This window comes from Sardina pilchardus, chromosome 5, assembly GCF_963854185.1.
Source record: "Sardina pilchardus chromosome 5, fSarPil1.1, whole genome shotgun sequence".
Classification (NCBI taxonomy): Eukaryota; Metazoa; Chordata; class Actinopteri; order Clupeiformes; family Clupeidae; genus Sardina; species Sardina pilchardus.
The window spans coordinates 19,586,693-19,647,640 of NC_084998.1; the positions used below are offsets into that span (position 1 = coordinate 19,586,693).

At 42.4% G+C, this 60,948-nt stretch overlaps 4 protein-coding genes across 5 annotated transcripts; 1 reads left to right on the forward strand and 3 right to left on the reverse strand.

The window, feature by feature from the left end:
• Positions 1-419: 419 nt before the first annotated feature.
• On the reverse strand, positions 420-18,245 carry nalf2 (NALCN channel auxiliary factor 2). Its single transcript, XM_062536858.1, has 3 exons — positions 17,152-18,245; positions 1,528-1,699; positions 420-819 (listed from the first exon to the last, which is right to left on the reverse strand). Exons 1-3 carry the CDS (start codon positions 17,869-17,871, stop codon positions 518-520), a joined length of 1,194 nt encoding a protein of 397 aa, XP_062392842.1. The 5' UTR covers positions 17,872-18,245; the 3' UTR covers positions 420-517.
• Positions 18,246-28,369: 10,124 nt separating this feature from the next.
• LOC134080431 (uracil phosphoribosyltransferase homolog) lies at positions 28,370-31,608 on the forward strand. Its single transcript, XM_062536867.1, has 7 exons — positions 28,370-28,823; positions 29,195-29,237; positions 29,449-29,518; positions 29,827-29,889; positions 29,972-30,133; positions 30,330-30,428; positions 31,140-31,608. Exons 1-7 carry the CDS (start codon positions 28,552-28,554, stop codon positions 31,244-31,246), a joined length of 816 nt encoding a protein of 271 aa, XP_062392851.1. The 5' UTR covers positions 28,370-28,551; the 3' UTR covers positions 31,247-31,608.
• Positions 31,609-31,882: 274 nt separating this feature from the next.
• On the reverse strand, positions 31,883-38,208 carry LOC134080782 (palmitoyltransferase ZDHHC15A-like). Its single transcript, XM_062537393.1, has 6 exons — positions 38,189-38,208; positions 37,958-38,078; positions 37,474-37,609; positions 35,384-35,510; positions 35,177-35,280; positions 31,883-32,038 (listed from the first exon to the last, which is right to left on the reverse strand). The coding sequence occupies exons 1-6, from the start codon at positions 38,206-38,208 to the stop codon at positions 31,890-31,892; spliced, it is 657 nt and encodes a 218-aa protein (XP_062393377.1). The 3' UTR covers positions 31,883-31,889.
• Positions 38,209-42,907: 4,699 nt separating this feature from the next.
• Positions 42,908-59,471, reverse strand: LOC134080417 (transcriptional regulator ATRX-like). 2 transcript variants are annotated; one of them, XM_062536848.1, is made up of 12 exons: positions 59,307-59,471; positions 54,939-55,054; positions 49,925-49,989; positions 49,520-49,587; positions 48,023-48,138; positions 47,679-47,759; positions 47,463-47,569; positions 47,312-47,379; positions 46,159-47,222; positions 45,823-45,929; positions 45,652-45,719; positions 42,908-45,006 (listed from the first exon to the last, which is right to left on the reverse strand). In XM_062536848.1, exons 1-12 carry the CDS (start codon positions 59,324-59,326, stop codon positions 44,478-44,480), a joined length of 2,409 nt encoding a protein of 802 aa, XP_062392832.1. In that variant the 5' UTR covers positions 59,327-59,471; the 3' UTR covers positions 42,908-44,477. The 2 variants fall into 2 exon arrangements, with proteins under 2 accessions (XP_062392832.1, XP_062392831.1); XM_062536847.1 differs by having other exon boundaries at positions 47,652-47,759.
• Between the last annotated feature and the right edge of the window lie 1,477 nt (positions 59,472-60,948).

Genomic DNA, 60,948 nt, shown 5'->3' on the forward strand with positions numbered 1-60,948 from the left:
CATGAATACTTTTGGATGTGTCATTAGTCATTATATATTATATATTATACTATATACCATGTTATGTATATATAGTAGTAATAGATGAATAGATAACAGCTGAAAACAAGATGAGGCGCTACAGTATGTTTGAGGCTGAGACAGCAGCAGTAACATGGACACAGGGGTTCCGAGAAACTAGCCTGTAGAACGGAATCAGTGTAAAAGATAGGCCACTTGTACTCATACCCTGCACTGTGACATCACACCGCTATCGGGCAGGGGAACCAATCACCATCTGATTCTGGAGGGAGAAGAGGTGGGACTTTCTCAGGTCAAGTGGGCTGTCCGTCCCATGTCTCGGCATCTCTCAGCAAGAGGCTGGAGGGGGGTGGGGGGGGGGTGCGATGGCAGATCTCTATCATGCCTACGGAGAGAGGGGTCAGTTGGAGTTGTCCAGCAGGGAGGAAAAGAAAGGATGTGGCTGGCAGATGAGATCGGAGCACGCAGAGGATTGGTACGGTGCTGCTTGTTAAGGTCACTCCTCCCTGACCGGACTCTCCTCCAGGGTCACCATGGCGTCCAGGCCTGCGTTGCCGCCGCCAACAGTCGTGATGGAGACAACAGTGTGCAGAAGGATGAGGACGAGCATGCACAGCTTCAGTCTGCCGCTGCAGAGGCGCGAGGCACACGACACCGCCTGCCACGACCTCGGCTGCCATGGCGACGACCCCTGGAGCTGGGTCAGAGCGCACGCTGCCCCCATGGATGGGTCACACCCGCTCCATCTGACGTCACAACACTCTGGTCCCTCACTGCTGTCCACATCTTCCAGCAGCCCTGCAGCACACAGAGAGGAGAGCTTCACACAAAGAGCCAAGAGGCAATGTTATGTCTGTGTCACAAAGATCAGGGCTTGTTTCTGCTAGGGTGGTCTGTCTGGTTTCCCTTTTAATCCCAATTTCATTGTCTTGAGATAAATAGCTGAATAATAGAATGTGGTGTCTTAATTTCATTATGGGTTGTCTTGGTGAACAACGCCCCCTGCAGGAGTAACTGAAACATGATCATATTTTTGGGCACGAATGCAACAGAGCCACAGATAAAGGCAAGCACAATCATTGGATAGAAGTGTATTCCGCATGGGGCAGTGGGTATTATCTATAAACAGCTCTGCTGAATAATTTTACAAGGCTGCTGTTTTTGTGTAGAACACCAACAACTCACTGACAAACGATATGGCAGGAAGAACCATTCTGCTGAGACATCAGCAAATTAAACACACTCTTGCCCATCATCCTATCCTATGAGATGGTAGATTGTCATGTTTAGCTATTAGATTGTACTGTGATGGTATATAGCTAGTTAATAGATTGCATTGTGATTGGTTGGTCAGTTATCTCACATTATGTCTATATCTCAAATAACAGAAATGTGCTTCGGGGATATTTATTTCCACTTTTGACATTCTTAGATCAGAGCAAAGGTAGAGGAGGCACTTTCCCTCCCCCTCTCCCCCAAATCGTGTGCTGGGTGATGCTGACCTACCTGTGCAGATGAAACTGGACAGGCCTCCGTAGACGAGGTCGTCGTTGTCGGGCAGCACGAAGGGGCAGCTGGTCTCCACCTCCAGGCAGTATTGCTTGCACGGGATGCGGCGGAGGCACTGCTGCTGCGAGGTGGGGAAGTACTCAGAACACAGCCAGGCTTTGTACACAGACTAGAGGTGGGACACACACACACACACACACACACACACACACACACACACACACACACACACAGACACACACACACACACACACACACACACACACACACACACACACACACAGACACACAGACACACAGACACACACACACACACACACACACACACACACACACACAGACACACAGACACACAGACACACACACACACAGACACAGACACAGACACAGACACAGACACACACACACACAGACACACAGACACACACAGACACAGACACACACACACAGACACAGACAGACACACAGACACACAGACACACAGACACACACACACACACACACACAGACACACACACACACACACACACACACACACACACACACACACACACACACACACACAGAGAAAGACAGACACACAGAAAAAAAGCTGTTTCAGTACTACAACATGGTCCAAACACACAATCTGTTACATCAGTGCTTGCAGTAAAACACTCTAGATTATTGTAAGAAAACAGGAAGAAGATGTATATGTATGTCAACATGTTTGTCGTGGTGTGGAGGTCTTATTGACTGTTCTTTCTAGGTTTTGTCTTTAACAACCCAGGTATAGTGGAGTCACTAGTAAGCCCATGATCAGAGCAAAGACGGTGTTTTGAGGAGACCAGAGGGTTCAATAATGATGATGAAGGACTCCGTAGATTACACATGGCACAAACACAAGCCAGTGCCACCGGATCGTTTCCCAAAGAGCGCAAATACCGGTACCTTAGTTTTACAGCGAGCCTGGGGCGAAGAGTCTCTGATAAAAGATGAAATGTAAACACAATGTAGAACACAAATAATGAAAGAGAAAGAGAAAAGAAACAAAATGACTGCAAAAGGAGGAGGACATGGTTCAGCATATCAATGTGTCCTTTGTCCACACAAATATTTTTGAAGGTGTAGCCTACAATTCTAATCCAGCACACTTTTACCGTAATTTCCCAACTATTAGCCGTGGCTTATACAATGATTTTGCAATATCTCTTCAGCTATGAGGTTACAGTAATACACACACAGGGACAGTTAATATAGTATCAATATGGTTTTGTTTCTTTTAACTTGCATAAAACACTGTCCTGCGGCTTATACACAATGCGGCTTATATGCGGGAAATTACTGTACTAAAATTCATCAAATTGTTCTTGATTGAGTCCTTCCCAGCCCTATAAATGGAAACAAAGTGAAGACATATTCAGAAACTATTCTAGCCCGTCAACATGTAACTTCAGGAGCATGGAAATGTGTATGAATGTGGGTGTAATGTAAACAGTCGCTGATCTAAAATATTAAAACCTTTCTGCCCAAAGTGGAGTAAAATTCTCATTCTCTATCCAGACATTTTGGGCGTTTTTGTCCTGCTAACCTCTCCTGCTCATTAGCTGGTAAGAGGAGGGCATATAGACCTCTCTCCCCGACGCACAGCTTGTGATCTCTGACTTCCACTCAGTTCCTGCAGTCTGCCCTACACACGCCAGCTCAGTCTGCTCTAATCCCAAATTAAGACCGCACTCCTTATTGCCCTGTGTTACCCGTCTGTTTCATCACAGACACCCTCCTGAGCTTAAAGGTGTGCCTTCAAGAATAGGTACCAACACCCAACACCTACAGACTCTGAACCGTCAAACCATTTTATTCAAATCCCCACAAATAAGACTATGGTTCTCCCTAATCAAAATGACTTCTATATGACTTGACATTACTTGATATTATGACTATCACACAACACTAAGATAACCATGTTATTATAATCAATAATTGATATACCAAAGTCTTAAACATTTTTCTCAGCACAAGTGTTTTATCCAATACCCTTTTGTTCCTGATCAGGACCACATCTGTCCCTGTCGGACGCTCAAGATGTCAGCTGTGAGTGTGACATTAAAGCGGGGAGTCAAAGTCTAAATAGGGTTTTCAGAAATAGTAATTACTGGGGGCTATGGTCGCCTGGCCTCTGCTCTGCCAAACCCACAATCACATTCCGTGTGCTTGGGAACGATTCCATTGGATTGCTGCTGGGCCTGGAGGGCGTAGCTAATGAGCATCAATCCAAATGATATGCAAAGTGATTGGATCTGATGCTAGCTCTCATCACGAGTAATCAGATAACTGAGAGAGATAGTCACTAAATCAGACTCACTGAAGCCCAGCAGGCAGACGAGCCAGAACGCCGTCTACCTCAACAAAAGGGCCCCGCTCGCTCTCCTTATTCTCTGCACTCAATCGATCCGTCATCTTTTCAAACTCCCACAATAGCCATTTTTTTTGTCTGAGTTGTATTTCAGAGGCAAATGTCCTTTTTTTTCCCGGCTTTTCCTAAACCACTCCCCGCTGGTCGCTGATTGGAAGTCCCCCAAAAATTGGATTGGCCGATTCTCATAAATTGCTATTTTCCAGACTATAATCCCAGCAGTAAGTGAGCTGGGGACACACAGTCTAGCCAGGCTAGGGTTTCATAAAAAAAAACACTGACTGAAAACATAACCACAGAATAGCATGCAATCATGTGGTTGTGTATATGTGTGTGTGTGTGTGTGTGTGTGTGTGTGTGTGTGTGTGTAAGAAAGAGAGAGAGAGAGAGAGAGAGAGAGAGAGAGAGAGAGAGAGATACTGTATACTCTCACACACATTTAGTACACCTGTGGTATACACATGCGCGCGCATGCACACACACACACACACACACACACACACACACACACACATACACACAGACACACACACACATAAACATACACAGACACACAAATAAATACACACAAAAAAATCACAGGCAGAAATTTGCAGTAATTGCTGTGCTGAGTGACAGCCATTTTTTCATCCTGCCACGAACAATTCAGCTGTGATAAATCAGAGGCCTTCTCAAACACATACGCCCTTCCCCAAACACACACACACACACACACACACACACACACACACACACACACACACACACACACACACACACACACACACACACACACACACACACACACACACATGGACACACTCTCACTCACTAAAATCCTGAAGTGGGTCCCTAATCAAACACTATACTGCAACACCGGAGTACTCTCGGTCATAATAATCTGCCCATGTCTCCACTATTAAATTACGCTAAATGTAGCATAACATTAATTTAGCTTCATATAGCGAGCAACATGGTGGGCTCTTGTGAGGGAACTAAAGAACACACAGTAGGAATACATTTCTTTCTGCGGCTCTAATTAGTATGGTAACTTTAGGGGACACCTTTTATCTGTAATTAACTACCAATAATGGGCTCCACCGCTTTGTGCTTTGCTGGTGTCTTTGCTCATGAGGAGGGAGTGTGTTTGGTAGAATACTAATCTCGCGGATAACTCTCACTGCTAATTTTAGGAATCTGACAGGAGCGCAGGCTAATTACGAGGGGAAGCACGTTCTAGTTCAACTTCTCTGAGCCAACAGAGAGGCAGAAAGCAGGAGAGAAACAGAGAGAAAGACAGACAGTGTGTGTGAGAGAGGAAGAGCATGTGAGAAAAAGTGTGTTCTTATATTCAAGTCATTCTGTTTACATTGAGCATTCTATCTCAAAAAAAAAAAAAAAAGAATGCACTGAACAGTTCTTAGTAACTGCATTCCAGCTGGGTTACCCTGAGCTGTAGCTAAGGCAACAAGATATTTCAGTTCTAATCAACGCTATTTATCATAAACACTGCTTCATATCTAATCTCTGCAATGGCCTATTCACAGATCTAGCGTGCTGAATAATATTACTTCACATTCATGCTTTCTTCCATATTCTCTAAATGATATTATTTACTTAATATTTGGAATTTCCTCCGCCTGCATTAATAAAATGAGGATTCCCTGAGATAAGTCCTTTGGTAATTACTGATAACCTCCGGAGGGGAACATATTGCTGGAAACCCCTTCTGTGGCTGCTCCAAATGAAAAGAAATCCTCTCTAATTGTTGTTATCCTCTAAGACATGCAGAGAAAGGTTGCTAGGCACAGACTAGTATCTATGGAGACTATGGATCCCTCCCAGCTAACTGTCCAAGAGGGAGGGATGGAGGGGTACTGACCCACTGCCTCTCCTATAGTAAGTCTCTTCATTAACATCAGATATGGCCGACTCGCTGCATAAGACTCATGCTAAATAACTCCCTTGACAGTACATTGGAATATCAGAATATAAACGAGGAGAGTTATAGAGCAGTCATACCCAATCTGTCATAATGCTATTTTCCACTTAAACTGTATAAATCTGTAACAGATGCTTACGCATTGCAAAACAAATTTGACCAATTCAAATTCAAGTCGATCAATACAATTCATACACTATATTGTGAACAGACCACTTCACGCACTGATGGAAGTTACCATGAGGGAAACAATCTTTGTTGGAATACTTGAGCCAGCCCTGATAATTAGATAGATAGAATAAAATAAGGGCTTCTCCCCATGCTGGGCCAAAGTGCTCTGAGCCTGGCGAGCAATCGTCACACACTGGCATTCACATACAGACAGCCACAGCATGATTCCTTTACTCGGTTTCGTAACCACGCGCATGAAGCAACTACAGGGCTGGTGCAAGGTTAACAACACAGCTATTGATGGGCATCTGATGCATTGTCTTGTTCCAGCTTTGTTCACGCTCAACAATGTAAACAATGTAGCCTACAATGCAACAGAATGCATACACATAAGTACATACATTCATTCTTGAATTTCCCCTTGGGGATCAATAAAGTATCTACAGTATCTATCTATCTACAGTATCTATCTATCTATCTACATACACAAAGCCTATATCCATATGTGGATCCACGCATGACCATGAGTAGGCATACTACTATACAGAGATCTGCGCTGCTGAGTGTCGGCCATTTTCCCCCTGTCATACGGAGTTGAGCTGTGATAAATCAGAGGTCTTCTCACACTCGTCCCTCTCGCCTCCCACGGGGACACGCTCCCCAGTCACTCACCAGAGCCTGGAGTGGCTCCATAATCAAATACTCCGGCTCCTTCAGTCGCGTCACTCTCCTCAACCACCACCTCTGTAATTAAGTAACACTACAGTTAACCTAACACCATAGGAGGCCATTCATTCAGGTAGTGAAAGAAGAAGAAAAAAAAATCTCACAAAAAATTAATCTAATCTTTCTGTGATCAACTTTTAATTGATTTTCAAAAACACGGGGGTGGGGGAGGCGAGTTGGTTACAAACAGAGTATTTATATGAATAAGACACATAATTTTTAAGCATTCATTTTGAAAATTCCTTGGTAAAACTATAGTATACTGTAGAGAGACCCAATTGCTGCTTACTGATTGCAGTAGCTACACTGATTATAAAGGCAAAGAAAAAATCTAAGGAACACGCAGATTTTGTGGGATGTGTGACGTACTGAAAACTGTCACATAGTACAAATACAGAAACGTCCCCGCTACGTTTTGACCCCGCACCCAAACAAACACCGGTTCCACCCCGGGCCCCTGCTTTTAGAGCCGTGGCAAGCAACGATGATAAAGCAGCTTGACAAGGACTCCGATTGGAGTGTGACACAAGAGAGAGGATTAATGGCTTCACATTATCTCTGGCCTCTCTGGCGCGGCGCGGCGCGGTGCGGCGCTGCTGCTGCAACAGCACTGTGAGGGACTGTGGAGCGTGCCGTGTAGCGCCCGCCTCTGGTGCACACACACACACACACACACACACACACACACACCATGCCTCTCCTGCCCCCCCCCCCCCCCTGGGGCTGATGGGAAATCCCAAAGATCTCATTATCACCTGGGCCCTCTGATGTGAAGTGTGGGCTCCTCTGCGGAGAATCATCACACAGCGGAATCGGCGAGACCCAGGGGCTGGACGGGAGGAGACTCAAAGGCCTCGACGCGTCATGATGCAGTTAGGGCACAATGGCAGGAGGAAATGAAAGGTTGCCGTCACCGAGGAAGGAGTAGGTGCCTGTCTGGGGGAGATCGGGGTGAGCGGGTTCCTTTGGGTGAGCCGTTCCTTCCTCAGTGTTCTAGATGGTAATGTCGGTCCTCCTGACAGACGGCTGGGGAGAGGGGGGGGGGGGGTCTCCTCCACTGTCAGAGCTGAGCTGCCAGATACCACAGCACGGCAGAGGAGCAACCTGACCAACTGTGTTTGCATGAATTAGTGTGTGTATAGGAGTGTGTGTAGGAGGCTGCGCAAATGTGTGATGAGCTCCTGTTAACACAAAGTCTACAATTTTTCAGCAGAGGAAAGCCCATTAGCTCTTTCTCTCTCTCTCTCTCTCTCTCTCTCTCTCACACACACACACACACACACACACACACACACACACACACACACACACACACACACACACACACACACACACACACACATTCAGATACAGAGTCTATCTTCAGGCTTGATGGTATTTTATATGTAAGTGCTAGCAGAGATTGGACATGCTAGGTCATAACATTCATCTACTCTGAGATCTTTATTTCACAAAATGGATCGTAGAGGACTCTGCATGTGAAAATAAAATGGACTGTCCCACATGTATCATTCAAGAAATCCCCATAGATAAAGCCTTGTTCGTCACATGTATGAGGATTTGCTTTTTTTTAACCAATAATAAAAGTTCCCCTTGAAACATCTGACTGACACCACGTCTGAGGGCATGACAGAGAGACCCCATCACAAAGGGCTGTTGGAGAGTTGGAGCTCTGTGATCAAGTACAAGGTGCCCTCTCACTGAGGGAACCTGAGATACACCAAATCTAAACCACATCACATCACTGCTGGATTCTTATTATGGGGCTAGAAATGCCCCCAAACATACTCAAAGTTCAGGCCATAGCTATTGCTTATCATTGATCATTTCCTGAAAATATGTCAAAGACAACATCTATTAATTGGAATTAGAACAAAGGTGAAAATGATGACTGCATCTGCAGAAACACCTTTGTTCCTCGTATTCTTAGTTTCTTAACTGTAAGCACAATAAACCATAAAGTCATGCTCCTTGTTTACATCGCTAAAAGGGCTTGTTCAGATAACAACCCATGACATCACCCAAAAGTGGAATATATTGAGAAAATGAACGACTTCTTTAAAGTCCTGCTGACAGTGAAGCTAACAGTCAAAACACATTTTCTCTGGAGATGACTCAAACAAAGCAAGTCTTTATATAGTTTGGCTACTTGTGAAAGTATTTTCAGACACTGCTGCTGTGCTTGGAAAAATGAGTTTGTTGATGTTTCTAACCATGCTCGTTAACCAGCATGCTTCATTAGTGCAATGTTACATCTGCCAAAGTTGTTCTCACGTATTAGGCCTACTCATTAATCAGCACATGTTCTGAAGACAGATTCTGCCTCTGACTATCCTGGACTCTCAGACTGTGGGTAAGCTTTGTTGAGAATCAGAAACACAATGAACTCCAAAATCCAAAACTACACCTCCTAAAATACAACCAATAAAGTGAAAGATTCATCTGTCAATCATGTGTCCAAGCAAGGGCAACAAGACAGCAAGTGCGGGTGCCCTGAAGAATTGAAGAATACTGCTTGGTTGATCAAGAATAGCTTAATGCTGCGTTCGAGGGCAATGGGACGTGGGACTTATCCTACCTGAAGTGTACTAGCTCCTACTTTAAAGCGTTCCAGGTAATTGAAGTGGAATGTAAACAAAAAGCATGGACGCACTAGGTAACATTGGATGACACATAGCGGTCTTCTAACTAAAACATCTTCACCAACTGTTCTAGAGCTGTAAAAGCGCTGAATATCGCTATGTAGGGTAACTGGGTATAATTTTACCCATATGTTTTAATTCTAACAGGTAATAATGATATCATTTCACGCCATAATATGAAAAAAACGAATTGTGTTAAATTTGCAGTGTCTAAAACAACCCTACACGTAGAGAAGTAATGTTTATAGCCTATTCGTTGAAGCTATCTCTCACAATGAGTGACTCCATGGGTGCCGCCATTAACCTCAGATTTAATTTGGTGAGGTCGGGGTAGGTCGAGCTCCCCCGACTTCACCGGTAGGAGGTTCCACTTCGACAGGCATTCCAGTGCACTTTTCTTAGTTGGAGGAAGGATAAGTCCCACGTCCCATATGCCGTCGAACGCAACACCTAAACATAAATCCACTTTCAAAACACTGACTGATCGGGGGGCGCTGTGGTACAAAAGGACTTCCTGTTACTTCCTGTTAGGCTGGGTGAACCCTGCCTGAACTTCCGGGTAATTTGAATTTAGCCCGGCAGCTCAGGCTGCCAGAATCTTTGGCTCCAATCAGAAACGGCCATACTCTAGTCCTGGCACGCTATTGGCCGGTGACGTGACGATAACGAAATTTAAGCAGCAGCGAAACGAAAGCAGCAGCGAAACGAAAGCAGCAGCCGCTGTCGCTTCTGTTTTGGAAGATGTTAAAGGAAAGTTTTCTTTGAAAACAGAACAAAAACTTGCCCTGGAACAGTAAAGCAGAAGGACGTGTTTCCGATTCTACCGACCGGCTTTGGTAGGCTAAAGTTGCGTACGTCATTTGAACGAATGAACGATGAGTCATTTGAACGATGCCCATAATCACGCCTCTTTTGCAGTAGAATCAAAGCGCAGCCTCCCCAGACTAATGTTCAATCTTAAAAGATTGTAGTGCTGCCGCGATTAGCCAATTTTTTTAGTCGAATAGTAGTTTTGCCATTGACCCCCTATTTAATTTGTAATGTTATCAATTCTGTTATTAACCCTTGAGAAGCACAATGACTGTCTTTGGATGTTCAACAGGCTACTTAGACTTGATGTGTAATTTAGGCAGTAACTTATTGGCAATAATGTTTTAAACAACAGCAGCATAGCCTGCGTGCCTGCCTGCTTTCAGCACAATTCATTATTAGGCGAGTTAAGCAGGGGAGCTGAGCTAGTAGGCTAGTCCAGACTGTTTAAAAGGCTTCTAACAAAAGTAGGCTGATATTGATATATGAGCATATCTATATCTATGGCTATATGTCAACAAAATAACAAAAACTTGATTTAAAAAAATAAAAAACAATTGTCGTAAAAAATAGTCGTTTAGATTAGTCGACTAATCGAAAAATTTGTTGAAAGATTAATCGTTAGTGGCAGCACTAAAAGATTGAGCTGGTGAAAACCAGACTAACTTCCTGTCTCATCCTTCACTGTCCTGGACAAAAAAAGCCCGAAAAATATACTCAAATAAAAAAAGACTACCTGATCACTACCTGATCAATTTTATTTAATGAAATGAATTCAGGCAGACTGCAACATTAATCATTCTAACTAAGAGCAGGTAGAGGTTGCAGTATTCCAGGACAACACAGAGAAAAGGGTATCGCCAGGTGAACCCCGACTTAGAAATCCTTGGTTCATCTCCAATTTCCAAGATGTGGAACCATCGTAAAATTAAACATATAGCCTACATCAAACTCTTTAACGACTCGTTCCCGAACATCTTTCTTGCCAAAAAAAGCTTTTGCATGCAGTTGTTCACTCCACTTTAAAATACATGTCCTTGTCGTTTAAAACTGGTGAAATCAGTACAGCACAGTCATTGGCAGTGCCAACCACCCTCCTCTGTCTGTCATTACAGAAAGCCCGCCCCATACCAGATAAAGGGCTATGATCGGTTTGGTTTCAATGGAATAATTTAATGGTGACACATGGCACTTCATAATTCTTAGACATTCTGTGATTTTGACAATTAATGTGATACAAAAACACCTTTTAATGCTATGAAGACATTTCCGTTCTGAAATGTTCCATCCACATATCAATAATCCCAAAATAAAAAAATGCACTTTAAACCTGATGGTATTTGAAATGTCCTTGGCCAAAGATAATAATAAACTAATTTCACTCATAGTCTTAACTAATACAGTGTATCACCCGAAAGAGTTCAGTGGCACAACATCAACAAAACAGCTCACCACATTCTAATACCAGGAGGTCCTGTTTGAAAATCAGATTCCTTCTGATATTGAGTCAAACAGGACTTAAAACTCAGACTTCTTCTCTGCCCTTGCACTTAAGGGAATATTCACTGACATCTTTTTCGGTGCATTCTGACAGGCACTTGAATCCTCCATTTGACTCAAGGGGACACATCACAGCCACAACACATCTCCACTAACCCAGCAGCCGCCGGCATGCATTTCTGTCCTCATGTGAGCGCTCCAGCAAGGTATGCGTATTTGACATTAAAGGTTTGGGAAATAGAGAGCAAGCCTGTGAGAAAAGACAACTGGCATGCAGACCAACTGAAAGTATGGACCACTGGCCTTGTTTCTCCTTTCATACTGTTTTCTACATCCTTGACACAATAAAATATGTTTTTTTCCCCCTCTCTGGCTTGGAGTTGGATTAAATGGGTAAATAACAGCCTTGCCTCTGTCATTTGCTTTCTCTCACTGTCTCGCTCTTTGTCTTGCAGGTCCCCTTGTCTGAGTAACCACCTCCCGTCGACGAAAATGGCCTCTGCCCAGGCCTGAGCGAGAGAGCCCTGTTATCATTTACCAGGAGCCAACACACGGAGAGTGGACAGGCGACGCATTGGGGATCACACACACACAAAACAGCTCTGTCGGGAGGGTCAAGAGAGACATATTATCCACTCCAAAGACCACAAATCGGTGGTGGCACCTGATCCCAAAATGCCATCAGTCGTATACCTATTCAGAGCCGCCACGAGGAGCCTCCATGCTCATTATTCTAGTCCACTGCCTTCGGGCCTCACAGAGGGGAGTGCTGTAACCATGAATGTCCTGCCAGGGTGGTAAAAGCATTCATCCCCCGAGCAAGGAGGCCTCTCCTATGGCAACCAGACTGGACGTAAGGCATTTCTGCATTATGCAATAAGGTTCATGGCTGAACAGCCGCACATCTACCCCGATCGGCTCGGCTGACAATAAACGCTTTCTCTCAAAAGCAGCTTGGCTAGGGGAACGGCGACAACCTTTTGTCAAGGGAGTGTCTCGATCTGCATCAGACAACTTGATAAGAATCGGACAAAAAATAAATAAATAAATGCTACAATGTGCCTCGTCTTCAGGTTGTGACACAACGCTTTCACCAGCGACAAAGACCTGTTGGGAAGCCGAGACATGCGACAGTTGCCATCAAGGACACTGCCAGAGAATGGACACCTACACAGGGGGATGGCCCAGCAGTATGGTCACCTGCTTTGGCCCAGTAAACCAAGTGTCTATACCCATGGGTGGAGAGGAGGTCAGTCAGAAGGCAATCCCAGGTTCCCTGCTGTCCTCGGGCTCTGGTAAAGGCCATCTGTACACAACGGCCAGAGCAGCTCTAGATCCCTGCAGTGCTGTAGAAAGCAGGGGAGTCCCTCTAGTCTGGAGCTGCAGAGCTGGGTCGGTTCTCACCAGACGCAGGGGGGGGGGGGGGGGGGAGACGGTTCAGGTGCTGCTCAGAGTGCAGCTCGCTGAGTCAGGGATGGTTGACAGTGACATTCTGAGAGGCCAGGACTCCAGCAAAGTAAAGAAGCATTCACACAGAGGGGACTCCCCCCCAGCCCCCAATTAAGGGCACTTCTGCAGAAAAGGGCAAGTACCAAAACATTCAGTGCCCTGGTACCCCCACCCATGACACACACAACCTTGGATATGACAGGAATGCACTGTGGTTGTATGTTCCCAACCAACGGAGAAAAATTTAGTCTGCCCCAGCCCAAGCCATGGAGAATGCAAAATGTATCTAATTCAGAGAGGCGCTTCATCTGAAGCTTGATTATTGTCCCTCACGTGTAAATAGCTCTGGATAAGATCATTTGCCAAATGAATACAAATAAATGTCCTGTATCTCAGGTTATTACGAGGTCCACAGTGTGGCTGTGACAGACAAGCAGCACCGACAAAGTAATGGCTGTCTGGCTGTCTGTGTTTCTGAAAGCCTCTTTGCTCTGAGTGATGCTTACCCCACCGGAGAAGCAGTAAACTTTAAAGTTCTTCTTCAGGGTGAATCCTATGAGAGGGGCTGACAGAAAACTGTGCCTTCCAGATAAGATGGATATGGACCAAAACCTTTATTACTTCTGCGGAGTGGGACAGTCACTTCAACCACAAAAGACAGTTTGAAGTGCCCACCTTTGACATTAAGGAAAAGGCTTGGAATTTCTAAATCTGAAGACAATGGCAGCATTGAAAAAAGTATATAGTGTATATACTGTATATAAAGTGCATATAGTATAGTGTTTCACAGATAACCGTGTATTATAACATTTACATTAAACAGACAAACATTATGTCATAATATGTGCATACTGTGACATACCGTGTCATAGCCAATAGACCACAACACAGTAAAGTACCATACAGTAGCAAAGATTATGGAACATCTTTATGTAAAACATAAACCTTGAAATAATAGCAACTCTTTGTCATGCATAAACCAGAATGTGTATCCCGACTTATGGCAAATGTATTCCCTATGTGGTCTTTATATTTTCACTATCTTCCCTATGTGGTCTTTGTATTTTCACTATCTAACGTGACAGTTTTATCTGTAGCGCCATAGCCTGTCACAAGGCTAAGGATCATGGGAAAATACATGACAATTACGTTGCAATTAGCAATATCTGTCGGTGGGAGATGAGCTGCGATGAGTGATATGTTATTTCCTTTGAGGGTGCTTCAGCCATTATGGCACAGCCGTTAAAGTCTAATGGTTAGATGCAGGGAGCAGTCTGACAGGCCCTCTTTTCTGTGAATGTGACCACAGTGAGACATGTGTCCTTGAAAAAGTATTGTGTGTGCGTAAACATACCAGTCCTATGCATATAGCCTTCGATTGTAAGCGTGTGTCTCCCTCAGATCAGCTATGCACACACATCTTAGGTGCAGATCCTGCAGAGCTGTCACTCTGACACACTCTGATGCGCTAGGAACACCACTGTATCAATCTGCATGTACAAAGAGGGCACGCTTAGCACCTCATTAGCTTTACTAACAAGCTTGCTCAAATCAAAGATCTAACTAAGAAATTACCCGGGGCCATCTTTAACTAATCTCCTCTGTAAAAGTTGTGATATTCATACATATAACACAAGGCATGCAACAGCAGGGAGACTGAGCATCCCAAAGAGCAATACGAATGCATTTCTACGCACTGTTGAATATAGATCAATTAAAGCATGGAACAATTTGCCAACCAAATTAACTATATTGAATAGTAAAGTGGTTTTTAAAAAACAGGTGAAAAAACATCTGAGCCTATCATATATAAACTAGGTTAGTGCAGAGGTAGAGATGTTTGTCACAAGGTCTTAAACCATTATTATAGTAATTTATGTTTATGTTTATATTAAATGTTTTTTTGTTTGTTTTTTTCTTTCTTTCTTTTCAATGTATGGTGCTTAAATGAATGTACAGATTTGTGTAGAACTTTTAACTGTGTGTGATTTTATTGTTGGACCCCAGGAAGAATAGCTGGGTTTGCGCCCAGCTAATGGGGATCCTAATAAACTAAACTAAACTAAACTGGCAGCTAAGAAACTTACAATTTCAAAACTTTATCATACTCAGTTGTGTTTCTGTTTGTGTTCTGTGCTTTCACTCTATGATGTGGAAGGTTTTTAGGAACATATGTATCCAGCCAAAGAAGCTAACATACGTTACTGTTAGAGAAAACACATCATGAAATAATAGCAGCAGTACTACTGCTATAGAGGTGCTGGTAATTACTAATGTAGAATTACTCAAACAGACAGCAGTATGATGAATGGCATAATAGCAGCAATCACAGTGGCGATGCTACTAGGACAGCAATATCAATATTATTACCGGGGTCTGCAGTGGCAGCATCTGAACCAATCACTGGGCACACTATAATTAGGCTTGTTGGATGCCAGTCAAGTAGTTCTTAGTCGATTCTCAAAAAGTCATCAACACTGGAGAATCCATTTTAGAAAGTCTCTCCCCGCGAGCCCGGCTCATTAGGGGGAGTACAGTACAGTAATGCGCAAAAAAGAACCGGGACAGGGCGAAGAGGACAACACGGAAATGACACGTTTCACGCTTGCATTTCACAAAACATTATCCAAAGTCTTGAAAACAGAAAGCAGCTGGAGGGAACTGTCATTTCAATGCGGGCGACTGATGTGTTTCCATGGTGTTTTTGTCATTGAGAGAGGCTGGGGTGTGATGGATTGGATGGGCACCCTCATCAAGCCACCACACCATGCTGGCTTTTTTTCATTCCTCTCACTGTATACCTGAAGGCATCTCTGCCATCACTGCCTTGTTGCTGGCTGATCTCATTACTAAGGAGCTACAGTGGTGAGTAAGGTGTACAAAACTCTAGACCTCACCTCAAACAATTCCCCAGCGCTGTATCCTGCTCCTACCACTCTGTGTCTGCAGGTGCACTTCAGACATGCAGAAAGAATCACATAGGTTTGTGTGAGGGTGGTGGAGTGGACTTACACTCATTAAAATGGTGGAACATGTGGAGCATTGTTTGCCTGTTGTTCGAGGGCATACTGATACTGTCTGCCTTTTGTTTCGTTGTGCATGGCTGGCTGTCCTACACAGAGGAGCTGAGATAGCTTGCAGAACAGTGGCCTATATGGCTCATCATAGAATGTCAAACTTGACAATATACACCCACACTACTGATTATGTCAAGTGGTAAAGCATCTGTTTTGAACAGCACAGTTAGGGAGAAAGAAATCTGGACCAACCACATGCCCTGGACCCACATTTCAGCATAATGCAGACCATTGTGCGTGACTACTGATACTTCTTCCGCTGAGTAATTAAGAGATTCATCTTTCCTTTCGGCAGTGCAGGGAGGCGAGTTAGAGAAATGGGGAGAGACAGTGACAAAGGTAAAGAGAGCACTATGCTTCAACATGACAGAGCGGTGCACCTGAAGAGGGAAGGAACTAGGACAGACAGTACACTCACAAACACAGACACATTCCCTCCTTCTTCCCCTGACACCTTGATCCTGCACTCTGTGCAGACACGCAAACACAAACACACACACACACACACACACACACCTATCCTTTTCAAAGTATGGCCAAGATCTTATTTATAGCTTTGATCAGCAAAGGCGTTTGGGTCTTCATGGTCAGGCAGTCTAGGTTCACCAGGTTGTCCAACCTGTGCACCTACCTATACTCTAAAATGAGTAGGGCAGGCCAATGTATGTAGTGTATGCTTTCAGAACATGAGTTCAGAGCCTCAACTGCGTCAGCACATTAAACCACAAAGGCCTCGCCTCACCTCTGTCACCCCGCTGTCACTCGTATCACACACAACCTGACGCAAGCCTGTGAGCTTACACACACACACACACACACACACACACACACACACACACACACACACACTCACACTCACACTCACACTCACACTCACACTCACACTCACACTCACAGAGGTGTGCTATGGTGGGGAAAACAAACCCTTACCTTACAGTACTCTGTGTGCGATCTGACGGAATAGTCCTCTGATAGGTACTTGAGAAAGAGGAGGTCGAACTCCTCATATTTTTCCTGAGCATGTTGATCCAGCCTAACGTACGCCTGGACGCACGCGCTGCACAGATCCCCGTCTTCCTCTCCGCCGCCGAACAGTTCCCGGATGACGTTCGCGAGGCTGCAGTTCAAGCCGTCCGGGCTCGCCATGCCCTGCAGCAGGTCTGCCACGGAGTAAGTGTCACAAAAAGAGAGGCTGAAATTCCGAAAGTATTCCAAGAACATTTGGGGGGACATGACCGCGGAAGCTGAGAATGATCCGATGAGGCCGATTTTTTGCCGATACAGAGCCATGCATGAGGACTCCAGAAGCGCCCGGCTCTGGGGGTCAGTGCACTGAGGAGTGGGAGGCGCGGATTTGGTCTGATTGCTAAGAAAAACACATTTATCTCCCCCGAGGACCGGCTGGGCCCCGTCGGTGGCGTTGCCCCAGGCTCTACGCTGGCTCCGGTCTTTGGACTTGAGCTTAACTCCCGCGCACAGCCAGAGGTGGTCAGAGAGAAGGACGGTGAAAAATAAAAGAGATGCCAAAGACATTCGCCATTTCTGTACCCTCTCTGAGTCGGTACATGGTTTGTCGCTTTGTTTGGGTGCACAGCAAATTTTTACCACAGCGTCATCTTCCCTTCGACACATCCAAGCACCCCTGATCATATTTTAGGGGGGAGACAAAAGCGAGCTCAGATGGGCTTGTCACCTCCGCAATATATCCCCCAAAACAATGTCACCTACCTCGTTTGCAACATGATGATATATGTATTTGTCCACGCTGTTGAATCGAGGGAATCAAACAACTGTCGAACCACTGGCCTTTAATTTTCACAATTCATAACAGAATGAATACGACCGGCGTAATATTCCCTAAACAGTCTCAATTTAGACATGCCGCGAAAGCCGACCGACATGTCCATCGCCAGTTGAGCATCATCCAGGAAACGCATAGCAACGTCCAGTAAAGAAATCTTATTTGAGAATGGTCCTCTTCAAATGGTCAGGCATTGTACTTATTTTTTCTTCCGAGTGTGGTGTAGAGAGCTGTACCTCCTCATCATCTTTAACCCTGTTCCGCTGGCTGTTTCAGTCTGTCGCCATCTTCGCTTTTGCACAGAAAAACCTTGAGATTTTTTAATTGAAGGCAGGGGTGGGGCGCCTGCGCTCTCGTTCTCCTCCGGAACGCCTCACGTCCTTTCCCGTGCCCATTAAAGAGGGCAGAGCTCCATTCATCCCCAACTTTTCATTCATCCCCTTTTCTGCCACCCTTTCTCTCAGGGAGGCGACACCGAGGGAAAATGCAAACACGGGCTGTGCGCCTCCGTCTGCGGCCCCTTGATCGGAGATGTGCGCAATCCCAGGTACCCGGGCAAGTAGTGGAGGGCTAAACAGGCTCCGTCTCGGCGTGCAGATTAATAGGCGACTGAATGGCGTGTAATCACATAGCTGTGTTCACCTCGATTGTGCAAGATTGCATCGTAAATATAGATGTCAGACACTTTAAAACCTGTACAGCGCACGTTCAAGTCCAACCACTAATTCGTTGTACAGTGTTAAGTGAGGAAAAAGCTTAGATTCTAATTGTGAGTGTATGATACAGAAACACGGGGTCAGTTTTTAAGTAGCCTATATTTTCCCTCTGCAAACAAATATAACATCGCGATGACATCTATGACAGTATCTATGATGAAGCCAATTAAATGTATTGAAATAGGTCCTAGAACTGCATAAGGCTCTCTGAGACAGGAAGTAAAAAGGCCAGTGAGAAATGATGTGAACAAAACCTAAAATGCACAAATATCCAAGAGAACTTTTAGTATGATTTTGATTTGTATGGCAAAATTAAAATTGTGTTATTTTTTCTCTCTCGATATTTTGGTTTATTTTGAGTAGGCTATTTGATGTTTGAAAATGGATAAACAATACCTTTCTTACTTTTTCTTGATGTAACAGCTTACACGTTGTTAAATCTTTATTATAGCATATAACCTAAGCAAAACAGTTCTGTTTGGATTTTGTGAATTTGAAAATGTTGTAGGCCTAGATATATTTTCATAACACTAACTAACGCATTTCACTTTTATTGGTGAATCTTTCTTTCTGCACATGAGAAAAGATGTGCCCAGTTATTCAGCTATGAAGTTTGTCTCCAGCTCTGCTATATGAGAGAGCCTTTCTTCCCTCTTCTCATCATCACTACTGAGTCACTGCAATCCCAACACATTAAACTGTAGGCAAGAGTAATGGCCTGCAATGATTCATTGCTAGACTGATGGTCTATAGCACATCACTGTGATTTAGATAACTCATTTGTGCACCTCCAGTGGAGGCACCTGATGAATAGATCCTCACAGACACCATGTTGAAATTATAGCTCCTGAGGACAACTGTGAGTTACATTCACAGCCAATTCAGAGTCAAGTCAGACTTACCAGGTCATATTTATAATTGGTTCTCAATATTTACCATTTAGCACCACAATTGATTGTCAGACAAATGCAAATTGCGTTTCAGATTGTTTGTTCACTCAATTTGAAGCAGCGCAAGGCCATGCATATCCCACGGCCAAAATTGTATGGGTGCAGGATTCAGCATCCAAAAGAATAATACACGCTCCGCACACTAAACAGCAGCCATTAGCAGAGCTGGAGCTATATCTTGTGTGTGCATCTTTTATTATTTTGGATCTCTCAATTTGACTGGGCCATGCACTGAAATGAGAGCCAAATTATGGCATAATTGTCTTCCAAGAAGAGTAGCTGTGTGCACAGGTGCAGGACAAATGGAGAGTAGCTTCAAAAAGGAATATAATGTCCACAACCCTGATATTTGCTCCCGTTTAATGTTAAAAACAAGCAATGTTTCAACCCTACTGGATCTTCATCAGGCAAAAAAATAATTGTCTTTCTCCACCCTAAGAGTCAATTTGAGATCTACAAGTAACTTCAGTTCTAGGCGAATTCTTACTGTTACAGTAAAGAGGTCCCATCATGCTGTTTATACCCTTAATTACATGTTCATTAACACATTTTCAGGGTATCCTAAAGTTCTTAAACAAATTTCAGAGAATAATCTATTGCCGCCCATGTGTTAGAAAAGCTAAAATAAATAAAACATAATATTGTATTTGAATGTAAATATTGTAAACATGCAATACATTCCAATATTGTCAGGAAAGACAAGTCAATGCATGATCTTCAGTAGTCGTTAACGAGACCCATAGTTTGAGTCAAATCCTCCATAACACACTTCTAAGACAGGTGATTAGCTGCATTTAGTGCTGTGGTTTCTTAACCATATGTAATACTTGTGACACACACTTTCAGGTTGTCAAAGCCAGTGAGCTGGACTATTACACCGCCCCTTTGTTTGTGATTGAGTGTGACTGCATGTGGAATGGCAGGACCACAGACGGTGTTGAAGACTCAGATAAAGCCGGAGTCTAATTGAATAAGCCACATGATCCACATGCCAACTAAATTACCAACAGTGTACACAACCTTGACAAAGGCCATTTTGATTTTCTGGAGTGAAATGATTCCTTTAGTCCAAATGAATCTTTTAGTTCGGAAGTACTGAGTATGAATGGTGCTCTGCTCTCTGTGAGAACCCACACACACCATTCTCCCATAATCTGCCTTACATATAACAAAGCTTTCTTGTCAGTCTCCAGTGTTTTATAATAAGCCTCCTTGTCAAGACATTATGATTTCACAGTTACAAGGTGCAGTCAGTGATTGCGCGTGATGTTACGTTTGTTTGTGTCTACGTTTATATTTACATTTCTTAGCAGACGCGTTTGTCCAACACAATATGTATGTTAATCAATGACCAAACAAAACACCTCAAAGAGGTAGCTCACCCCTTCAGTATTCCCAGAGAAACTTCACACAGTGTTTCATTTTTGTTTAGGGGACAGGCTGCCCCCACTTTCTTTGTTTTTCCAGTTTTCAGAGCCAGGGCTGCAGAGACCAAGTTTTTAGTGTGCTCACAGGATGGGTGGCTGGCGGATCGTGAGGAGATGAACCTGAACCTGAATGTGACAAAAAATGTTATGGGCATAAAATTGCATATAGCTGACTGTACCTTTAATGTGTGAAGAAGTGATTCTAATGCAGACACATTTAATTTGCCCTAGTTTCAGTTTCTTCTCCAGTAAACTGATTGTTCTCTTAGGTGAACAATCAATGGCACATACTCAATATGGTAGGATGGTCTAATTAAAGTATTTTCTCAAATGGCCAGATGGCTATGGCTATGGCTATGGCTATGGCTATGGCTATGGTTATTTAGCAGACGCCTTTGTCCAAAGCGACATACAAATAAATAACAATACAAATTAAATTAACAGTGAACAATTACAAACTAGGGAGAATAGTAATATTATCAGTAAAACAATAATTTTAAGCACTAACCTAATGAGAAATAAAACAGTGAAATGAGAATAGCAATCAAATAAGTCACTCAGTTAATTATATATAATAATAATAACTAAAGCATGGTATGGCTAAATTTAAGGACAATAGCAAAATAAATTTCAAATTCTATCAATAGACAAATTATAACAAAACAATACATTATACAAACCATAACACATCACAAACTCAAAGGACTAAGTGCATATTAAATAAATATGCCTTAAGACCCCTCTTAAAAGATCCAAAGCTGTTGCTGGAACGGAGAGCACTGGGCAACTCATTCCACCAACACGGAACCACTGAAGAATAGGATCTACAATTTGACCTAGCATGTATGGTTGGTCGACATAACAGACGCTCCTCAGAAGATCGCAATGGGCGGTTGGGAATGTACATCGTGATTAAAGAACTGAAGTAGCTGGGAGCAGATCCAGTCAGTGTCCTATAGGCCAGAGTGAGAGATTTAAATTTAATTCTGGCTACTATAGGGAGCCAGTGGAGAGTAACTAGGAGAGGGGTTACATGTGTCCTCTTTGGCTGATTGAAGACCAGTCGTGCTGCAGCATTCTGAATCAACTGTAGTGGTCTTAATACACAAGCAGGTAGGCCAGCTAACAGAGAATTACAGTAGTCCAGCTTGGAGATAACCATTGCCTGTACAAGAAGCTGAGTGGAATCTTGTGTCAGATAAGGTCTGATCTTCCTAATGTTGTACAGGGTATACCGACATGACTTTGCAATTGAGGCAACATGCTCAGAGAAAGTAAGTTGGTCATCAATTATGACACCCAAGTTACGTGCCGATCTGGTTGGAGTCAGTGAGGATGAATCAAGCTGGATATTGATCTGTTGGGGAATAGCTGTTTTTGCTGGAAACACCAAGAGCTCAGTTTTGGAAAGATTAAGCTGAAGGTGCTGATCCTTCATCCAGATTGAAATGTCCTTCAGGCATGCAGAGATCCGATGGGAAACACTAGAGTCCTCAGGTGGGAAGGATAGGAAAAGTTGAGTGTCGTCCGCATAGCAATGATATTCAAATCCATGAGAGCGAATAATCCCACCTAAAGAAGTGGTGTAAATAGAGAAAAGGAGGGGCCCTAATACTGATCCTTGGGGGACTCCTGTAGTGAGGTCATGAGACTTTGATATCTGTCCCTGCCAAGACACGCTAAAAGAACGCCCTTTAAGGTAAGACTTGAACCAGTCAAGAGCTTTCCCAGAAATTCCCAGTTCATATAGTGTAGAAAGGAGAATGTCATGGTTAACCGTATCAAAGGCTGCAGATAAATCTAACAGAATTAACACTGATGACTGAGCAGAGGACTTAGCTACTCTCAATGCTTCAGTCACAGATAGAAGAGCAGTTTCAGTAGAATGACCACTCTTGAAACCAGACTGCATAGGGTCTAGTAGGTTATTCTGATAGAGGAAGTCACACATTTGCTTGAAGACCACTTTCTCCAAAACCTTTGACAAGAAAGGAAGAAGGGAGACAGGTCTGTAGTTCTTCACATCAGTTGAATTAAGTGTACTTTTCTTCAGCAAAGGCGTAATTCTTGCCTGTTTAAAAGAAGAAGGAACTATTCCAGAACTGAGTGAAGTATTAAATACATGTGTGACTGCCGGTATAATAGCGGGTGCTATAGACTGCAGGAGAGTAGACGGGACAGGATCCAAAGGGCATGTTGTTGGACGGCTTCGCTGAAGCAGTTGAGAGACCGCTTCCTCATCAAGAGGAGAGAAAAAGTCCAATGATGGCATCATGCTAACACCAGGCAGAGTCCTTCTTATAGGGTCATCAAACTGAGCACTTATCTTAGCAACTTTCTCAGTGAAAAATGTTGCAAAGTCATCTGCTGACAGTGAAGTAGCTGATGGCGGTGGTGGAGGATTGAGAAGAGACTTGAACATAGCAAAAAGTTTTCTGCTGTCAGTGGCGTTCTCAATCTTACTCTGATAATATGTTCTTTTTGCAAGTGTGACAGTGGATGAAAAAGATGATAGCATAGACTGGTATTTACTAAGATCATTTCTATCTCCAGATTTACGCCATTTCCTTTAATAATCTCCAGATGTGTACTCCTGTGCTGTGGCAGCTGAATCCCACACAGGAGGACAGAGAAACACAATTCTAAGACAAGAAACTATCGTTTACACAGCAGTGCAGTATGCTGAAATAGTGTTTAGTCATTAACAAGTCATTTGCAGTAATGATTAATACATGCCTCTCACTTTTGAGCACATGTCCATCACTTATGTTCAAGTTTTCTAAACTCAATCTTAATGAATAGATTCTTGCATATACTAAAACTACAAAAAAATTTGCCAACACAACACTTCAGAAGTGTAAGACCCTCAGACAACAAAAGCCTAATAAAAACCTAATAAAAACCTTCATGAGAATCAGACTTATATACAGAGACAGACCCATACAATATTGAGGAATGATGGATAACAACATACATTGTTGTTAGAGTCAGAATTGATAATCTTTGCAATGATCCACAAAACTGACTGTGCATGTTACAGTGTAACAAGCACTGTATTGCATTTGCTTGGCTTCGTCGTTCATCACTGTCAGCTAACCATTATCCTATATGTGTCCCATCTGCACATTACTCCAACTTACGTCTTATGTAAACTTTATTAAGTTAGCCTACCGTTAATCATGTTGTTGGTCCTTATTTCATTATCCATTTTGTGGGCGTACACTGAAACACATTTGAGGAGACTACTTGAATATCTGGCGTCCTCTTATGACACTTGTGGTTAGGGTTCAGGAGTCAACAGAAGTTGGAAGTGATCGTGAAGGAATAAAGGCTTGAGGGAAAGCCCTTCAGGAGGTTCACAGACGCTGCACCATGGCGTTTCCCTGAGGAGTTCTAAAACCATATACAGTACATGATACGAGGAGGAAACATTACAAGAACTAAGTGCACTGTTTTTGGCACTAAGGACAAGTCCCCCGTCAGTGTGTGTGTCTCTCTGTGTGTGTGTGTGTGTGTGTGTGTGTGTGTGTTTAATGCACCATATAAGCTTCCATAGGCTATATTTTTACAGTGAAGGTGAATGCTCTCTGCTTCAGGGCTGTATTTATAGCTGTCTCTGCCCTCAAGTAAAGCAGGCCATTTCCTAGGGGTCCTCAACAAGAAGCGAGACAAAATGAAAGTGTAGTAGAATGAAGATATTCTGTAGGCCTATATGCTTGCCCAGTATAGTGTACACTCACAGCTGTTATGTCCAAGCGGAGTTGTCTATTACCTTATAGGCCACTGACAGCTGATTGCAGAAGTGAATGTTAATTATTTGAATTATTTTGAAGTCAAAGGTTTTGCATATTCACCAGTTGACCTTCGTTCTGGTGATCTGAAGTTTTTGGGTAACCTGTTGTTCACAAATCTTCAAGTCGACAGTTGCTTTCTTGGTGGAAAGCTCATTAGAAAGGTGACTTCTAGAAAACTGAAAGTTGAATTGGCTACATCAGTGTAGGTAGTCTAACTGATAGCCTAAGGTTTGCTGTAGTCTACCCACGACCCCGTTGTCATATAGTTGCTATAGCCTAACCTGACTAAATAGGAAAGCATAAACATCATTTCTTGTTTAAATAATCTCATATTTAAACCCACAAATGGGAATACTGATGATAAAATAGCCTAGTAGGCCTAGTTTAAATTTGTATTTATTTTCAAAAATGAAAATCAATCAATCCCCCCCCCCCCGCCCCCCACCTCAATATACTGTTAGCAGGGAACAACTGGCCATCTGTTTTTTTTGCCGGTCGGCCGACACACCTTTGGGCCGATACGCTACGCGGTTTCTAAATTAGAACATTTTTGTCACATACAGCAGACATCTCCTCAGAATACACTAGCTGCCTGTCCGCTGAATATGCCGTAAAAAAAAAAAAAACACGGCCCCCTCCAAAAACTGCAACACAAACAGCCTGGTCCAGCCTGGACCATAAAACATAACCAACTGTATTCCATCCAATCACAGACAAAAAGGATGGAGTGGGATTTGAGATAAAGCAGAGCTGGAAATGAGTAAATGGGCATTGAAAAAACAAGGGCTAACCACAACCACTCAAGCAGCCAGTAACGATAAAAAGCTAATGATCCTGATAAACACTAATGCTGCCTGGAAATACATGTACAGTATTAATGGATTTTGGCACCGGGAAAACACCCAGTATGCCAGATGTCCAGTCCGCCCCTAAACTAATCTATCGCCTAGGCTAGCCTATAAGAAACTCAAAGACATCAAAGTGAAATGAATTAATTTAGCTATACTGTCCTAAAATGTATCAGCAATGTAAGGGGGAAATAGGCTGGTTTCCCACGGGTCATGGAATTTCTGGAGCATCACTGAATTTTAAAAGGCTATTCCAGACATAGAAAGTCAGGGAATTTGACATTGTACAAATCTACAAATCTAATTAAAAATACATTAATACAAATATATTTCCAGACATTGGTGTTTATCAGAATAATCATCAGCTTTGAGTGATCATCAGAGTGACTGTGCCCTACCTTGTTTTTCAATGCCCATTTATTCATTTCCAGCTCTAAAAAAAAAGTCATAGATTCTAGAACGCTATGTGACTGCTCTGAAAGCCTTGGTCGCTGAAGCAATTCCAATGTAGGCCTACCATTCTTCATACAGTATGGAAATTCAGGGGGTTTTGTCAGGGAAAAGTAATACTTTTACATTTGACTTACGTAGAAACCTATGTAAGTTAAGTTAAGTACTTTTTATTGTCTCTCTTACGAGAGAAATTCATCTTGGGCAACAGGAGCCTCGGCGGTACACAAGGTTTTAACATGACATACATACAACATAAAACATTAAAACATACAGTATGGTACCCCCCTCCCCAACACCATTATAAAAAACAACTAGCACTATAGTAAACACACCCACCCCATACCCCCCCCCCCCCTCCCCCCCACCACCCCACACACACAACACAAGCACAGCTCATCAGATAAGATAGTATAAAAAGAAGCTGCTAGCCACTAGCTATTGCACAAATGCCCCTTCAGTTATTGCACTATTGCCCTGCTCCATCATTGAGTAGCTTAATTGATAATGGCACTAGGGAGAACTTGAATCGATTAAGCCTACAGAATGGGAGTCGGTACCTTTTGCCCAGAGGCAACAGCTCATACTCCATATTTAGGACATGGGTTGGGTCTGTGGCTATCTTGAGACCTAACTTCCTGACTGAGTCCTCAAAGATCTCCTTTAAGGAGGATGGGGGCTTAATCCCCATTATTTTCCCTGCCCTCTTCACAAGGTTCTGGAGTTGTGCTTTGTTTTTAACGGTCAGGTTGCAGAACCATGTTGTGATGCCATAGCGTATTATGGACTCAATGGTAGCTCTATAAAACAACAACATAATGAACCTATCCACACCATGGACCCTCAGTCTACGCAGAAAATGAAGCCGTTGACAGATGCGTGAGCAAACATACTCCACATGAGAGCCCCACTGTAGCTTACAATCCAAAGTGATACCCAAGTATTTAAATTGAGTGACTTGCTCTACTGCCTGTCCTTTGATGGACACAGGCTTATGATCACCCACACCCCTGGGATCAAAGATCATCTCTTTTGTTTTTTTCGCATTTAAAATAAGGTTGTGACCCTCACACCATGACACTATGCGCTGTACCTCTGTTTGATACACAGTTGTGTCTGAGTTAGTATACAGAAGGCTCAATAGTGCCGTATCATCAGAAAACTTAATGACATAATGCCCACTGCTCTCACTTCTACAGCTATTGGTGTATAATGTGAAGAGAATTGGAGAACTTACACACCCCTGTGGTGCTCCCATATTGATGTCTTTTATGCTAGAGAGAGTAGAGTTGACCCTCACCTGTTGCTGCCTTCCAGTGAGGAAAGCAAAGTACCATTTAATAACAAAGGGGTTCACCTCCATTCGTTTGAGCTTTTTTAAAAGTATCTGGGGTAGAATCGTGTTAAAATGTAGAAACCTTTATGTTTCGCTATAGGCTATATTTATTTTGTGTTAAAGTTCTACTGTTTCTTGGTCTGACATGGGACCCTCAATTTTTCATTGTCATCCAGTCATTAAAAATCTTTTTAATTTTCTCTTTTTTAACCACAAACTCTGCAACCCACCCAGACTGGGTGCGGGTCCTGACCCACCAGTTAAGAAACGCTGATTACAGATTAGGCCAGATTATCACATAGGCTACAGTGATGCTGCAGCCGACCAATTTGGCAGTGTGTCGTTTAAATGTATTGCATCATTTGCATTCCAGCAGAGCCCCTTTCACAATTGTTGTATTTGTAGCCTATGTGAATAAAGCCTATAGGGATGATGTGCTCCCTGTCCACCTCTGATCACCAGCGAGTCAGACAGTTAGGCCTATGAGTAGCCTACTTTCAGTTCTCCACTGCACTTAGACCTAGTTCAGAAGATACGAATATTGGTAGGCTACTGCCAGGATTGTGTATTAGTGGGTGGCAGACCGACTGGAGGGTTGCATATGCCAAATATGCTATTTTTATTTTGTCCCAGTCCGGCCCTCACTGTTCGATAAGAATCATGCACCTGGTTCTCGTCTGTCAGAATAGCCTACCTGCAGATCTAACATATATCCACTAGTCGGCGAAGGTTCAAACACTTTACCCTTGTCTGTTGTCGCCGTCACAGACCTTAAGATGGACCACTCTTCTGACCAATCAGACCTCAGACTCAGAAATGACTCAACGTCCTGTGCTAGTTCACTGTTCCTGTAACTTCAACGTCATGCGGATTAAATAAACTCAAGATCGGAACATTATTTACAGGGATGACAAGGGAAATTTACCTAACTGCCTTGCGCTGTGAACTATATTTACAGTTGTTGGTTGCATAGTAGCCGATTACTAGCATCGTCCTGTTTTTTGTTCTATGGAAACATATTTCAACGACAACACAATGCCTTGCCATAACCAGCAGATGAACAATAACGCAAATGACAGTCAAGAGCACGCGGCTAAACAAGTACGGTTCAACAGTGGAGGCTTCCAGACACAATCGGACACGTTCACGGACGGAGATAACGGACAACATAACGACACCGTTACATTAAGTAACGAGGCGCAGTGTCTGATCGGACCCCAGTTGAAACTCCTTCCACTGAATGACCAAATACGAGAACTACAGACCATCATAAGAGATAAGTAGGTTCAACCAAGCCCTCTTTAACATACCATGCATTTCCTTCTACGTTGCCCGTGGAACGTATGCACCGCGCTGAGGCATTACTTAGCATAGGTTTTCTGCAAAGGATGTCACTGTTTTTTGTAGGGTTACAATTACAAATATAACTATAATAGAAATTCATTTGATCAAGATCAAATTCAAGATGCTCAAAATAGCATCAACGCCAATAAATTGTTTCTAAAGACTAGCTAATGATAACGCAAGCTAGGTCCGCTTGTCTGTTTTGTGTGGCGATAGCTAGGCCAGTTTGTAATATCAAGTATGACAGCTGGTGTTCCATAGGCCTGACCACTAGTTACCCCTTCCTCCCTTACTTTCTTCCACTCAGGTCGACCAGTAGAGGTGATTTCGTGTTCTGTGCAGATAGACTGGTAAGTGAAATAGGCCACTACTGTTTTTAATGTTTCAGATTGAATATGTGTTGAAAGTGGAATTTATAAGAGAAAATATAGGCTAGCAGTTCTTTTAAAAATGTGTGGTACCGTAGTGTAGGCTACAATGGTAAATAAATGGTAGAATGGTATACAAATGATTGTGTATGGAGATGATACCATTGTGATTTAATTGAGCATCTGCTTGCAGATCAGGTTAGTGGTTGAAGAAGGACTCAATCAGCTTCCATACAGTGAGTGCACAGTCACCACTCCAACAGGTGAGTTATAAGCACATGTGGAGAGTTATAACGCTAGTCTATAGGACAGGAGAAGAATGTGTAGTCTACTTCAGTGTTTCTTAACTGGTGGGTCAGGACCCAAAAGTAGGTTGCGGAACCAGTCTGGGTGGCCATCATGGAGCTCACCATAATGGCTTTAACGCTTAAAGAAATCTATGGGTCGTGACTTCATGAACATGGTAAATTGTGGGTCCCAAAGCCAGACCAGTTAAGAACCACTGGTCTACATGCCTTAATGTACACATCCTCACATATGAATGTCCTACTGTACTTCTGTTGGTTCCCAGGGCACAAATACGATGGCGTCAAGTTTGAGAAGGGTAACTGTGGAGTCAGCATCATGAGGAGTGGTAAGGAGACTCGTGGGTGGTCTTTGTGGATGGGAACTGATGGTGGATGAGCAGGTGATGCAGTACGGGCTCTTTTTTGCAGGGGAGGCCATGGAACAGGGTCTGAGGGATTGCTGCCGGTCCATCCGTATTGGGAAAATCCTCATCCAGAGCGACGAGGAGACCCAGAAAGCCAAAGTTTACTACTCCAAATTCCCCCCTGACATCAGTCGCCGCAAGGTTTTGCTCATGTACCCTATCCTCAGTACGTATGCAAGATCTCCTGTCTTGAATATATCGGTCAATTAGTCTATATCTTATGTGTGTGCCCATGAGATCAGCTTACTACAGCCCTGTGTGTGTGTGTGTGTGTGTGTGTGTGTGTGTGTGTATGTGTGTGTGTGTGTGTGTGTGTGTGTGTGTGTGCGCGTGCGTGCGTGCGTGCGTGCGTGATGTTTCAGGCACAGGAAACACTGTTATCGAAGCGGTCCGAGTTCTGCGAGAGCACAGACTGCAAGCCAAACACATCATCCTCCTCAGCCTTTTCTCTACACCACACGGTACGTCCTGTCCTGTCCGGACCCTGTCCAGTGGCTCCCTGGGATAGCACTGCATGTTTTAGGGGTCTCACTTGATTGAAAGGCGATCGAGGTTCCTAGGAGCAGGATCAAGAATAAGTAAATACATATGCTTCATCCTTTATGCAATTTGGTCATTCACCGGCTCTCCTAGAGTTAGAGTAATTTAAAAGTGAGCAAAAGCATTTTTGTCTCTGTGCAGTGTGCATGCATTGTCATATTAGTCTTGCAGCACCCCCGCTAGCTTAGCTTAGCATAGTGAGTGGAATCTGTCGTTGCTGGATAGCTTGTTGTAAGCGAAAGTGAGCCAACAACAAAAAAGAATCCCTAATTACTTCTTGTGGCCTCCAAATTCACAACGAGTACAAATGGCAATGCAGATTAAGACAGGAAATAGACAGGTAGACAGGTAGATTGATAATCGACCTGTAATAGACAGGTATTGACTATATTAGGGTGACACATAGTCAAAGAAGGCCTACTGCTACTTGGGCACAGAGATTGTCAGTGCTGTGGCCAGTGAGACAAGGCACGAAATGTGTTGTGTGATATCTCTGCACCCAACTAGCAGTGCTTGGCCAGGTAGAGTAGAGTGCTTAAACCTGTTTGGTTTGTGCCTGCAGATAGTGCTAAGTGTACCGCCTGGTTTCTAAGAGATGGAATGTTTTTAAGCATGTGTGTCTGTGTCTACAGGCGCAAAATCAATCATCCAGGAGTTTCCTGACATCACCATACTGACAACGGAAGTTCACCCAGTGGCTCCAACACACTTTGGCCAGAGATACTTTGGCACCGACTGACCATGCTCCACATTGACATGTTACACACTCACTGCTATCAGTGCAGTATCTTTGCTGTGACAGGTCGACCAGATAAGTGTCTATGCGTATTTCTTTGTTTGACTTTAGCCTCTTTGAGATTTGCTGCCTTAATTAGATCTAGTTCCTGCACAAGTCAATACAACACAGAACTACATATACTGTACATTAACAGATACAGTATGTGTAAGAAATCCATGGCAAAAGAAAGAAAAGTGTGAAGAACCACATTCCAATCTGGTGACCTGGCATACTTGTTGCATGTGCTACTGTACAGCACTACATACATCTGTCCACTTGCTCATTTGGTGGTGACTGGGAGATAATAAATAATAACAAATGAATATCTGGATTATTATTTTTTTATTTATTATTAATCTGACTTGTATATTCATAAGTACTGGTTTGAAACATTGCTGACCTCCATGTGAAATCAGCACTGAGCTACTGCTAAAGAGCCGATTGATATCAGTCTGTGAGATGTTTTTTTTTTTACTACAGCATCTTATTACAGTATATATATGCTGTATATGTATCGTAAATGTCTAATAAAACAATATTCTATTTTAAAACTGTAAGTCTAGCTAAAATTGTAAATGATTTGGCTGCTAGACCATTCATGGGCCTAATGTTTTGAGGGAACATGTTTCAATATACTAACTTCGCTTGAGCTTGTACTGCCACACAATTCAGCTTCCAGATGGAGATCTGGTCCGACCTCTGACTGATGCACGTCCCAAAACCACTTGGAGGAATCATTAGAGGCACGTTTCCCTGAGAAAACAACAACAACAAAAGTACAACACATAAACCCATAGGTCAGGAAAGAAACACTGTTGTGTGTTGACTACATGAACCTTGTGGTGAAATTACATTAGTGTAGAGCATCATAGGTGTCAAGGCATGGAAAGTGATTAAATGGATTACTACTTGGTTTCAGATAACTACAAATGTTTTAATGTCATTCTGGAAAAGCAGAAAAAAATCACTCAATTAAAATACATGTTCCTTTGGCTAATATGAAATGTTTCATGTTATACAGTGTGTCATACTGTACATGATGTCATACATGTCATCAAGCTCTATCTTTTAAGATTGAACATCAGTCTGCGGAGTCTGCGCTTTATTTCTACTGCACAAGAGACATGATCAATGGGCATAGTTCAAATGACTGTATTTGGATAGTCCTTCAACCAATCAATCCGGGTGCACCTTTTGGATAAGCTAGTTTGTGATTGGACCCAGCAGATGTGGACAGGAGGAAAGACAGATGTGCAGGTTTCCAGCCTGAGCTGCAGGGAGCGAAATCCAAATCGCCGGCAGATCAGGCAGAGTTTACCTAGCCTACAGTATTGCTTGAAAGTATTTTTTTAAATATCAATTGTCAGGTGTGTGTATTTATCAAATGCATGGGCTTATTTAGAGGGAATTTCATGAGAACTCTTACATACATTTCAGGTTCTAGGCAAACAGTTACTGCAAATTTGTGGCAAGGTCACATTTTCACATGCATTGGGGCAAATTTACAGCAATGTCATATGCAAATTAGGTTTGTCGCCTGAAGTTCTGTCATGGAAATTGTCCACCTCCGTATCCAATTAACAATTAACACTTGACAATTATACTATACGCCACTCTCAACCGTATTGCAGTGACAGTACAGCCCAAACAATGTCCAGACCAAAGTCAGGCAATGGGGAGAAGGTGAGATGACTTCAGCTGGCACCAATGAGATCCTACCTATGGATGGCTTGCGGCCTATCTTTTATACCCCTCGGCCCTTGAGAAGTGCCCCCTTCTTGTGCCATCCCCAAAAAATACCTTTTAGCCAATCAGTGTAGAGCAGGGCCAATTATATTGATGGAAACCATCTTTCTATTATGCATAAAAATATATGCAAAACTCTGTAGCCTTGGGTTTTTATGGTTATTTCCAGTTTGACATAAGGAGGGTTTTCTTATCTTGTTTACTTCAACAACATGCAGTGCCCACCTGGCACTTGTCCTTGCTCTGTCTCCACCAGCTGATGATATCACCTCTCCCTTGACCATCTAATGAGAAGATGTTTTTCCCCCGATATCCATGGTGCTCTCCCACACCCCACTCCTCTGACTGTTGGTCTGTTCTGTTCAGTAGCCTTGTAATATGCAGCAGGCCCAAGATTACAGCTTATGAAATCCTTTGAATCATGAGAAAACACCACAGTTCCCTTGAAGTTTGCCATTATTGGCCTTATTTGCCATTAACTGTTGTGGCAAGTCTCTGGCAAAGGTGCCCCTAGTGGGTCGAAACGTTGTATGTGGTTTTAAATAAACCTTGTCAGTTATGGAGTCTCAGTGTGCGGACATCTACTTTCCTTTATCACAAATCACTGGCAAACACATTGCCAGAACTTTGCTGGAAGTTTGCCTCTAGCGACCAACATCGGCAAACTTCTGGTTACATGCCAAAAAATGGTGAAATATGAAATTAATGTGTGTACAAAAGTAAGTGATGCCTCAGGTGCATTGGTAAAGTCAAGTGGGAAACTATTGTAAAACATGTAAGTAAAACATATTTGGGCGCTGAAATAATCAATTAAGCATACTAATCAAACAGACTTCCTTTAGAAGGGGTGTGAGCAGCCATGATTAAAAGAGAGGAAATCCACCAAACCACTGTAGTGCCAAGGCATACATACACCCACAGGGATCAACAGTGCCAAGAGGAAAGGAGATATCCAAGGACATAAGGAAGATAGTAGGGAAAGCTACAAGACCTTCTTTAAAAGATTCCATTTATCCACTGTAAGACCACTTATTTGCAAATGGAGGGCATCCAACCTCACAGCAACATTTCCTAGAATGGATGCCCATCAAAAATATGCACCCCAAAGATAATGTATTGGGTAAAAGCCAACCCACACATCACTTCTAGAGAGTTGCAGACCTCGATGGCAGCATCTGGAAGAAGACAATTTATACTCTGGATTGGGCTAGTCCAGACCTCAATTCAATAGAAATTGATTGGCTAGATCTCAGTTGACTCAGTTGACCTCTCAATGGGCTGAGTTCTACAAAGAGGAATAGGCAAAAATCTCCAGAACCAGATGTGAGGTATTGGTTAATGAGTACAGAAGCCATTTGGTTGAAATAGTGGTTGCAAAAGGAGGTGCTACAAGAAATTAACTACATGGGTTCACATTCTTTTGCAAATGTCATATTTTGAGTTTTTGTGAACTAAACCATTTTTATTGAATGTGTTATGAAACTATATAACTTTATTTTGTTTCTATCTATTATTTGGAAGGTCAGCTTTATAAATTGGGGTTTGGATGTTATTTAATTTGTTTTGTAAAAAACAACCTTCCATGTCTGAGGACTCACAAACTTTCAAGCAGCACTTTATACGGATTTGCAGTTGTCTGCTTGTGTGTTCTTTATTTGGGAGGAATGAGTGTTTGTGCTTGTGTTTGTGTGTGTGTGTGTGTGTGTGTGTGTGTGTGTGTGTGTGTGTGTGTGTGTGTGTGTGTGTGTGTGTGTGTGTGTGTGTGTGTGTGTGTGTGTGTGTGTGTGTGTGTGTGTGTGTGTGTGTGTGTGTGTGTGTGTACATGAGAGAGAGAGAGAGAGAGAGAGAGAGAGGAGAATGAGATAGGTGTGTCTGTAACTCTACTCTTAGCCCTCAAGTCAATCACACTCAAGTTAATGACGGGTCTTGGTTGGAGATCACATTAAGACAGCGTGAGAACTCTGAGTAAATTTAGTCCATCCTTTAAAATAAGACTGGTCAAGACTGACTATGGCTTATTGAAAATAGCCTACAGTATATAGATTAAGGTTAAGGTTGTTGAAAATCTTCGATTATACAGTGCAGTATAATATTACTATTTAACTTTGATTCTGCCTTCATTACAACTCCTACAACTCGAGTTACCTATATGTGTCTCTGCCTCCTCCCAGTATCCATTTAATTGTATGCCATGAGTGTAAGGGAGCAAAGGCTTCCTCCTCAGAGGGAAGACCTGCCCATCGCCATCACTGCATAGAAAAACATCAACAACAACAACAACAACAATAGTAAATATTTGTGTTCGGCCATGATGTCACATAATAACAGTCACATAATCCGACAGAAACTGACCTGCTAAAAACAGGAAGCAGCCAAATCTTTCTTTGTGATCCAAACACCTGCAAGACATTGGGCTTCAGGCCCACATCAAAAGCTCTTCGGTCAGGGCCATAGGGAAAGAAAGGAGCTGACAACCACTCTGATGTAAGGGAGAGAGTCGGAGACATTTTTTCAGCATAATTGAAATCACCATAACATTGGAAGTTAGTGCTAACAAGTGTGACAGTAAACTAATTCATTTTCCGCAACAGCACTGGCATTTGTCGTTTACTTGCATCAGACATGACAAGCTAAACTCCATTAAATGAGCAAGGTCCGCTCTCCTGGTCCACCTGCTCCTGTGCGTGCATCTGTTTTGCTTGGTCAACGGTGCTGTAAGGGCAGCTTTTTAGATTCCTTAGAAGCAGATAAGATCGGAGTGCCTTTTGTTGCTAATTTACATCGGTGTGAGCTTCTGATAGCTCATTGTTGTCCTAGCTGGCTCTGGCTAGGCACCCCACAAAGTCTTGCTTGTCTTTTCCATACAGTGGAGAGGGTCACCTGTGAAATCTCCGTAACTGTATGTTGTAAATGCTATACATTCATGTTTGGTCTTAAATGAATACTTGCAATGTGGGCAACAGCCTAATCATGGTTTCATTGCAATCTAATGTATCTAGTTGTAAGAACTACACTGGAGAACTTTAGGTGATTGACACACACCCACACCACACACCCACAGTTGGGCGTGACCTGCATGAAGGATAATGGCAGATGTATACTCGACGCGCCCGACCTGTCGCGCGACAATATGACGTCAAAATGATGTAATTTCCTGTGTCACGCGTCAGATTTGAGCCTTGCGCCGACGTGTCGCGCAACGAAGATTTTTTAACAAACGTCGCATGCCAACGGCGCACAACAACTCTAGGAAGAGATTGAAGCCAAGCTTACTGAGCCAGTGTTCTATATATATCTATGGTCGCGACCACCACGCACAAGTATACATGGTAACAACGTTCCCCGTGACGTCACATTGGCGCACGACAAGTCGGGTGCGTGGACTGTACCGGAGGCTTAAAGGTTGAGAGGTTTCTCACCTCATCCTCTTCTACTCTCTTCTTTCACTTGGGAAGAGGTCATTCTGACTTCTTGTCACCTCTTTCTCTCCCTCTCTCTCTCTCCCTTTCCCTTTCTCTCTCTGCTCTTGGCAAGAGGTCACACTGACCTTTAGGCCTTCCTCTCTCTCTCTCCCTCTCTCTCTCCCTTTCCCTTTGTTTTTATCTCTTTGTTTCTTTATGGTTCGTTATTTTGTTTATTTTATACATTGTTTTATCTGGTGTATTTAGCATTGTAACTTGGTAACTTGTTAAAGTTTATTGTTTGTTTTGAGGTTAAGTTAGCTTTTCCCTTTGTTCCTTTGTTTGAGGATAATTACTGATTACTTTACTTTTACATTCAAAGGCTCAATGTCTAACAAATGGTAACTTTTCCTGCCAGTTTGCATATTTCTCTAAAGTCTAGTGTGCCAAGCCATCGATATCTCAAAGTTGCGACAGCCGTTGACTTCCATGTTAAAGCCAGATTAGAGCGGTCACGTGGTTAGTGGGTAGACTCGGTAGTTCCCTCGGTCCCTGGTTTACTACGGGATTGACAGCAGCGATCGCATTAATATTTACGGTGAATACTCGATGAAAATGACTATAAACTGCATTTCCACATACATATACATTACTCAATGAAAATGCATTATTATGCACACAACTATAAGTCATGTAGAAAAGTCGTATTATATTCATTCATTCTCAATGGAATAGTTCCCGGAAGTGCCGCCATTGTTTGTTCACGGGAGTCAACGGTAGTGTCGCAACTTTGAGATATCGATGGCTTTGGCCATGCCATACTCTGCCATAGCTAACAAACTAGTTATTTGGTAATGTATTAGAGGTACAATATTCATCTTATGGAGTCAGATAAATCGTGTTTTTTCTCCTAATAACATTACCATTTAACTCCACGTGCCTATTGATCCATTGTTCACGCATCTAATGGGAGAAAGCCCAAAGCGTTTGAGTGGCGCGTTTGGTACTTATTTTCACCCCTTTACAGTGCCGTGTTCTTACCAACAGTGGTCTTGTTCTTGGTGACCAGCCAGCAGTGAAAGCCCAGTAAAAAGGACAGTGTGATGGCAAACATCAGCGACACCACCATGAGGAAGAGCACGTGCACTTTCACTGTCGAGTGGTTCAAAAACGGACCCTAGGGGAGACCAACATAGAGGATGAGAGGGGAAAGTCAAAAGAAAAAGGGCTTTGGCATATTCAAACAAGTGGCAATGGGGTGTTTGAATTGAACTAAACCGGATGGACCTCAGACCTGTTTACAGATCTGTTTACTTTATTAGGAATTTACCAATAGCCCTTGTCAACATAAAAGACTGCATTCACAGAGATGTTTGGTTTGTGTACTCTCAGTCTCTCCCTCACTCTGGCAAACAGAGTGGCTTTTCTTCATCCAAAATGACAGGACATACAGTAAGTCGTGCTCTTACAAACACTGCTCCACCCTGCAACCTATACACACAAAGCCCAGACACGCCAGACTCACCAGCCAGAACTTGACGAAGTAGGGCGCGACTGTGGCAACAATGAAAAGGCAGTAGAGCAGAGAGAAGGCCAGAAAGAGGAGGAAGAACTTGTAGTTGGAGAATCCTACACAGTTGTTCAGCCTGGAAAACAGATAAGACACACATTGGTAGGACTCATCTGCTGAGCTGCATACAATAACTGAAGGACTTTATGTGAAGGACACAGCACACAGACCGATAAACTCACCCACCATGGACAGTGGTGATCCATTTTAAGTACACACCTGAGAAGGACAGCCAATAGTGACCACTGTCATTAGTCTAGAATTACACTTCTGGTAATTAACATACAGTGAGGAGAACATGTATTTGATACCATGCTAAAGTTGACTAAAAAGAGGAATATAAAATCATCATTTGACAATTGATCTTAATGTCTTAATTCAAAAATTGAGTAAAAATAAAACCGCTAACTACCCCAATTTTCTTTGTGAATGAAGAATGTTTCGTAAATAAATAAATGTTCTTCCTAAATGCTAGGGGGAAGGAAGTATTTGACCCCCAATGTAACCCTATGGGAATTTAACACATAGGGTTAACATTGGGGCAGGCAGATTTTTATTTTTTAAGGCCAGCTATTTCATGGATTCAGGTTATTATGCATCCTGATAAAGTTCCCTTGGCCGTTGGAATTAAAATAGCCCCACGTCATTACATACCTTTCACCATAGCGAGAGATTGGCATGGTGCTTTTTGCAGTAGGCCTATTAGCCTGTTTGATGCTCATTGAGCTCAATGCAAATCAAACAGGCTAATAGGCCTACTGGAAAAAGCACCATGCCAATCTCTAGCTATGGTCAAGGGTATGTGATGATGTGGGGCTATTTTAATTCCAAAGGCCAAGGGAAATTTATCGGGATGCATAATATCCTAGATCCATGAAATAGCTGGTCTTTAAAAATAAAAATCTGCCTGCCCCTATGTTAACCCTATGTGTTAAATTCCCATAGGGTTACATAGGGGGTCAAATACTTCCTTCCCCTAGCATTTAAGGAAAACATTTATCTATTTACGATACATTCTTCAATCACAAAGAAAATTGGTGTCCTTGGCGGTTTGATTTTTACTCATTTTTTAAATTAAGGCATTAAGATCAATTGTCAAATGATGATTTTATATTCCTGTTTTAGCATGGTATCAAATACATGTGCTCCTCACTGTATACCACAGAACTGTTCTGAGCACTGCACAATGCTATCACCTAAATGAATGCTGATCACAACGGCATAAACTGAGAATGAAAATCTGAACTTTAGGTTACACAGGGTGACTCCTTAGAATTATAATGTTCTAGCTGACATTTTTGTCAAAATTGAGTTACTGACATATAGAAGGTGAGGTGAGGTGTAGTTGTATGCATTGTTGGACATTATATCAAAAAGATTAATTCTTTGACTTTGAATTTCAATATTTCAGAACTACTCAGAACGTAGATAGAATCTTATCATTCTAAGGGGTTGTGTCAGGATCATGGTGGGTGTGCGATAACTTTTTTTTATTTTGAATCATTTTTTGGATATTGAGATCACTGATTATTTTCCTCCTACGTGGACATACACATAAGAGGTTGAAAAGCATATTGGTATACTGTTCAAGTGAACATGCCAGTTACAGGGTCCATGAAGAGCAGCTCTTGCTGCAGTAAATAAAATCTCATTAATGAGTCAAAACAATCAGAGCAGTGGCCACATGGCGTAATCAGACACATCCAAACATGCACATCCACAGCACGCCACACAACCTGTTAACCACAGGACACTTGACACCTCTGTAGCTGAAACTCAGCAGAGGCATTCCAGCTGACCACTCAAATAAATGTGACCAAACACTTCCTCTACATTGGCTAATTATCTTGCACCCAGTAACACTCTCCACACACACACACACGCATACACACACACACACCCCCCACCGAACATAGACATATTCGGTTACTCACTTCTCAATGTGAGCAAAGTAGAGGCTAAGATAGGAATACATGCATTCTAATTCACACTCTCCTAATCTCACACACGTATACACACAAATAGGCATGGACACATCACATGCATGCGAAGGTGCACAGCACACTGACACAAACACGGCAAGGCTCTTACATTTGGCAAGCTGAACAGTGGTGGCAGCGGTCTGGTTTAATCAACTGGCAATGACGACAGAACCTGATAGCTGAACACGAACACAAACACGAACATGAACACGCGCACAGACACACGCACACACACACACACACACACACACACACACACACATACACACACAATTCTAGCAAATGTCACTGGACAACAAGTAACAGCAAGATCTCACCTCACGCAAAAAGACACTTACAAGCATCTCTATTTTCCCAACTGAGATCTGCATCTGTAAGTTATAGGGCCCTTAATTGATCCAGCCACTGTCAGGATTTTAATTAGCAAAATGGAAAGAATAGCATCCAAGTTTTTTTTTTTTTTATCTCAGACACACAGATCCCCGCACACACTCTGGCACACACAGACACACACACAGACACACACACACACACACACACACACACACACACACACACACACACGATAACCTAGAATATCTTCAGAGGTAAGAACTGTCCATTTCAGTTTTAAAAAAGCCTAACTGATCTTAAAGTTTTGTGATTGAAAAAGACAGGCAACACAGTCAGAGTTCATGATACTCCCCTGTCACGGCCCCTTCTTGACTGAACTTCTGTTATCTAACTGCTTCAGTGTGGAATTAATGGTATTATCAAGAGATGTGACCCTTTTCTCGTGCACTTAAAAGACTTCAATTAGTGTTTGATCACCTCCGGAGGCTGAGCGTGAATGCACCGGCAGCTTCTGTGAGATCTCCAGGAGAACCTGTCTCTGAGCCTCTGGAGTGTCCTGCTCTGCGTAGCGCTGCCTGTCCGACAGAGAGAGCTGGAACTGGACAAGCACAACAAGGTTTTTTTTATTTTTTTTATCTTCGGACAGAAAGGATACCGTAATTTCCCGACTATTAGCCGCGGCTTAAACATTGATTTTGCAAAAATTCTTCAGCTATGAGGTTAATACAGGGGGGCAGTTATTATGGTGTTAATATATGGTTTTGTTTCTTTTAACTTGCATAAAACACTGTCCTGCGGCTTATACACAATGTGGCTTATATGCGGGACATTACTGTAGTGTGACACCAAACCACACAGGGGCACACATTTAAACCCCCAGAGTGTTAGACTTAGAACATTTAGTTTCACTTCACTTTTAAATGTACTCATTGCCTATGTAGTATGAAGTGTATTTACATATGACGCATTAATTTGAAGCATGAGTCATATAACCACTGCCTCATCTACAAGTTAGTGAAGCAGAGGGGTCTTTGTACTGTGATAGTATGGTTACAAGAGGTTTTACAGGATAATGAGAAAGGGTCAATATGACACCCATGGATATGTCCCCCCCCCCCCCCCCCAATATTGAAAGCACAGTGACACCTTTGATATGAGCTATGAGCTAAATTAACCTTCCAGCAGGCCAAAGCAGCCCTCAAAACATTCAGGCTCTTATCTTGTTGCCATTGGTGTATTTTCAATTATCAGTAACATAAGAGCATTTAAAAAAAAAAAAAAAAAAAAAACAAGTTGCTACTCTTACCTCTCGTGAAGGCAAGGATGGGGTGGTGAATATACACCTCCAAAATGCCCAGGAGAACATCCCAAAACAAACATGGAACATCAAGAGATGTATCACTGGTGAACATATTCCCAATGAGGAAGTGTCAGAATTTAAAACACATGAATGCTTATAAATTAGTGTTGTTATTATTATTATAAAAATGGGAATGCAAAGGTAAATCACTCAAGACGTTGATAGAAGTCATCTTGTAGGCCTACCCTTTCTTGCTGTGCCTGTCAGGGTGACTGCAAGAGAGATTAAATAGGTTTGTAGGCTTGTTCGTCCTCAGAATTCTCTGGGTCTAAATAACCAATTTCCCCTCACATATTTAAACACAAAATAGGCCTAACAAAAATAGCTCTTCTTAAACAAGAAAAAAATAAGAATCCGTTTTGAAGCAAAAATAAGCTAGGCTACTTACTGAGGCAGAGCTGAACCACATACGCGTAATATGACCACACGACCACCAGTGTGAGGATTATAACAGGGATCCACGACAGCACCCAAACACACCATCTAAATGTTGCACGTAAGGCCATAGCCACACACGTTTTGGTAGGCTACAGTATCTGCGACAACACCTGAACGTTTGACACCTGCATCCTTCGGCGTTCTGTTTTATCCACACAGCCGAACAGGTGTTGCACCCGGTACGACAGACACCCGCCTCCTACCGGCAGATTTAATCACAGTATGGTTGGATCAAGAGGTTTCCAGAACTAGTCGTCCATAATTAGAAGGGCTTTCCCAATATTGGAAAAAAAAACAAAAAAAAAACAAGAACAACAAAACACGACAATGTTCTTGGTTGACTAAAAGTCGACATTAAAGTTGATGTCTGAATTAAACATTAAACGAAAGAGAAAAGGCTCCCATTTGTATTACATCATTTGGCAATGGTGGGCTATCAGGTGCTATCCCGAAGCACATAGCCCACAAGATTAGGCCACTTCCTTATTTTGTCCTTTTTTGAGAGCCAAATAAAAGTGGAGACACTGGAGAGTGGTTCAAGTTTTCACTTCTGAAATAAAGCACAATATACTGTAGCTGGGTTGTGGTTTGCAGAATTATTTCAAAGCCCAAATGAGACTAAATACGCCGTTTTTCCCATTGCATGGTGCTTTATGCAGCTATGACCTTAGTGGTTTTAAAACCTGGTATTAAAACCTCTCCCTAGTTGATAATAGAAACATCACATGGTCACACTCAACAACCATACAAAGTGTTAGTCGCAATTAACACCACACTGCACACAATACCAACTAAGTTGTTTATTGAACTTTCGAAAACAGGTACTTTGTATGTTTGGTAAATCTGGAAAAAATGCCACCATTACCACTCAGGTTTGTGGAAATGTCTATCACTTTATCAAAATCCATCTCCAATCCCAAATCAAGAGTCATACAGCCATTGAGTGTGCATCTTGTCCTCTTTGTTAAGGCAAGAGGATCCCAGTATGCATATAGAGAGCGGCGAGCCTCCTTTCTTGATTTCTTTTTTTTTTTTTGGACATACTAAAAGGTCAACTATAAGAGCTCTGTGGTGAATCATGATCAATCTCATGATTAATCTCAAATCAATCTACAGGCAAGCTGAAAGAAAGTAAGGAGAACTTTCAAGGTTCACACACATGGTTTCACAACAAAAGCTACGACGGGAAAGAAACATTTCAGAGGACATAACAGAACATTTTATGGCCACCCGCAGGTTCACTGATCTCAGCCAAAATCTGCAGTGGACACCTGGAGTTCAATCATTACATGAACTTTACATTAAATATGAATATTTAGGGAATTCGTTCAAAAATAAGTTAGAATTAATTTAACACATTGTGAGACAACTAAAGCAAGTTGAGGACAAAGTGACTGCAAGCATTGTGAGGGATAATAAAAAAAACTAAGTTTCAATTCACCCCAAATTCTGAACACACAGTCCTAAGTGTCAACCAGGAGTTACTACTCAAGTGAATACTTGTACCTCAAACACTTTGGGGCTCTAGTTTGGCAACAGAAACATGGAACAAAGGGCTTGAAACGGCCCAGTAAACTTGACTTAATAAATATGAAAAAGTGGCACAGTAAGTTTCATCCAAGGAACTTCCTTCTTAATGTTCACGAGTCTGTTCTGCACCCACAATATGAAGACAAAGTGCAAAACTGAATTAAACCATTCATAATACATTGCAATGCTGTGCTTTTATGACGTGTACAGTATTACGGTGCAACAGTAACGGTTGAGAATAAAGGATGGTGGAGATTTTTCTCTTCCATTCATGTAACCCTTAATCCCTGGCAACCATATACTGTTTATTCTATAGGGGTCCCACTTCCTTACAGAGCTCTCAAGTATATCATATTACTATAGCCACCATTCATTATGGTCAGAGATTTTTTTTTAGAATGCATTCTGGACTGTTTAAATGTAATTGTGATATATGAATGATTTCTGAGAGAAGATGTTATTAGGATTTAGCTTTGGCCACCCTTTCTGGACCTGCATAGCTGGCTTTGGTCATTTAGGTTTCTAAATGCTACAACTATACTGACTATGTCTGCCATTTTCACTTGCCGTTTCCATTCACAAACTAGAGCCAACAGAGTTATAATAGGACTATCCCATAATATTTCAACAGTCTAGGAGAGGTGGGCAATCTTTTTTCGGGGTCAATGGAATGAAATGGAAAAGGTCATCCAAAAAAGACAGAGGCTCTCAGTTCTAGCTCTCCCCAAATTGGTCAGCCTACACTTCTAACAGATACATGTTCAATTCCATTTGTTTCATGTCAATTGTATTTGTTCCATTCTATTCTTCTTGGGCACAGGACGTCTGTGGTTTATGGGCCTTTAAGCGGGCATCTCTGGATCTCTGCTTCAACAGTGTTCTTTAAGGCATCATGGGCCTTCTTAAGGTCTACGAGAATATGAAAGTACGCTTTGAGTTTCATTGTCCTCTCCTCTTCGTCATCAAAGTTGACCTCTCGGAAGCTCTGCATGAATTGCATATAGGACTCATTAAGTGCCGTGGTCATCTCAACGAGACGCTGGTTCCTCTCAGAGAGGTGAACGGAGACAAAGAAATCCTGAGTATGGCCAAACGGACCCTTTTGGACAAAAATGTCAGTTCTTTGAGGGTCCAGGCGAGCCCTTTTAGTGCCATAGTTATGAAGGCTCTCCAAGGTAGCGTCGCAAGCCAGGACCAGGCCCACTAATGCCTCTGGGTTGCAGACGTAGCAATGCCATTTTTTGCCCGCATCCAAGATGACCGACAGCGCTTTACGTCCAAAGTTTCGTAAAATACACTTTTTACAGAAGGCGTTTGTGCAGTAGTCGCAGCAAATAAGGTTTCCCCCTTCAGCACACCATCTAGACATGATAAGCACAGAAAAGGAGATTTCAGTAAACCAAACACTTATTCGAAAATCTGATTTTACAATGTTATGGTGAGCTTACAGGTGAGGATTTGCGCTCAACATTGATCAAGGATTTGTAGTGGAGCATCTCCTGACTACTGTCTATAGAGCGCTAGCAGGGGCACACTGCAAAAAGTGATATCTTACCAAGTGTTATAATCTTATATCAAGACAAAAAAAGATCTAGTTTGCATTGTTTTTAGTAGAAAGATACTTACTTAGAGCTGTCTTGTAAGATTATATGACTTAAAATAAGACAATAACATGAACATGTTGCCTTAATTTAAGATGAGACTTTATACTAAAAACAATGCAAACTAGATTTTTTTTTATCTTGATATAAGATAACACTTGGTAAGATATCACTTTTTGCAACGCATTGCTGGACATAGCTGTTAAAATAATTAACATAAACAGAGATCTGGCACTAAAAGACTGTAAATGGCTCTATAGCGAGGATTCAACTAAATCTCCATTTCTAATGTCTAATATTAGATCATCATGTAGTTTGCACAAGCATAAGTGACCCGATGTATTGCTACAACATGAAACATCAACAGTGCATTATAACAGTTAAGTTTTACGTGTTGTACCGTACCTGCACTGTTCATCTGTCCCATCCACATCCTTGCTGATGTCATCGCTCATGTAGTAACTGTAACAGGACTAATATAAAAGACACCCAATCATCATTACTGTTATTTTTTTTTCCGCCAACAAATTGAGTCTGTCCATGTTTTGCCTAGATCGATCTTTCCAAATAACTTACCTTGCAGATAAGCACTCCGAGGGCTGGATGTCTGTACATGGCATCCCACTGAAAGTGATTCATTTGCTGTGGACAAGCAGTGCAGCTGACGGTCTGCAGATAAAAGTCTATGGACAACAACAACAACAAAAAGCAGACCATGTAGAAATATGCATATACTGTACACGTCCCTGGTATTCACTATACCTAACTGACAATCCTACTCATAAAAATATTAGTTGAATTAGTTTTCACTAAACCTGAAGACACAGGTAGGAGCAGCAGTATCACAACACTGCTTTACTGCTTCATTGTGATAAAAAAGCTGTAAATCTAAAAGTTGCAATCGGAACTCACTGGGCGACACATGAAAGGACCTGGCAGCATTCAGCGGGGAAACCCCTTTGGTTGTGGTCTGCTGGTCTTTGAAGTCACTGTCACAGCCACTCTCAGAGGCACACCCCCCTGTCTCACTCGAGGAGCTGTGAGACGAGGGCTCTACTGCTCTCTGTAATTTGGGGGGGTGTTTGCGGGGGCGTCCCCTCCCCCTCGGCCTTGGCTTCACAAGCGGGGTCAGTGTGGAAGAGGAGGAGGATGAGGAGTACGAGGGAGAGGAGGACTGGTCATGAGGCATGCTCTTCTTCATGCTGATCATTTCAAGGTCATTGGAGGAACTCTTGTCCGACTCAAATATGCTATTTCCCTCCATGCTAGCGTCAGTAGATGATTGTGGAGGCATCTGCTGTACCCATAGCGAGCACCTACTCTCCTCATCCATTGGTTGAATGTCTCTTTCATCTTCTTGGTCGTCTCCCATAGTAGACGTTTCACCTTCCTTTACCTTGGATGCAGGCTGCTCTGGCTCGCTGGAAGGATACAGCGTCCTCAGGTCCCCCTGCCCACATCTACGAAGCTCCGTTTCTACCGCCTGTTGCAAGGCATCGTAGGCGTTCTGTAGGTCGATGGGAACATTGGAGTAGTCCCTCAGTTTAAGTGTTCTGTCTTCTTCTTCGTCACTGCTGTCCTCCTCACAGCCCTCCATGAACTGCACGAATGACTGGTTGAGTGCCATGGTCATCTCGATCAGGCGCTGAGTCCTTTGCAGAAGGCCAGAGGAGAGAGAGAAGGCCTGGCCATCTTGAGTCTGGTGATGCTGACCCTTTTGATCCAAAATCTTCCCTCTCTGCGGCTCCAGGCGCGCCCTTCTTGAGCCACCATTTTGGAGATTCTGAAGGGTGCTGTCACAAGTCAGGACCAGCCTCACAAGAGGCTCGGGGCAACACACGTAACAGTGCCACTTCTTATCAGGGTCCAGGATGACGGACAGCTCTTTACGTCCAAAGTTGCGCAACACACACTTTTTACAGAAGGCATTGGTGCAGTAGTCGCAACAAATCAGATTGCCGCCCTCTGCGCACCATCTAAACAAACACGGGCATATGTGTTAGATGCAACATTTTAGGAAAGATAAGCAATCATGTTCACCAGCATATTAAGTGCCCTCATGTACCTGCATTGGGCATCAGTCCCATCAGCATCCTTGCTGATGTCATCGCTCATGTAGTATCTGAAACAAGACTGGAACGAGACAACCGTACAGTACATCATCATTTTTGTAACATTTCACGAATAACTCACTTGTATGTCACTAGGTGAATTACCTTGCAGATGAGCACTTTGAGGGCTGGATGTCTGTAGACCGAGTCCTTCTGGAAGTGATTGACCTGCTGCCCACAAGCCGTACAGCTTACCACCTGGTAATCAAAGTCTAAACAAATGCATACGTTAAGGCCCTTGTTTATTTTTTGCCTGCTTATATACTTGTGGTTATGTTTTAGACAAAAACTCACTTTGTTTGATCAATCTATTCTGTTTACTTCGTGTTTTGCTGCCGAATTCTGGACCTCTGAATTCATCCGCATCGTCCTCCACAGGCTGTGGTCTCACCACAACCGTACCTAAGAAGATTTGCAAGGTTCAACTGAAAAGCATTTGGAGAAATGGGTGCGCACATCCAAAACATTTGTAAACAGGTGCCAGACAAAAAATTTATCGAAACGTTGCCTTTTAACTAATAAGATTTTTTTGGAGCCATTACAGTGGTGTGCATACCATCACCTTTACTACTCACCTGAAATGCATGACACTGCCATAGAACATTATTTGCTATAGTATAGGTGATCAAACTTCCAACAAGCAAAGTAAGAGAGAAGTGTCAAACCTTTCGGGAGAAAATCGAAGTTTAGATCACTGGAGTCGTTGGATGCGATGCTTCTGCTGTCTGAGGAACAGTCCGACTCGTCCTGACCAGTGTGTCTGACCACTATCAAGGGCTTCCTATATTCAGATGTCAATTTCCATTAGAACTTAGCAGTAGCAGTGATAGCCTTAGTAGTGTTAAGCAGCATAGGGCTGCTTGCTCACCAAAGTCGATTCATGTTTGAAGCTGTGCAGAGAAACACAACGGTATGTAAGGGCCTTTCCACAGAGTAACCATATATTATATCTTATGTCCTGAAACGTTCCCAAGCTGACAATTTTAACTCGATTAGCTAAGTTAGCAAAGAAGACTTTTCATATTAAAGAGGACATAGAATGGATGAATCGAGTATTGTACTGTGTTCTCTGATGTTAAAATAGTATATATTCAACTTTGATTTATAAAAAATAAACTCAAATGCAATTTTACAAGCCCATTTAAAACCTTATATTTAGGCTGGGTATTGAAATGGCCCTTTTGACTAAATAGCGCCCTCTTTGGCAAACCCAATTGAACTTCAATGGCTTTGCGATATTTGACATCACAAGTAGGCTTTGTTCTAGTTCGCCCATTTTTTTGTGGCTATTTCTAATTTCAAGATTTTTATAAGAAGTAGGGCACAACTATGCCTCATGTTCATGATAGCTCTTTTGCTATGCACAACCTCCCCTTATTCATCAAAACCAAGACAAAAATGGTTTCCATTCTATGTCACCTTTAACACTTAGACACTTCCTAACATGTCCCAAGATTTTACTAGCTTTTGGTGTTGATGATGACTGATTTGTGTGTACTGTGACAACGACCGAAAATTCTAAATAACATGCTAGACATGCATTCCAATTGTCTTCCACTGTCGCTGTAAGAAATGCTCGCTGTAATCAACTGGGCTCACAACTCTACAAATGGAGTATCTCAATGGTGTGCCATTCTTTAACTACAATAGAGGTTGCAATAAAGCTCAATTAGTTGCTTGATGATGTGTTAGTAAGTGAGAGAGTTGAGAAGTCTGTGCTAGTAGTAGCTAACCAAAACCTAAACCAGAGAGAAAAAAGGAATAGTTGAAGGAATTCTTTAGGGTTAAGCGCCACTGGGAACATATCAGAAGAATGTAACAATGCTGGTTGCTAGATATGCTTGACTTCATCATTAACAGTATTGTAATTCTCAATTTCTCATTAAAGATTATTTTCCCCAGCGTTCCTATACAGTCTATGAATTTTGATTCTTTGCTTGCTGTTTTTGAGGCTTTTGTCTACATTTCAGTTTCAAACATAACATGTTTGAAAAAAGGCAATTTTTAATTATAAAAATACCCCTCTTCTGACAGCCTCTTAGAGGCCCACAACAAATTACCATAGATCAGTCTTTACTTAACACTTGCATACAGTAGTACAATGCATGAACATTATTCATAAGTATATGACTTCTACTTCATCGATCAAAAGAGTAACTCACCTCCTGGAACGAGCACTGGGAGGCTGTCTGGTCTCATGAAGCTGCTTCGTCTCATTAGAGCAACTGGGCTGTAAGAGTACAACAAATAACAAATCCATCTAAAATATCTTTTGGTGTAAAGGTATTCAATTGCAAAAGGTATTACATTTTGGGTTTTTTTAGAAGCCAAGCCACGGCTCTCTGTTTATCAACAGAGCTATGTTTCATACATTATTTTAATAACATGGTAAATCCAACAATATCTGTACTGCAACACTATCTGTAGAGATCTGAAAGAACCGAATACACATGCTTTCATTTGGTATTCCATAACACATACATTACAATACAGCTCTGAATATTAATGCTTTTCGAAACGTTTCTTATTTGTAAATCCCTAAGAAAAGCAGGGTAAATGGTACATACCAGCGTCTCCTCCTTTAAAGTTTGGTCAGTTTGCTGGGGCACTATGGAATTGGTAGCCACCAATCCTTAAACATGAAAGAAAGATAATTAATATCTTGTCTTTATCTAATATGTCTTTTCAACTCCCTAGTCCCTACTGAAACTTTTTCGTCCTGATTTTCCATGTGTTGCTTTTGTAAATTCAGGGCTGAGACACTGAATTTGTTGGGACAGGTCACATGGTAGGGAGACACTGAATTTGTTGGGACAGGTCACATGGTAGGGAAGTGCTGATGAATAGCGCCTTCATGCCACATCGGATATTCGGAAATTCCAACCTAAACCGCAGGCAGGTTGTGCAGGAGGAGCTTGAAGCCAAGATCAGGGAGCAGGTGTCCCTCTACAGGCATCAACCAGATTCAGGCATTTCATATATCCTAGCCCACATCTTAAATAAACCAAGTCACTTAAATAAAATGACTAAAAAAACGACTAAAATGACCTAGCCAAGTTAACTTCCCACTCTTCTCAAACTGACAATTAAAACTTCATGACTACAGTCACTAGGCTACCAGTGGGAGTTGATGTGGCAGTTTGGATGAATGATTTGTTTACAGTCGTGAATTCTTAAAGAGACCCTATGCAACTTTTTCATAGTCATAAAATTGCTTAGAAATCGTTGTTTTGCTTGACTGACCAGTTTCCTCGAAAACAGTAATATTTCCTCCCGCCCCCAGTGTCCCTATCCGCTATTGCAACCTTGCAGTTTCTGCAGGAGACGATCGCTCCTTGTTTACATCTGGAAGTCTGAGACGCGTAAGGAACAAGAAGAACCAGGCTTGCAATTCATAAATATATATATAGCCTATACAGATGGTACGGGTTGAGAATGCTCCTTTCTTTCCTGCACATCGGGAATCCCAAAGGTTCGGGACTTTGTAATTAAAACTGCAACCGCAAGGGGGCAACATAAGACCGCCCTAATAACATGAAGGTTCGGCTCCTGCCGGAAAACACGGAAAAACCCGAAGACACCGCGCTGGTGACAAGTGGAGAAAAGAGACATGACGCTCGGCATGTCAGATTGCAGTTGCAGAGTTTTCGAATGTTTTACAGCCTACCTCACAGCTCTCTCACACGACGTAGCCTATAACTCAGTCAGTCCAGCAGAGATGCCAGAGCAACGTTTTGGTCAATGGAGAGAGAGAGAAATGCTCCGCATATCCGTCTCATTTAATCATTAAAATGAAGGCGATGACTGGCGAAATTAATCAAACGACGTTTCAATAAACCATTGTTGAAATTAATGAAAATTATCTTAGAAAATCGCCTATAGGCCTATCAGAAGGAAATAGCCTTCAATTCACGAAAGACTCGATAGGCAACCTTAGATTAATTAATTAATTCATTACGGTTACAAGACCGCATTTCCGTGAATAGGCTATCATTGTCAAGGCGAAGACGAAAGAGATGGACAAGATGGACATTTAGGCTACATTTACATGCTAGGAATACTTAGAAATGTGTATAGGCTATTTTAAAACGGAGGCATGTTCATTTTAACCGGCGACGTGGGTAGCCTACATGTAGCCTACCCAGCACAGATTTGTATCACAGATTTTGTCCCCACCACTTTTGACAACTGAAAATAAAATGTATTTAACAGAAATATCTTTAATACATGCCTATGCTTGTCACTTTACTTATAACCCTAGGCTACATGCATGGAGAAGATCGCGCATTTTGTAACATTGTAACAATGGATGGTCAGATATGCGATAGGGCAGTGAGGGTTATTCATTGTAACCATCGACTAGTAGGCCTAGCTCCGCAAAATAAGTTTCTAGCAACTTATGTATCGTATGCATGTTCATGTTGATTCAGAGATAGACATAGACTACCGTAGGCTGCTGTGCGTCAAGCTATATGACAGCATTTTATCATGTGGTGAATTAATAACTTTTGATCGGAGTAAACGTGCATGTCGCGAATGGCGTAACTGGTTAAGGCACATACATAGGACGCCAGCGACCGGGGTTCAAAACTCACTTTACGAATCTCTCCGAAAACCATCAAGACAAAAGCCATCGATTTATTAAAAAAATGAAAGATTTTCTGAGTTTTGCCATTTGTTTTATGTTTGCGATGTCTGCTGAAAAGAAAAGTTAATATGTGAATTTGTGGTTCAGCGCACACTCACACATTTTTACATGTACATAGTGTCGGTGTCTGTCGGGAGAGAAGGGGGAGGGTAGCAGTCGTCCTCAATGCAGCATATACATGTAGGTAGGCTATAATGTAGTGAACTGGTTAGACGAGTGTGGGGGAGGGGGAATGATCGCACAAGACGGAATTGCTCTTCATGAAATGGATCTCACAGACGGCTGTCGGTTTTCTCTCTCTCTGGGTTGGGAGCGTCGCCTGGCTGTGTCAGCAGACTGCAATACAGTCGGTCTCGAGGGGTTAAATAGCGCTCGTTACTTGAATTTACAGGATAGGCTCGTTACAGGATTTCAAGTGTGCGAACCTTTTTCCAATTTTTATGATTTACTCTTGTTCTGCTCCTTGACCGGGGATGTGCACAAACTTTTTTACTACACTTGAATTTTAAACCAGCTCTTCTCTTACCAGTAGCCTATCCTACAGCCATACTTTAATAATCAGATGTTATGCTCATTTTTGTAGGCTACACCTCAACGGCAAGCACGCACGCAAATGCTGGTTTTGCACATCTACAATATAGGCTAATTATATACTGTATAATAGGCTTAGGACTGTATTTCGCCTTCGTGCAACTTTAGTTGTGCTCAATCGAAATTATTGTCAGTAAGGATAGGTCATATTACCAAATGGCGAACCTAGAAAATTATTTAGGATATAGAGCCGTGTCCATTACGCACTACAGTTATTTTTTAGGCTATTGTTTTATTTGAGTGTTTTTGTCTACCATGGCATACCGATATTTAGCAAACACATGTATTTCCAGCTCTCAAAACCGATGCGGTCCAGATCTCAGTGGCCTCATAGCTGCCTACAGCCATGCATAGTAAGCCTAATGATAGCCTTGCCAAATAAGTCATCAGTCACACACCCCCAATCGCGGGGTTGACCTGTTCCTTTCACACTGAGCCCCGATGAAAACAACCTCCTTGGCGGAGATAATAATTAGGCCTATCAAATTAAAAGCACACTACGACAGGTATACTTGTGTGATCACGCAACACAAGAGAGCATTTAGCGATGGGACAGTTGTGAATGAGTGCTTAACACCCTGGAGTCTAAATACCCCCCGGGGGATTTGAAAAACTGTTCCAAACACAAATCTCAATCTCTGCTTTTATCTTATCATAGAAACACCATTATAGAAATAAATATGATTTGACATTTAAGCTGATTGTTGACAAATTTGCCAAACACAATTCGGGAGAAGCAGCGGACAGGAGCGCCACCACAAGCAAGCACTTCTAGCCCAAATTAACATGGCAACGTTGCCTATGACTAAAGTGTCTAAGTAGGCTAATACTACTAATATTACATTTGATTGGTAGCATGTTTGTAGCGCGCCAGTTTACCCATCCCCTACATCAAAACAGCTTAGAATCAATCAAAGAATCAGCTGTGTCGCCGTTAGGCTGTAGGCGATTTTCTATAACCATTTTCATTAATTTCAACAATGGTTTACGTCGTTTGATTCATTTCGCCAGTCATCACCTTCATTTTAATGATTAAATGAGATTAAGGAGTCGACTATTGACGGATATGCGGTCTTCATCATTAAATGCATGTGGGTTGAAACTTTCTGCCACCTGGTGGTTGTTTGGGTACATTGCCTTAGCCTCGAAAAAAATCGTCTTGACAGCCTGCGGGATCTCTTCGGGAGTCCTGCGGGAGAAGGTGCATTCTCAACCCGTACCATCTGTATATGTATATATACACGCTAAAACTGTATGGGAAGCTCTGAAGAGAAATATGCAAGCATAAAACGAGCAAAAACGAAAAGCGAAAACGAAACCGGAGATGAAATCGCCAATCCTGCATAGTTTCTCTTTAATAGTTTGTTGAATAAGTTAACAAAGTTACCAGTGAGAGTTGCAAAGAATTAAGAAGAAAGAACTAGGACCCCGGGACATAATAAGCATTCCAGCAAGAGGTAACAAAGACGTTTATTTTCAACCAAAGGATTATCTGCTTAGACCTAAAAAAAATCTCTTTCCACTTAGGGAAATTAAACAAACTCAGCTCATCAGAGTATCATTACAGAAGCAAGTATGCTGCTGCGATTAGTGGCAATGCTGTCAGATAACATTACATTTCATCCTCTACAGTGTAAAGTAGGTAGCAACAGCCTTTTCACAACAGTGACCTTTGTTCAGGAAAACACTGCAAGTAGTGTTGCGAGTCGCGACCAGCACGACACCGTGCGAGTATAAATAGTTTTGCCGGCCCGTTACCGTGACGTCACATTGTCGCATGACAGGTTGGGAATGGGGTGTATATTGCACGCTTAAGCTATCTGTGGCTAATGGGTAAAAGCACACCTGCCCTACAGCCTCGGCTCATAATCAGGCAAATTTAGGCCATCCTGAGTAGAAGCTTGCTGTCTCTCTTATTTGTGTTCCCGTATGAGTCGGGCAGACATGGATTGCCATCTTTGCCTGTGTTTTCGGTTTGGAAAAAAAAAGACCAAACAAAAAACTACAATGCTTGATTAAGTGCCTCAAAGGGAATCACTGGGCATTAGGAGCAAAAGGTAAATTATGTCTAAATGGGCACCCAACCCAACCCATCAGCTTCAAGCTTTATTTAATGTCACCATCAGAGAAAGGCGTCTCAGTTTCTGCATCAAGGCAGAGAGCAGCCTTTTTAGTCACAAAAGGCCTTTCAGAGCATGGTGGCGTTTGTAAGGTTTATGCATGGTTTTTGATAGATACTTTGCTGCAGCTATTAAATAGCAGAGCAATCATATAATTTTGAAATGTCAGTGCCATGCATGAGGTGTGAGTGTGTTCTCGTAGTATAACGGGATGAACCTTACCATTCAGATGTTGTGGTAATGACACTTCCTCATCTTCATGTTCATCAGCCACATGAGACAGAAACTCCTGAAGTTTTGTGACTAGCACGTTCAATTTTCCAAATCTAGGCTCTGGGCTGTAAAACACACAATCGTTTCATGTCACATCAAAATATATTTCATGGTCTTCATTAAAAGGCAAGACGATGATGAGCTATGTACATACGCATTTGATAGACAACCGTGGCACCCAATAAACGGATCTGTGCATTCGTTCAAATACGAGAAAATGAACGCTTAGTTCCCAGACCACGTCTCATTGAGAAGTGGTAGACGCTAGCCAGGCTAATAGTGGATGCTAATTGTTGCAGGATGACACTCTGTGAACAGAACGCTTTAATCCTACCTTACACTGACAGACTTTGACAAGATTTGGTAAAGATTCTTGAAAGATTGTAGTCTTTGGAGTAAAGTTTGAATGAGGGGCAATGGCATTAAAAGACTACAATCTTTCAAGAATCTTTCCTAAATCTTGTCAAAATCTGCCAGTGTAAGGTAGGCTTAAAGCGTTCTGTTCGCAGAGAGTCATGCTGCAACAAATTGTCATATCCCTGTAATGGGGAGATAAAATATCATCCAAATTGATTATTTTTCAGTTTTGTGTTACAATATTTCCAACAAAATGCAATATAGACACCTCTTAATTACATTTTCAAAGACAACTTAAACACATCTGTAGAGAGACATAACCATATGCCAAACATTTTGTATGATTTCACAAGATTAAAACAAAGTCAGTATCAACACATACGCCTTACGGATGTCCAAGTGGAATCTAGAGGTAGCAATCATTATTCACAGAAAATTTGAAGTCTTTAACTTGAACACTTTTTGAGATAATGATATCTGAACTTTGCTACAGTTTTAGATGAGGGCGCAAATGTGCCAATAATCAGAAGGGGAGTACTATGTTCAAAACTGTTTTCTCTGGATGTATTAGGTGTACCAACCGAGCTAATATTTTGGCTAAGTTAGTTTAAATGGGTACTCTTTAGGTGGTAAAATGTTTAAGCAAATCTGAGATGGTCAAGCAGAAGGCATTTGTTGAATTGAGGTGGAATAATCTGAGATGGTCAAGCAGAAGGCATTTGTTGAATTGAGGTGGAATGACCCTATAGCGAGTCGCTACAGAGAAAACCAGCCATGCAACTTCAAAAATGGCGGGCGACAAATCTTGTGGGAATCGTGAAACATTACCCTGTTAGTATAACTCTTTGGAGATTTTTTTTGCCTGTTGCTAATCCACCACAATAAAAGCATTTTCATTAGCCCCTTTCAGACCTTCAGGTCAAAGCCGAGCTAGCCAGGCCGTGCCGGGGCTAACTGCTTTCACACCTCTTGGCGCGGTGCTAACTGCGGGCCATAATCGGGGCTACTAGCCCAGTAGCCCCTGATTTCTGGCCCAACAAAAACGTAGGGCCAGTTGAGCTAGAGCCGGGCCAGAGGCGGTGTCAAGGTGAAAGGTCGAGAACCGAATTTAGAGATAGCGGTTACGTCCATGTCAAAGATATTTGCCTGTCAGGGCCAGGGGGCGCTGTGGCACAGCAGGCTACAGCGCTCATACCATGTACGGGTCCGAGTGCCCACGGGGACCCAGGTTCGAATTCGGCCAGCGGGCATTTCCCGATCCCACCCCATCTCTCTCTCCCACTTGTTTCCTGTCTACATTTTCACTATCCTATAATAAAGGCAAAAAGGCCAAACAAATATACTTTAAAAAAAAAAAGATATTTGCCTGTCAGTAGGCTAACATAGAAAAGCGTCCCACTAATTTAGGCTATTCCTGCCAGTGTGTTTTCTGCTATTGATACGACTATCGTTATCCAAGTCCAGCACCTTTCCTTTGGAAATTCTGAAATAACTATGTTTTTTAATAGCCTACTTCAAAATAACATTTGATAAATTAACCTTACATTTTCCAGTAGCCATAGATTTGTGGATCTGAACAAAGTCCCGTTTGGTTCTTAGCAGGAGTGTCTACTGCCTTCAAAAATATATATTTTTAACCTAACCTACTCTGTGCTCTGAGTTTGGTGTGGCTGTGAACTCACGCAGCATCGTCGTGGAACTAACCACTGGAGCTCCATGCGGATTTTACTGTCTATGGATTGTATAGCAGCCTTACAAATGTTTACTGCTCTTCGAGTCACGGTAAAATGTCATTTATGTTACATAACTCATTTAGATACATAAATGTTGTCTGTGCCATGGGTTTTTTTTAGGAATCAACCGTCTTGGTTTGCATGGAAATGAATATTAAGTGACACACACGTAAACGGACAATAAGTGGTGACTGCCTTCGATAGCGCCAAGTTTTATCTACTGCTCTGGCACAGCATTAGCCTGGTCATACCAAACCCTCGTACTAATATCGTAAAGGGGGTCTGGACCTACTCCATTCAGAATCGATTTCAAGCAGGAGGCGTGAACTCTGTTGAAGTTTGAAACGATTGGGCCTGATCTTACCCAATCACTAACGTTTGGTCATCATGACAGCAAACGCGCATGCTCGACGTTATCGTTAACACCCGCCTCCCCCCATCCCCCCATTCGCTGATTGGTCCGGTCGGAATGCATCTTGAGAAATCGAGTTCAATGGGATCAGACCCAGATGTAATGGTAAAGGGAAACGAAAATTGAGCGGAAGCTTACGGAGGGCTATGCCAGGCTAGCACATCATAGGAAAGAGATAGGCCTTTGTGACTTTCTGCTTATGTCGAGGTGTAATGCGGAGAGGCTAATGGCCTGACAGTCTGATCGCAAAGGTGAGGCTTGTGGACCCGGGCTTTTAGCACCAGTTTGGCCCGAAATTAGCCTGGCCCAGGCTGGCCCGACGGTCTGAAGCCAGCTATTGTGTACAGGGGTGATAAGTCATGAGAAGTTTGCTATTTTCAACAGAGTAAAATATATTGCGACTCTAGGGGGAGCTAAAAATACCTAAACCTGCATAGTGTACCTTAAAAGTGCTTAAAAGTGATTTTATTTGATATAGTGAAGCTGCCCCCAACCTAATCTTACTCTGAACTACCTGATTGAATTGTTTTTGGTAGCAAAACACAAATTTACACTAGTTATCATCCAAAAATAGAACCTTACTTAGACCTGGACTTTCCCTTTAAGGCATAGTCAATGAGGGGGAAACAAGCACACTCTAAATGGTTGCACACGCTGGCAGGCTTGGCCTACTATATCTGCAAAATCCTGTGGTTGAAACAGCAGACTCCACAAACCAGAACTACTGTACCAATGGTAGTACTGTTGAAAAGGTCAGAATCTACATAAATCTATGGAATCTATACGAGGTTATCTGATATTGAGTGAGCTATACGAGATGGCTGCAAATCCACAAAATGTCCACCTAACAAGAGCCTAGACCAGATTGCTTGAGGGAGAATTTCGTTACAGCATCAGAATCGAACAGCTGTGACCTGTTTGTTTGCTATGTTGTTTCAGTAGGCACAAAAGGCACAAAAAACTATTTGAAAGCACCAAGTAATTTGTCGTGACGTTATTCGGAATTATTGATTGATGTTGTACAACCATGTTACATTTTCTGTGTAACAGGACCACTGAACTTCAGCTCTGACCATGTTGCCAATCAATGGGATGATGCTGTTACGAATGGATCAGGCAAAATCTACGTCAAGTGAATACAGAATGCTTTTCTCCTGTCCTGCTGTAATTTTGCTGTTCAATATCTCCCCTTTAATTATTACCAAACAATCCCATACACAAAATACCATAATACCAAGGGATCAAATTGGTCAAAATTGTTAAATTGGCCGTAATGTTGGAATAGACTGTAGTATGGTTTGAAGTTACAATAGTTAGCATACTAGTTGTCTAACTAAAATAGCATGGCTCAGATTACCCATGACTGAGCTGATAGCAGTCGCAATGTAACAATACCCAAATATCTGATGTGACTGTGGTCTCTGTATGTCTCCAAAGGAGCACTACCAGTTAACTTATCCTTTAAAATATGAAACTCTATACGTCCCAGTAATGCAGTCTGTATTGTTTCAAGGCTAGCGGTTAACTTACCCCTTTATTTAGCTTCCTAGGAGAGCTACCGTTAGCATCGATAAGTAAGAAGACAGCTATGGATAGCCTTCAGATTCTCAACAGAGCCATTAGGGAAGCTGGCTACCACACTCCAAAAATCTTAACCGACCGTCTGACATTGCCCAAATAAACCAAATCATTAGAAGCTAAACTTAATTTAATGAAGACCTAAAAAGCTTGACATCTTAAACTATCCAGACAGAGAGGTAGCTGGGTTTAGCAAGTTAGCTAGCTGGCTAACATTAGATAAAATATTGTCCATACCTGAGAATATCTGTTGACATTTTCAGCTACTTTCAAACACGTCTCTTAGATGATGTTCATCTGTTTAGGTTGTGTATGTGCAAATACTTCCATTAGGTGATTCGGTGCAGAAAATACCACCGTTATAAAAACTAGCTAGTGCTAACAGCCTTCTTTCAACTCCAGGGCAATGTGGATGAGTGTGGGTAGTGGGTACTCATTTCCATTATTTCCCATTTCTCCTTCCCTCCCTCCCTTCCTTCCTTCCTTCGTTGCGTCCTAGCCCCTCCCTCAAAAACTGGATTGAATCGAGGATGCTACGAAGGTGGAGGAATCAAGACGACAAATAATTCTCACTAATAATTCTCACTAATAATTGTCAAAGCAACACAGTGTAGTACCTAATTTTGAGGCTAGTTACAGTCCAGGCATACGCAAGAGCAGCAAAATGGCACTTGGCTCAGTGCAGTGGCAAACTGTTTTTGTGCCACACAGGCCATTGGAAATTATGGGTTACAGAGTGGAGTGCCGTCGTCGCTATAGCTTTAACTGTGCGTTCACACCATGCACGTTGGCCTATATCCTCTGATGCACTTTGGCCGCCGAGAATGTCTAAAGAGTTGAAGTCTGGTGAATTTATGGTAGCCTATAGCTACATAGCCAAAGTCCTTTTAGGCATATGTCCCCACTCACCATCCATCTTGCAACACACTTAGGGCAGTTATCGGGCAGCTATTTTGGGCACACTGCCCCTGTGCATGACATGGTAATTACAGTGTAGTAGCGGGATATGTGTAGGCTAGAGACTGCCATATCAGCGTTAACTAATCCCATACATTTCTGTGGAGGATGTTCTTTGAGTGCTGTACCTCATCACAAAGTTATAGCCATACTAATCAGAATTTGAGTCTGATTTTCTTTGTGAATGAATAATGTATCGTAAATAAATAAATGTTTCCTTAAAATACAGTCATAAGTCATAAGGCCAAGGAGACATTATCAGGGTGCATACCCAGGTAGCAAGCTGACGTTGGGCCAACGTTGGCCCAACGTCAGAAGTTGTGTTGGCCCAACGTTGGGCGCTGACGTTGGGCCAACGTAATTTTGTCCGGTGGGCCAACGTTGGCCCAACGGTGGATAGGTTGGTTTTTGGTTGGCAGAAGGTTGGCAGGGTATTATGAAGATATGGTTGTGCCAACGTTGACCCAACGTTGGCTAAGTTGATTTTAGGTTGGCAGCAGGTTGGCAGGGTATTAGATATGGTTGGGCCAACGTTGGCTCAATGTTGGATAAATTGGCTTTAAACCTAAAAATGTCTACCAACTGATAGACTACTTGACCCACCTTGGACAAACATTTTGTGAGATGATCAGCAGACCTGCCAGCAGCAAAAGAATTGCTTTACCAACCTGTTCAATATGTATATGAAATTAGCCTATAAGTTTAGATACATTAACAAACACTGCAGTATTAATTAGAATATAATATAATTTTAACCATCTGCCAACTTAATAAATAGTAAGCCAATCCTCTGTGAAGTTAAACTTAAATAGGCTTTACCTTACCAAAATTTAAGACTGTGACATGGCCTATTCATTGTTGAATTGCATTAAGAGAGGTAGCAAGCTGACGTTGGACCAACGTTGGCATTGGTTGGCTAGGT

Coding starts and splice junctions, on each gene's coding strand:
- nalf2 (XM_062536858.1), bottom strand. CDS start 17,871: ATGATCAGGGGTGCTTGGATGTGTCGAAGGGAAGATGACGCTGTGGTA. Junction 1,700..17,151: donor CGCACACAGAGTACTGTAAG/GTAAGGGTTTGT, acceptor TCCCACCTCTAG/TCTGTGTACAAAGCCTGGCT. Junction 820..1,527: donor GTCCAGTTTCATCTGCACAG/GTAGGTCAGCAT, acceptor TGTGTGCTGCAG/GGCTGCTGGAAGATGTGGAC.
- LOC134080782 (XM_062537393.1), bottom strand. CDS start 38,208: ATGGATCACCACTGTCCATG. Junction 38,079..38,188: donor ATGGATCACCACTGTCCATG/GTGGGTGAGTTT, acceptor TCTGTTTTCCAG/GCTGAACAACTGTGTAGGAT. Junction 35,281..35,383: donor CTGCTTCCTGTTTTTAGCAG/GTCAGTTTCTGT, acceptor TTTTCTATGCAG/TGATGGCGATGGGCAGGTCT.
- LOC134080417 (XM_062536847.1), bottom strand. CDS start 59,326: ATGTCAACAGATATTCTCAG. Junction 47,760..48,022: donor CTTCGATTTTCTCCCGAAAG/GTTTGACACTTC, acceptor AAATCTTCTTAG/GTACGGTTGTGGTGAGACCA. Junction 47,223..47,311: donor GGGACTGATGCCCAATGCAG/GTACATGAGGGC, acceptor GTGTTTGTTTAG/ATGGTGCGCAGAGGGCGGCA.
- LOC134080431 (XM_062536867.1), top strand. CDS start 28,552: ATGGAAACATATTTCAACGACAACACAATGCCTTGCCATAACCAGCAG. Junction 29,890..29,971: donor AGTCAGCATCATGAGGAGTG/GTAAGGAGACTC, acceptor TCTTTTTTGCAG/GGGAGGCCATGGAACAGGGT. Junction 30,134..30,329: donor GCTCATGTACCCTATCCTCA/GTACGTATGCAA, acceptor GTGATGTTTCAG/GCACAGGAAACACTGTTATC.